The 72,089-nt window shown below is 32.8% G+C and overlaps 6 protein-coding genes across 13 annotated transcripts; 4 read left to right on the top strand and 2 right to left on the bottom strand.

Annotated features, from left to right (window-relative positions):
- The first annotated feature begins 18,175 nt into the window (after positions 1–18,175).
- Positions 18,176–19,611, top strand: LOC112791177 (protein BOLA2). The gene is made up of 3 exons (XM_025833901.3): positions 18,176–18,937; positions 19,168–19,190; positions 19,275–19,611. Exons 1-3 carry the CDS (start codon positions 18,875–18,877, stop codon positions 19,471–19,473), a joined length of 285 nt encoding a protein of 94 aa, XP_025689686.1. The 5' UTR covers positions 18,176–18,874; the 3' UTR covers positions 19,474–19,611.
- Positions 19,612–19,769: 158 nt separating this feature from the next.
- Positions 19,770–22,084, top strand: LOC112791175 (fibrillin protein 5 homolog). The gene is made up of 7 exons (XM_025833899.3): positions 19,770–20,375; positions 20,508–20,623; positions 20,713–20,835; positions 20,974–21,072; positions 21,179–21,223; positions 21,328–21,401; positions 21,519–22,084. The coding sequence occupies exons 1-7, from the start codon at positions 20,141–20,143 to the stop codon at positions 21,613–21,615; spliced, it is 789 nt and encodes a 262-aa protein (XP_025689684.1). The 5' UTR covers positions 19,770–20,140; the 3' UTR covers positions 21,616–22,084.
- A 933-nt stretch (positions 22,085–23,017) lies between these two features.
- LOC112791176 (uncharacterized) lies at positions 23,018–23,767 on the top strand. Its single transcript, XM_025833900.3, has one exon. The coding sequence runs from the start codon at positions 23,018–23,020 to the stop codon at positions 23,558–23,560; it is 543 nt and encodes a 180-aa protein (XP_025689685.1). The 3' UTR covers positions 23,561–23,767.
- Positions 23,768–27,241: 3,474 nt separating this feature from the next.
- Positions 27,242–44,937, top strand: LOC112791180 (uncharacterized). Its single transcript, XM_025833906.3, has 2 exons — positions 27,242–27,689; positions 44,360–44,937. Exons 1-2 carry the CDS (start codon positions 27,483–27,485, stop codon positions 44,657–44,659), a joined length of 507 nt encoding a protein of 168 aa, XP_025689691.1. The 5' UTR covers positions 27,242–27,482; the 3' UTR covers positions 44,660–44,937.
- Positions 33,908–43,025, bottom strand: LOC112791178 (uncharacterized). Of its 8 annotated transcripts, XM_072233403.1 has the most exons (9): positions 42,804–42,990; positions 42,589–42,714; positions 40,971–41,049; positions 39,903–40,005; positions 37,337–39,659; positions 36,983–37,109; positions 35,436–35,714; positions 34,846–34,953; positions 33,908–34,749 (listed from the first exon to the last, which is right to left on the bottom strand). In XM_072233403.1, exons 5-8 carry the CDS (start codon positions 37,573–37,575, stop codon positions 34,873–34,875), a joined length of 726 nt encoding a protein of 241 aa, XP_072089504.1. In that variant the 5' UTR covers positions 37,576–39,659; positions 39,903–40,005; positions 40,971–41,049; positions 42,589–42,714; positions 42,804–42,990; the 3' UTR covers positions 33,908–34,749; positions 34,846–34,872. The 8 variants fall into 8 exon arrangements, 6 of the variants coding, with proteins under 6 accessions (XP_072089504.1, XP_072089505.1, XP_025689688.1 ...); XR_003197165.3 differs by lacking the exon at positions 37,337–39,659 and having other exon boundaries at positions 42,804–43,008; XR_011880286.1 differs by lacking the exon at positions 37,337–39,659 and having other exon boundaries at positions 42,589–42,706; positions 42,804–42,978.
- Positions 44,938–45,225: 288 nt separating the features above from the next.
- On the bottom strand, positions 45,226–47,846 carry LOC112791181 (WAT1-related protein At5g64700). The gene is made up of 6 exons (XM_025833909.3): positions 47,511–47,846; positions 47,130–47,246; positions 46,266–46,503; positions 46,023–46,181; positions 45,800–45,951; positions 45,226–45,718 (listed from the first exon to the last, which is right to left on the bottom strand). The coding sequence occupies exons 1-6, from the start codon at positions 47,762–47,764 to the stop codon at positions 45,589–45,591; spliced, it is 1,050 nt and encodes a 349-aa protein (XP_025689694.1). The 5' UTR covers positions 47,765–47,846; the 3' UTR covers positions 45,226–45,588.
- Positions 47,847–72,089: the final 24,243 nt, after the last annotated feature.

Raw genomic sequence — 72,089 nt, forward strand, 5'->3', positions numbered from 1 at the left:
CTATAAAAATAATTTTAACATTAATTATTTAGTCAAAGTATACACACAAAATTCTTTTTAATAACAATGTTATCCTAAAGAACAGGCTTACATATGGCATGTTATCTCCATCCATGTTTGGATTGTAATTGTTGTAGTAAAGCCATGAACGGCCTGGAGAAAGCTATTCCCTAAAATACAATTCTTTCTGCAAATCCAAAAATTATGACAATTAGTTTAAGCATTGCTAGACTTGATTTAACTAAAGATAATATTTAGATTTCTAATAGGGAGAGAGATGTTGTCTATCACTATCACCAACTTAATCAGTTAGGGATAAATAAGAAGTAAGGCAAATATGGAAGATATATCAGGGAATTTGATAGTGGTGTTAATGCTTTGACTATTACAATATAAATGATGTCAATGCTTTTAATTTCTCTAGAAAGATATAACAGGATAGTTGGTATAATTGAGATTTGATAATATGGAAGCTTTTTGCTGTGCTTGCGAATCAAAATCATTCTTCCCTTATTGGTTCAAACATTCATTTAGAGTGCTTGCAAAGTTAGTCTAATTGGCTTTGCGCCTTTTTCCAAATTGGTTATTCAATTTGAAGAGTTTCGTGCTGAAAATATTCAGCACCAGAAATGTCACCTTCTAATCTAAGTAGCATATTTATCTTATAAAACTATTCTTAATTTTCTTGCTTACTGTTACAGCAGGTGGATAGAGGAAAACAAACTTGCCATAAAGTCGCCCTAAGTAAGTTGTAACTAATTTAAGGAAGGTTGATGGGAAATAGCAACTCTATACATATCACAATTCACAATTGTACTCTTATCTTACAAATAACACAGAGGACTAGATAAGAACAAATTATAACAGTTTGGTTTATTTTTATTCTTTTATTTAAAAAATTTAAGACAAAAAGATAATGATAAAAAATATAATTATAAAAATTAATGACAATAATAAAAAATAAAAAATAAATTGTGACATTTGTTAAAAAAAACATAAAACCTTAACTTCGGACGGAGACCGATAATCCACGCTTTTTTTCTTTGCACCTCAGTGTCTTTTTTTCATTATTGGTTCGTCACCTAAATACATTGCGGGGTTGGCGTCAAGGAAGTATTTCAAACTATCTAACGGTAGTGTAACAGCTGGAGCAGTATTCGAAAGTTTGACACCGTGACTTTCAATTTTTGATGAAGAACCAACCGTTTCCACAAACTTTGGCAGAACTATTATTATCCCATCCACAACAGCTTCGCATATCATCGTTGACAGTGCTTCGGCAACACCCTTTCCAAACTTCAAGATGACATAAAATAAGAAACACATTACTAAATAATAAGGTAACAACACAGCAAATCTAGACATCACAAAATATAACTACACACGTTTTTAAAAAAACTTGCTAAGAAAGCAAGGCATCTTCGGCTACAACAGCCAAGAAATATGTTACCTTCTCGTCCAAAGCTAAAAAGTGCATGTTCGATTCTTCCTTAGAAGTTACAGAGGCTGCCGGTGTTTGCTACTCAAACTAAATAATTTTAGTATTTGTTCTTGTATGGATACCTGAAGGGAGAGCTCAATCCCTGGGAGTCGACCCCGAGTTGTTATCTTCGGTGCCGACCTTTGAGCTTTGTGGAAGTATGAGCTTTACTCTGAGGAGATGTCCAATTACACAGAGCGTAAGCAAAGAACAAGGAGGGAGTGTACCTGCAAGGGCACTCCGAAACTTAAGTCAGTATTGAGAATTCAATGTCTATCTTTAAGATAAAATACCATACCTTTGTAGGTGAAGTAAAGTCGGTTATATTTCTACTGATCTTAGGAATTGAAGAGCAATGATTATGCTTTAACGTGAGATGACGTTACATTGGACGTTTACATAATCTGTTGAGTTGTAACGTAACTTGCTGATTAATGACGCAGATTGCTGATTAATACTGTAACACCGAACTATGTTGCATTCTTGCCAAGTTATGACTTATAATGACCGAGTTATGACTTTATTTTGTAATAGCCGGATCATAGCCCCTAAGCTTAGCCTAGGAGTGTGTTTAATGAAGCAGGTTGAGCTTTTAATGAGTTAGAAATCGACTATTGGTTGAGAAGTATAGTTCGGCGAGGTTTGGGTTGCCCTTGGAGCCCCCAGTTCAAGGTGCTTTATTAAACAGTTATTGAGACTTTAAACTATAATATGATTAGGAAAGAGAATCTAAGTGAATGCTTAATAATGACTTGCGTATTCCTAATGCACATCATTTTGTTTGGGGTAACTAAAGTGATTGTATAGTGGTATTGGGAAGCGGTTTTTTGCGTTTTCAATTAAGGCTTAGAGAACCAAAGGTTTGATATTTCGCACAGGGGTTTTGAATTTATCAGAATCATTCGAAGGGAAAATGAGCAAGAGAGGTACTGTCATGAAAATTCTATAGCTTTCTGCAATTTCTCTTTCTCTATCTTTCTGTGTGTTTTTCTTTTGATCTTTGCTAATGGGTTTTGAAAAGGAGAAAAAGGAGAAGAAGGGGAAGGTTGACTGGTCGTATGATTGGGTGAGTGAGGATGTGAAGAAACATGCATCTTTGTTTTTGGATGAAGGTGTTGTGAAGGAGATAGATAAGGGTAGGATCGTGAGGGTTGGTTCTGGAGTTCATTTGGAGTTGCTTCCGTGTGTTGAGGGTGATCATATTTTCCACAGGGATGATGGTTCTCCGTACTTTTATATGTATAATTATGTTTTGGAGGAACTGAGGGTGAAACTCCCGTTCAATGAGTTTCAGTGTCAGGTGTTGAAGCAGCTGAATTGTGCACCATCTCAATTGCATCCTAATGGTTAGGCCTTTCTTTGTGCTTTCGAGATTTTGATGGATTTTCTGGAGGAGCCATCTACACTGGAGTTGTTTTTCTCACTGTTTCAAGTGAAGGATGTTTGGAACGGTGTATGGGTGAACTTGAACTGTTCCCCAAGGTTTGCTGTGTTTAAGCTTTACAAATCCTCTTTTAAGAATTTTAAGGAAATGTATGTGAAAGTAAGGAGTGTTGAAGGATATTTTTCGTTTTATATGGACGACCACTTTGAGGAGAGGTTCCCGATTTGGTGGTGCTCGGAGCCACAGAGTATTCTGGGGCCAAAGGTTATTAATGCTAGAAATGAATGTATCATTGAATATTTAGTTGAAGCTATTGATCGGAAGGAGTTGATTTCGGTGTTTGACTTGCTCCAAAGGGAAGAGAATAGGGAAGCAATGATAGAGTATTTAGGTGAGCTGTGTGATCGTTGTAGATTGAGTGGAATGGGATAATTGTGCTAACTTTATTATTTTGTACTTTGCAGGTGGAAAATATCCTGGTGTATCTGCTACGAGTTTGAGGGCTCGAGTGAAGACTAAAGTCCTTGACAAAGAGGGATTTTCGTCCAAAGCGGAGAAGGTCGGCACTTGGAAAGTTGATCGACCAAAGCCGAGCAGAAAAAAGTTAATTCTAAAAAGGAAAAAGGCTGATGTGGTTGATTTGTCAGAGGATTCTGATGAAGAGTTAAAAATTCCAGTAGAGGAGTTACAGAGGTTTTATGAGAATCAGAAAAAATTGCATGACGTTGTTGAGAAGAATGAGGGTTCCTCTCTCTGGGGGAAGGATTATCCTTTCATGATTACTGTTGATGAGGTTTGTCTGACCCTCTTCGATGTCATCTTAGCTGAGGAGGTTGGGAATGTGGCAATTGACCAGTATATGCAGGTATCTTTATTTTTTGAGTAATGGTTTTAAATTTTGTTATTTTGTGGAATACTCATGTGATAATGTATAAGTTTCAGGTGGTGGGATTACGGCTGGCGAGTTTAGGGCATAGCCGAGAAAAAATACATCAGAAGTTTGTTGAGAAAAAGGAGGATCCGAGTTTGAGAGAGGAGTTAACTATAAAGAGTGTAAAAATTTCAGAGCTTGAGGTGAAGTTAGTTGAGGTTGAGAAGCATTTGAAAGAGGTGAAGGATAGTTATGCCAAGGATGTTGAAGATTTAAAAAAGAAAGAGTATGACTTATCTGTTCTGAGTACCCGTATGATTGAGGTTACCGCTCAATTGAAGGAGGTGGAGAAAAATAAGAAAGGAGAAATTCTTGATTCCTTCCTTGAAAGATTTGAGAGGGCTTCCCTTCAGGAGAGATTCTTAGCTCTCGAGGTGGATTTCTCACCGATGGATCCAGGTAAAATAGTGCAGGACGGCGTTATAGTCGAAGATGATGGTGCTGCTGAGCAAGGAGATGAAAATGTTCAATAGGATTTTTGGTTTGCTTCTGTTGTGCTTTTGAATAATTGATTTTGTTAATAAACTATTTTGCTCCTGTGTTGAGCTTTTGTGTTTGTAACTTTTTTATTTTGCTACTGTTTTTGGAATGACTTATAATGCTTCTAAATACAAACTGTGTTGTATGTTACGATTAGAACAGAATATTTATGATAAGCTAGTGTTATCTTGTTTATTACTGTGGCTTTGAGCCAAATTGGTTGTATGAATGGTGGAGTGCCATTATTTTGATTGAGATTGGTTAACTTTCAGGGAAAAGCCGAGTAGGCCGAGTAATAGGAATAGGGTTTATCTGATAAATAATATTTTGTGTAGTCAGATTCTGATTATTGATCGGATGTATTTCTGTTGAATTTTGAATGGTCGGTTTCTGAGTAATGATCGGCAATCTGTTTGACCGAATAATTCGGGCTAAGATTGGTTTATTTTGTTTGAATTCCGAATTGTTAGTTTCGAAATAAGATCGATTATTTGTTTGACTGATAGTTTCCGAATTGTCTGTTTCGGAGTAAGATCGGCAAGTTGTTTGATTGATAGTTTCCGACTGGTCGGATTTGGATTAAAATCGGCTATTTGATTGAATGATAGTTTCCAAGTGGTCGGATTTGGATTAAGATCGGCTATTTGATTGAATGATTGTTTCCGAGCGATCGGATTTGGATTAAGATCAGCTATTTTGTTTGACTGATTGTTTCCGAATGGTCGGATTCTGTGTATAAATCAGTGGTATAAACATTTGACAAAGAAATGAGAAGTAGTGAAATAAGAAATTCATTTGTAGAACCTTTGATTTCAAAGGTCCAGGTAGGCTAGCCTCGTTAAAACCTCTCCAAGCAAAATCCATTTTGGGAAAAATCTTGGTAGTAGGAAAAAGAGTACTCGCCTGTTCCTGATTTTTAACTGTGATATAACTTTAAAGATGATACATTCCAATTATTCGGCAGATCTTTACCGTCTAAGGTTTGTAATCTGTAAGCTCCATTGACGACGATTTCTATGATTTGGTAAGGGTCTTCCCAATTAGCAGCTAGTTTGCCGTAGGTTGAGGGTCTTCTTGCTTGTTCGGTTTTTCTGAGCACAAGGTCGTTTACTTGAAAAGACATTGGGTGAAGTATTTTGTTATATCTTCGAGCTATGAGTTGTTGTATAGCTAATTGTTTGATTGCTGTGGACGGTCTGACTTCTTCCAGGAGGTCAAGTTCGGATTGTCGAGCTGTTTCTTTTGTAGTATGATCGACCATTTCAGTGTGCAGTGAGGACTGGGAGATCTCCACAGGTATCATTGTGTCTGAACCGTAAACTAGCCGGAAGGGGTTTCTTTTGTGGTTGAGTGGATTGTGGTGTTGTATCCCCATACGATCTCTGGGATAAGCTCGGCCCAAAGGCCTTTTGCATCGTCCAGTTTCCTTCTTAGAGCATGTAGTGTTACTTTATTTGCAGCCTCTGCTAACCCGTTTGCCTGCGGGTGCTCTACTGATGAAAAATGGTGTTTGATTTTCAAGTCCTACAAAAGGGAGGTGAACTTATGGTCGGCAAACTGGCGACCATTATCTGTGATAATGTGCCGAGGTATATCGAATCGACAGATAATATATTTTCATACAAAAGAAAGCATTTGTTGTGATGCAATCTTGGCTAGAGGTTGTGCTTCTATCCATTTTAAAAAATAATCAATTCCTACAACTAAGAATTTTACCTACCTTGTTGCTATCGGGAAATGACTGAGGATATCTATACCTCATTGGTTGAAGGGCCAGCTTACCTCGGAACAGTGTAGGAGTTCGGTTGGGAGATATGTGATCGGACTGTGTTTCTGGCAGTTGTCACAACTTTTGAATTTTGTTTTACAATCTTGTTGTAGTGTCGGCCAATATAATCCAGCTCTAAGGATCTTTGAAGACAAGCTTCGGGCTCCGATGTGTGTACCACAGATACCCTCATGTGCCTCGGCAAGCACAAGGTCGGCCTCTGTTCTGCAAAGACACTTTAGTAAAGGACGAGAGAATCCTCGTTTATATAGGCAGTTGTTATAAATTGTAAAGAAGGACGCAGCTTGTCGACGAAAGTGTCGAATATTTTCGACATTGCCTGGCAAGATCCCTGTCCGAAGATAGTTTATGTATGGAGTTTTCCAATCTGCATCCTGTGTTACACTTAAAACATCTGATAATTCTATGCTAGGTTTAGTTAAGGTAGATCGATGAAGGGAGGAATTATTTATTTGTGTGCTGGCGAGCTTAGAAAGTATGTCAGCTCGGCTATTGCTCTCCCCAGGTATATGTTTAATCTGACATTTATGAAATTCTGAAAGTAAAGTTTGAATAATTGCTAGGTATTTGGATAGTAAAGGGTCCTTTACCTAGTACAGCTCGTTCACTTGCTAAACAATTAACAGGGAATCATAGTATACCTTAAGCTCGTCCATATTGAGATCGGAAGCTAGTCTGAGGCTGGCAATAAGTGCTTTATACTCACTCTGGTTGTTGCTTGCCTTGAAAGAAAAGTGAAGCAATTGTTCAATGACGTTACTTTTTCCATCATCGAGTATGATCCCGACGCTACATCCTTGTGGGTTAGAGAAGCCGTCTACATATAAAGACCAATCAAGTGGGCTTTCGGCAATGTCTAGTACTGTGAATTCGGCAATAAAGTCGGCCAAGAATTGGGATTTCATTGATGATCGCCCCTGATATCTAATGTCAAATTCAGAATGTTCGACCAACCATTTCACTAGTCAACCAGCCAGTTCCGGTTTCTGAAGGACTTGTCGCAGAGGATGATCTGTTCGAACATGGATGACATGACTCTGGAAGTATGGCCGAAGTCTTCTAGTCGAGAAGACTAGGGCTAGGGCGAGCTTCTCAATGCTTGGATATTGAAGTTTGGCATCTTGTAATGTTTTTCTGGTGAAATAAATCGGCAATTGCTGCTTCTGCCTTTCTGCAATAAGAGCGGAACTTATAGCCCAGTTAGTCACACATAAGTATAAGAATAGTGGTTCTCCTTGAAGAGGAGTTTGTAAAATTGGTGGTTTTAAAAGAGTGTTTTTTATGATTGTGAACGCTTGTTCTTTTTCTAAGGTTTGGAAAAAACATGAAGACTTAGAAGCTAGTCATGGCAGAAATCTAGAGAGTGCAGCAAGTTTCCCTGTCAACCGCTGGACTTCTTTGATAGTTTGTGGGATGGCCATATCCAAAACGGGGTGGCACTTTTCTGGATTCGCCTCAATACCTCGGCTAGTGAGCATGAAGCCGAGGAATTTGCCACTTTGTATGCCAAATGCGCATTTCTCCAGGTTTAGCCGCATGTTGTATTTATTAATTTGTCCGAAGATTTCTGCAAGGTCATCAAGGTGGCTGTTGCCAATTTTTGTTTTGGCGACCATGTCGTCAACGTAGACCTCGATGTTTCTGCCGATCTGTTTGGTGAATACTTTGTCCATTAGGCGTTGATAAGTTGCACCTGCATTCTTAAAACCAAATGGCATGACTTTATAACAATAATTTCCATATTCAGTAATAAAGGATGTCTTATTTTGATCGGATGGATGCATTTGGATCTGGTTATAGCTAGAATATGTGTTCATAAAGCTAAGTTTTTCATAACCAGAGGCATTATCAACTAAGCAATCAATAGATGGCAAAGGATATGAATCTTTGGGGCATGCTTTGTTGAGATCGGTGAAATCAACACACATGCGCCATTTACCGTTCTGTTTTTTCACCATGATGACATTTGCCAGCCATGTTGTGAATCTGATTTCCTGGATGAAGCCGGCGTTGATGAGCTTCTTGGTTTCTTCTAGGGAGGCTTGTTTACGATCATGGCCGAGGTTTCACTTCTTCTGTGCTATAGGTCGGACAAATGGATCTAGTGCCAGCTTGTGGGATATGATGGACGGATCAATGCCTGGCATGTCAGCTAGGGTCCAAGTGAATAGGTTGACATTTTGTTGTAAAAATGCTCGGAATGTGACTTTCTCTTCTGAGCTCAATATGGAACCAACATAGGTGAATTTGTCTGAGCTTTCTGTGAAATAGATTTTGTGCAAGTCTTCTGTTGGGGTTGGTCGTTCAAGGGTTCCTGCCCTGGGATCAAGGTCGGCCAGGTCTAGTAGGTCTTCTTGGTTGCCGATGTTGTACACATGTGCCTGCAAGTTTTGGTTAGGTCTTTTAAAATTGTTGTTGTAGCATTCTCTAGCCTCTCGGGCATCACTGTGAATGATTGCAATTGTGTTATCCTACAAAGGGAACTTAACACCTAGATGAATTGTAGAAACTATGGCGCCGAACCTATTTAAGAAAGGTCGGCCGAGTATCAAATTGTAAGGACTAAAATAGTCAACAACTAAGTATTGGATATCTGAAGTTTTGGATAAGGGAACCTCACTGAGTGTGGTTTGTAACCACACAGAGCCCATAACTGGGACTCTCTCACCTGAGAAACCAACCAGGTCTCCATTGGAAGGTTGGACGATGTTATTGCTCAATTTCATCTTCTAAAATATGGAGTAAAAGAGGACATCAACACTACTCCCAGGGTCCAGTAAAACCTTTTTTACTAGGAGATCTCCAAGCTGTAGGGAAATGACGACTGGGTTGTCCAGATTTGTTAAGTTGGTGTTATGGTCGGCAGTCTGGAATGTTATCTGAGGAAAGTGTGGAGGTGTCTGCTGTTGAGTTGGATCGGCTGCTATGGAAAGCATAGCTCGGTAAGATCGCTTTCTTGCCGAGCTTGTGGCTCCTCCACCTGCAAAACCTTCAGAAATACAATTAATAATACGTCTTGGTTCGTCGGGATGTTTGGTGTTTGGTCGATCTTTATCTCGGCCATGTTGTGTTGCCGAGCTTTGGTCGCCAGAGGAATGCGTTTGTCGTTGTATGTGGCCGCCAATATACTTGTCGAGGTGACCTTGCCGAGCTAACTGCTCCAGAAGGTCTTTGGCGATGACACACTCGTCAGTAGTGTGTCCGTGTTTTTGGTGGAAAAAGTAGTATTTTGATCTGTCTATGCCTTTTGATTCTGAGTAGCTACCGGCTTTTCTTGGCGGCTTGATCAACTTTGAATTTAAGATCTCCTTGATGATGTCGTCGCGTTTGGTGTTGAACTGAGTGTAAGAGTCATATCGCGGGGTTGGTTTGAAGTTTTTCTTGTTGTCTCGAGTTCTGTCGTCGTCTCTGTGTAGTGGTTTCTCTGTTTTCTGAGCTTGTTGGAGCTTTTCAATGTCAATTTGACCTTTTGCCTTCTCTCGGAACTCGGCCATAGCTTTGGGCTTGCCACAGCAATGGTCTCCTGGAATTTTTCTGGTCGAAGTCCACTTTTTATTGCATGCAGCTCCACCTTAGGGTGGTGGTCGGGTATACTCATGGCTATTTTTGTGAAGCACGTCATGTAGTCTCTGAGGCTTTCATGTTGGCCTTGTCTGATTGTGTTTAGGTAGTCGAAGTCATGTAGGTAGATGGCTGATCCAGTAAAGTGCTCCTCAAAGGGCTTTGATAGGTCTCGAAAACGAGAAATAGAATCTGCAGGCAAAGAATAAAATCAATCAAGTGTAGGATCGTCCAAGTAAGATGGAAAACAACGACATAATACTTTATCAGATGCACCGTTTACTATCATTATGGAGGTGAACTTTTTGATGTATTTATTCGGATCACCCAGCCCATCATATGGAGTCAGGGTGGTCGGCAAAGTGAATCTCCTAGGCAGCACGAAATTCATCACTTCAGCCGTGAACGGCCAAGGGGAGCTTTCTAGGTGGTCATCCTCATCTTTTGGCCGAGCTTCCTCATTATGCTCAGGTTGTTCTTCTTCGTGCCGAGCAGTTTCAGAGACATGCGTAGGCCATGACTGATGCTCGGCTTCTTCTGTCTGTTCTTGTCGATCGTTGTTGTTTTCCATTCGGATGTTATTCAAATCAGTAATTTGATTTGCCATTCTTTGGTTCTCTTCGGCCATGCGCTGGTTGGCTTGCCGTAACTCGGTCAGCATATGAAGGAGTTCAGATGGTGTGGATGGAAGCTGTTCAGCCATGGCTCCAAGCGAGATCGTCGAGGCCGATGATATATGGAAGGGATTATATTCTCGGCCCCATGGTGGGCGCCAATTATTCTTGTATGGATACCTGAAGGGAGAGCTCAGTCCCTGAAAGTTGACGCCGAGTTGTTATCTTCGGTGCCGACCTTTGAGCTTTGTGGAAGTCCGAGCTTTACTCCGAGGGGATGTTCAGTTGCGCAGAGTGTGAGCAAGGAACAAGGGGGAGTGTACCTGCAAGGGCACTCCAAAGCTTAAGTCAGTATTGAGAATTCAATGTCTATCTTTAAGATAAAATACCATACCTTTAAAGGTGAAGTAAGGTTGGTTATATTTCTGCTGATCTTAGGAATTGAAGAGCAATTATTATGCTTTGATGTGAGATGACGGTACATTGGATGTTTACATAATCTGTTGAGTTGTAACGTAACTTGCCGATTAATGACGCAGATTGCTTAATACTGTAACACCGAGCTATGCTGCGTTCTTTTTTAGTTATTTTTTATAAAAATGTCCTACAAAATAATAAAGTTAATCCAATTTACGATCTCATATTCTAATTAAAGATCTTATATTGAAATTCTAATTTATCCATTTGTTATTAGAGAGGCCTGCTTCCACGAATCTCCACCGATGCTACGAGGAATCACAAATCACCACTCAGGAATCACACAATTACGTAGACTTGGCGTAGGCCTTGTTGTCTGTGTAATCTCAATGGTAGTGGCTGCAATTGTCGAGGTAAAAAGAAGGGACATAAAGGGAGAAAAGACCCTTCTAACCCTATAAGTCTGTTCTGGCTTTCGTTCCAGTACGCTATATTTGGTGTTGCGGACATGTTCACACTTGTGGGGCTGTTGGAATTCTTCTACAGAGAAGCACCTTGGGGCTGAAGTTGTCAACATCGTTCACGTGGCTATCCATGTCTCTTAGATACTTTCTGAGCACGGTTTTCTACACATTAATGCTATCAGGAAGAGAATTAAAGACTATCGCGATGTGAGGAGGCATTGGGGATGCGAGACCTAGAGAAGAGGAAACGGCAGCGGTGATGGTCAAGTAGATTGGGGATTGAGAGATCTGAGTAATGGATGGAAAGGAAAGGAAAAGAGGAAAATGTGGAAGCAGAAATGAAGAAATGAAAGAGCGTAGTAAGGTTTCATAATTTCCCAAAGTAACTAATGCATTTTTTATTTATACATTTATTTTAAAATTAAATTAAGATAGCTCAATTATAATTTAAAATTAAATGCTAATAAATAAATATAATGATAATAGAATGAAAATAATAGAACATTTAAGACTTATAATTTTAAATAAATCAAATTATATAGTTAATATAAATTAAATTAAATTAAATTAAATAGTCTTGTCCTATTTATCAACTATACTACGAATTAATATATTAATATTAAATAATTAATATTATATTAAATTATTTGATATTTGGATATCTAAACAAATTAATTATTGGATATGATATTCTTTTGATTTTCTTTCTAATTTTATAATTTTAATATGGGTACATGATAGATTATTCAGAGAAAGATAATATTTTAATTTATTACTAATTATACTAAATATAAATTATAATATAATTGTACAAATAATTTACTCTTTATTTATAGGTGTGCGAATATGTAGACATGCAGATCAGATCTGCAAATACATATCCACAACTGATCGATTTAGATAATCAAACTTAGCAATTAATATTTTCTTAATTATAATTTATAATTAAATACTAATAAATAAATATAATGAATAAATACTAATGAATAAAGTATTTTTTTATTTAGAATTTACATCTAAATTATATATTTTATTTATTATTTTTAGAAAATTATGAAAAGAACTCAATTCAATTATAACATACTAATTCTGTCTGTTATTGTAAAATCTATAATCAAATCAACTTAAAAATATGTATAAATCCTTACAAAAAATTTGGCAACATTAACTTAAAATATTTATAAATAATTATAATAACAAAATAATAATAATAATAATAATAATAACAATAATAATAATAATAATAATAATAATAATAATAATAAAAAAGTGGACTATAGTTTACATATACATTCGAAATTTTAAAAAATTAATTTTATAAATATTATAAAAATTAATTTTACTTAATAATTTTTATATTAAAGATCTTTTTTAATAATTAAATATCTCTGATAGTCTTTTACAGTATTTTTTTAAATTAAATCTTATAAAATTTTTGAATCCAGTGATAGAAATGGACAAAAACTCTAACTCCAGTCATATAATAGACAAATAAAAATCTTAAATAGTTATACTTTGAACATATATTAATGTCATTAAAGTATAATGTAAAAGATGCTAACAAGTAAAAATTATAATTATGGAAACCAAAAACAAACCTATTATCTTTTTTTAAAAGAATATAATATTACAACTATTAATAAAATCTCATATTTTTAATTTTTATTTTTATATTTTATTTTTTTATATATTGTAATCTTTTTTGTAAAAAAATATATTTTTAAGTTTTTTTTATTTATTTCTTTCTTTTAAACCTATTTTTTCTCTATTTTTCTATCATATTCAAGAGACAAATATATTTTTAGAGTATTGATAAAATAGTCTCTTTAGATTGGTATCCATCCTAGACCAACAAAAAAGTTATCGCATCCTACAACTGTAACACCCTAATTACCCTAAACCTTACCTCTAGCTATAACGCAAAGGTTAATCAGAGGTTACGACAATCCTAAGCTTATACATAAAATGTATAGAAAGAATTAATATAATCTAGAAGCCCGATGAAGGATATAGCTCAAAACAGGATTTCAAAAGCACAAAACGTACTAACGAAGCTACTAGCTTAAGGCACAAGAAACAAATATAAGATAATAAAAGATAAGTATATAATATCATAAGAAACTAGCCACAGCTCGCAGAGTTTGAGCCGGCTAGCCATATACAGACCATACAAGAAACCAGACATTAAAAAAAAATAGCTTATACAAGTTTTGTGCTCTCGAATACAGGCCTCTAGGCCAAAACAAACAAAAGTGAAAGACATGTACAAAATAAACCAAAAAGACTCCAAAAGGGTATCCAGATCCTCCGCTTCTGTCACCAACCAAACAACTCACCGAGGTGGGTTGCGATCTGCATCTGAAAAACACAACAGAAATATGGTATGAGAACTGAAGGTTCTCAGTATGGTAACAGTGCCCAGTGATGTAGGATATAAGACCCCGAGACGCCAAAGGCAATCCTAGAACTTCATATCCATCACAGATTTATCTTAAAGCATACTAAAACAATAAAGCATAAGTTAAACCATAATACAATAAAAGGGTAATCTATCTTAGGGGATTTTTAATCTAACCAAACACCGCCGTCCCACAGCTTTCACGAACCTATCCTCTATGCGATCCCATCGCCACCGCCTTCCGAACCTCCTCAACCCCAGTAGAAATCACAATTAATTACAATACAAGTAAAACACAAGTAGAAGCATATAAGGCAAGTAACTCAAGTAAGCAAATTGGCATGTTATTCAATTAGGCATACAATTACAAGTCGGCAAAGCATACAAACAGATAGAAAATGCACATGACGAATGTCTGTCCTATTGGCTGTGAAATCACATGTCGGTTGTTGTGCCAAACCCGATAGAAAATCCGGTCGACAACTCCCGGATTAGTCTCTCTATTGCGCATAAGGAGGAATAGTTCCGAGGGATGAGTGCCCTACCACCTTCTCCTTTCAGAGGAAAACACTCCGAGGGAGCGTGCCCTACTACCTTCCTCTGGTTGTAGCATGATTCCGTGGGTTAGTGCCCTACTACCTTGTAATCAGAGAGAAATCGCACTTTCAGGAGGAATAATTTCGAGGGATAAGTGCCCTACCACTTTCTCCTTTTAGAGGGAAACATTCTGAGGGAGAGTGCCCTACCACCTTCCTCTGAAATGATAAGTATGAGTGAGAAGTCCAGCTTTAACTCTCACATCCGAACGTAGACGGGAGGCTACCACAGCCCCTACGACGAAAAACAAAACATATCATAATCACAGATTCAATCTCAGAGGCTAGTGCTCATAGCACCCTTCCACTCATACTCACTCCATCAACCATAATCATCCATTTCTAAGTTCTCATCACAACCATCATTAATTCATGACTTTCAATTCCAAACTCACTAGTTCGTTAACTTTTCAATTCACAAACTATTCTTCCCTCGCACTCCATCAAACCCATCCTTAGTACACCAGAAACCTAAGCCTCTGTTCTCTAACTTTTCGAAATAATACCAAATCAAATTCCTTAGGTCCTATCCCATGTTCAAATATCCAAAACTAGGCCCAAGAGTCTTAAAATGGTGTTATAGAAGCTCACAACCTTATTGGGAAGGTGGAATAATTGAAAACAAAGTTAAAATTTGAGAAACACGGCGTGTGTGTACGCATAGGGGTGTGCGCGTGCACGCTCTGGAGAGTTTTAAGACGTGTGCATACACATAGGGGTGTGCGTACGCACAGGTTCCAAAATTCACAATACCTGTTCACTCGCACAACCTGTGCCAGCGCCCCCAACAGACTAGCTTTCCTAACGTGTGCGTGCGCATAGGACTGTGCGTACGCACAGGTCGCAAATCCTTATTGGTATGTGCACGCACAAGCTGTGCTAGCGCCGCAAACAGAGAGCCTTCCCCTGCGTGTGCGTACGCACAGGTCTGTGCGTATGCACAGGTTACAATTTTCGCAGGGTTGTGCGTGCGCACATACCAGAAATCGTAAAATTTATGCAACTTGGCAGAATTTTAGATTTTTAACACCAACTTTGGATGATCATAACTTCCTCTACAAAATTCTAAATTTTACAAACTTTATATCGATTTGAAGAGTTTTCAACAAACTTTAATTCTAAACCAATTTCAACAAATTTTAAAAACCGAGGCAAAAGTTATAATCAGACAAAGTTTACCAAAAACCAACTTTTACCAAAACTCCCAAAATAATTTACCAACTTTTACAAACCACATCCACCCAAAATCATACCAAACTACCAATTGCAACACAATCTACTCTTTTTGGGTCGCCATCTATCATTTCCACCAATTTTTCCATCACACTTCATCATTCTCCATCTCAAGCATCAAACATATAACATCTCAAACAATTTCTCACCAATACATACACTAATCATCATTCTATCATCAATTTCAATTATCAATCTCTCATCATGTCCAACTACCAATATCAATGTAGCCATTTATCAACCATTCCAAATCATCAATTAACATCCCAACAACCTCAACATCACATATAACATATCATACCACCTTTCAATCCACACATTCATTCATCCTCATCATATCAATATTAGTCATCATCATTGAACTCAAAAATTCCTCAACCCATCATAAATCATCATACATCAACATTCAACACCCAACAATCATTAATTCATCATAAATAATCACATATCATCATTCAACAACTCAACAACCATTTAAATCCAAACATATCCTATGGTTCACTAGTCTAAGTGTCCATGAATATTATATACTACAAAGAGAAAACCGAAACCACACCTTGGCCGATTCTCAATATGAACCAAAACCTCAAAAGAGCATAAGTTGAGCTTCCAACCACAAGCAAGCCTCCAAAAGGACTCCAACAAGCTCCAAAAGCTCCCAAACTCACAACAAACAAGCTATATACACACAAACCATCACTAACCAATCTAGGACTCAATATAATCATAAAATCACAAGGATTTCAAGAGCTCTTACCTTTTCCAACAGTTTTGGAAGCCAAAACCACAAGCAATTAAGTGCTAGAGTGTACCTAAACACCTAAATCACAAGATTTCACTCAAAACCAAACCCTAAAACTCGAATTTCACAAGGGAACGAAAATTGGGCAGGTAAAATCAAGAGACTTACCACAAAACTTAGATAGAAATGATGGGCTTGGCAAGAGATTTGCGTAGCCGCTGACGGCACGCGAATCGGAGTACCGTAGCTTAAGATATGATGAAAAGAGTGAGGAGGTGAATAGTGTTTCTTCTCTCTTCTCCGCCCTCCTTCTTGCAGCTGGTGTGTGTGTGTTTATGGGTATGTTGGGTTGAATGGGTTCATTAATGAACCCTTATATATGTTGGGCTTGGGCCAAACTTGAGCCCGGTCCAACCCGCTAGCGTTTTTAGCTCGTTCGACCTAACTTTAGGCCAAACCTTTAACACTAATGTCCGGTTTTTTATTTCTAACATGTTTCTAGGGTTTCTGACCGTTTTCACTTTTTCTCGGCAGACTTAAACCGGTTCAACTGTCGGTTCACGGTTTTTTACGGTTTTTCGCAGAAAACACATTTTCTGACTCAGAAAGACATACTGAGTCCAAAAATCATTTTTAAATCTCCAAATTCTCATTCTAACTTTTCGGAACTTAATATGGGCATTTAAATTATTTTATTTCGTGAAAACTCCGGTTCTTACAACAACCACACCGATCCTTTTAGAGTGTGGATCTTATCCGATGTGGTGACAGTGTGGATCAGATAATATTCGCCATTGTTTTCGTCAGCGATTATGTTAGGTAGTGTTTAGAAGAGCGACAGAGACTGAGAGACTGAGATTGAGAGACTAAACTTGAGAGACAGAAACTAAGAGACCGAGACTGAAATAAGTTTTAGTATTGTATTTGGTGTAAAGTGGAAGACAGATACTAAAATAAGAATAAAGCTCTAATTTAATTTGTACACAGAATAAACTTGGAATTAATTAATTGAAATGACAATATTTTAGATGTAAAATGTTATTAAAGTTTCAGTATTCGTCCCACCGAATTTCAGTCCCCTGTCCCCACTTGTTGGAGGTACTTCTGAAATTTTGGGAACAGATACTAAAATTTTAGTACTAGTCTCTAAACCAACAAACATGATACTAAGTCTCAGTCACCCAGTCTCTGTCCCAGATACTGAAATTTTTGTTTTCTCTTTTTCTTACTTTGGCTATCTGGTATTGTATCTTTTATGTCATAAAAAAATTTTAATTTCCTTTCGGTACCATACTAAATTCACATTAATATATAAGTTCAAATTAAAGTTCAAAATCTGCCATCAGCATTATCACTTTAACTTAGCAAACTGTTAACGTAGTAAGTTCGAGTTGGCTTCGTTTTTCCTTGACTCAATTATAAATCTATTAACAAATCAAATTTATAATGTCACTATATTAATACAACAGCTTGTTTACCATTATTTTATTTTAATACTTGATTAAATTCACTTTAATTGCTAGTATTTTATTTTAAATTTGCTCCCGAATAAATTTTTATTTTTATCAGCTGTTGTTACAAAAATAATTCTAATGAATATACTCTAGTTAAGTGTGAATTAAGTTATTAAACATAATTTTTAGATTGAATTTTGAAAATAGAATAATATTTTAAATTTTATTTATGCATCAAAATCTTGTGATTAATGTAATTTATATAGTTATACTGATATTTTATTTTCTAATGTGTTAGATATGATATGATTTTATTTTTAATTCTTCATTATTGCATTAATCAATAATTTTTTTTAATCTTAAAAAACTTTATACTTACATTAAAATAAAAAATTTTACTTGTAGTCAAATATTGGTCATTTTTATAAAGAAAAGTGATATATATCTTGCATTTCATGTATAATTAAAATTGATGATATCATTAGAAAAAGAAAAGAAAAATTTGATAAAAAAAAACTAAGTGATTTCATTTTTAAAGATCAGCCATCATTTAAAGAAAAAGAAATAATTATGAATCCCAATTAATAATCTATGATTTAAGTAAAACAACACAAAATTAATATATACACTAGCAAAATCAGATCACTAATACATTAGATAAGAAAATGATTCTTACATTAAAGATTGAAGATTTTTATGTGAAGGTGTTTCCTGGAAGTTTCACAAGCGCACATAAACACACAACTTTTTTCCATGTCCAATGCCTCAATGGAAGTCCCAACAAAAAAAGGAAGAGACATTATATTGATTGAATCATATACATATACACAACTTCGTGAACCTAGGGAAAATGCAGAATTATTATTTGATAATGTGACCTAAACTACAAACTCACTAATTACTAATTTAACGACTTAATATTGTACCCTCACGTACTTCCTCAATCGCAGGGATCTGCATCAATGACCCAAAAAAAAAAAAAAGGAAAGAAAATACCGTGGGCTTACGTTTCTATAAGTCAGAAGCAGTGAAACCAGTGAAGTGCTTAACGACGATTTCTGGCTGATTGGCCCGCGTATCTGGGCGCTACTGGGGCTCCTCGTGTCTGAGGCTGAATAGTGTGTGGGTGGGTTGTGGCTTTGGGTTTCTCTCGTTTGTCATTCTGAAATTAGACCGGCCACCCTGAAGAACCGGTACTGGTTCAGCCGGTTCACCGATATGACATCTGCTTGTGAATAACGCAAAATGAAATTAAGAAAATGCGTAAATTTGCCGCATACTCCGTATATAAAAAACCCAAAACGGGGAAGAGAAAGTGATAAGCGTCTGAGATGGGTGTGACGAAGGAACAAGTTGAATCTTCTTTGAAATCCAAACTCAACCCTACTCACCTCGTATGTCACTACTTGTTTTCGTTCAATTTCTTCTCCCAAGGGTTTCTTTCTTGCATCATTCATTCCACGCTGCATATTTTCTAAGTAGAATTCTGGTTCTTTCATTTGCTTTTTTTCAACCACTAACAGCCACTCTTTGACTCTGTTTATCTATACTGGATATGTTTCCTGGGAAACTATTAATTTTGGTATTCTTTTATTTTCTTACACTTTTTGTATTTCTGTTTCAGGAAGTAGTTGATACATCTGGAGGGTAAAAAAACTTACTTTTCTTTGAATTTTTTGCTATTAAACCGTTTTGTTGATGAAAAGCTGATAAAATTCATGTCGGTATTAGATGCGGTGCAAGTTTCGTAGTTGAGATTGTATCAGAAGAATTCGAAGGCAAGAGGCTACTGGAGAGGCATCGAATGGTGAATGCTGCGTTGGAGGAGGAAATGAAAGAGATTCATGCTCTCTCTGTCAAGAAAGCTGTCACCCCAGAGCAGTGGAAACAGCTGCAGCAAGACTCCAACCAAGCAATTCCTGCTGCCTAGGATCATGTCTTTTCAGTTACAATAGGGTATAAATAAGAATCCATGGATGATTCTAGTTGTATTTATCTTCACTAAACCCAAGTTTACATTATTAGTATGTATGAACTTATAAATGATTCATGTTTTTAATTTCTTTTTTGACTTGAGGATGCTTGGTTTAGTTGATGAAAATTGTTAAAAGGTGGAAGCAATCTTAAAAGTATAGGAATACTGATGCAGTCTTCTTCTTTGAAGTTATTAACTTGAATAGTTAAATTTTACAATTTTACATTTTTAACTCGAAAGGTTTTCCTGGTTTTAGTTTTGTTATTTTTGCAACACTTGCACTTTGATTTTGAGAGAGAGAAATGTGTCGCAACATGCCGTCACTGTTAGGATAAGGAGTTTAATGAGTTCGGCAAGTGAGAGACCAAAGCATAAGGTATCTCGTGGACCACATTATGTGGCCATGATTCTGATTTCTGAACCACATGTCTCAAGAGCCCTATCCACAAACCGCAACCTTGCTCTAAATGCATGTTCACTGTTTCGATAGAGCAAAAATGATGGCACTAATAATAGGAGCCACAATCTTTATCAACAAAAACAAGATAGAGGCGCGTGCAGGGTCAGGCCATGATCTTATCCTGTGCTTCATTTTCTGTCACTTATAGTTAAATCTTCTTCAATGGCCGGTTGTCATGTGAGTCCTGTGATTTTTAGAACCTTGGATATAATGAAGCTTCAAAGATTGGCTCCGCCTGAGAATCTTTCAAGGATGAACACCTTGAGAATTGGTGACAGACCGCTCTGGTTTAGACCCTTCACCATAGTTAAAGTTGGGGAACAAAACTTTGGCTCAGGCTTGGTTAAGGATGACACACTTGCTGAGAAGAAAAGGGAGCTTTACCAGGCAGTGGAAGGTATCCCATTTCAACAATATTGAATCTACTTTTTCTTTTTCTTTTTCATTATAAGCTTTTAGCATTGTTTAACAATGCAGAAAGGGTATGTGATATGTTTGAAATCAATTGCAATAAAAAATATGTTTCAAGGAATCAACAGGGGGATTTTTGGACTCCCATCTGCCAGGAAATTTGAAATTGAGAGTTTGGTGCAGCAGCTAGAATCTCAGAATCCAACTCCAGAGCCAACTCTAGAACTAGACAAGGTAACTTCAACTCTGCCTATATTATCTGATATCTGATTGTAATTGCAATTTATGAGCTATCCCTATCAATAATTTCTATTACATGGAAGGTGGCTGGGTGCTGGAGGCTTGTTTATAGCACAATCACAATTCTGGGATCAAAGAGAACCAAGTTAGGCCTCAGAGACTTTATCTCATTGGATGAGTTTTTTCAAACCATTGACATAGCCAAGGTACAAACTACAAAATTTTGAGTAGAGAGATTGTATATAACTTTGACATTAGAAGATGCAAACTGTGTTTCCAGTATTTCATCTTTGTAACTTTTATCTACTGAGTTTGAGCATTGGTCATTTGATTCTAAAATGGAGAGCAAAGCAGTTAACGTGGTCGAGTTCAGTGCAAAGGGGTTGAGTTTGTTGTCAGGACAGCTTAGTATTGAGGCTTCTTTCAAGATTGCTTCAGCAACAGTTAAAGCTCCACCTTCTTGTTTGACCAATCTTAATTTATTTCTCTGTAATCTATAACTATTGCTGCTGAGTAACTACCTAATTGGATAATACTTGAAATTCACAGAGGGTTGACATTAACTTTGAAAGCTCCACCATTATTCCTGATCAGGTAATGCTATTAGATACTGCATTTTTTCTCTACCCTAATTAATCGGATTTTAATATTTGTCTGATTTTTCCAAGTTCAAATTATTTTCTTCCTTGCATTCACAGTTGATGCATGTATTCCGGAAAAACTATAATCTTCTGTTGGGCATCTTCAATCCAGAGGGATGGTTGGAAATCACGTATCCTAAGATCATATCATGGACAAACTAAAGGGCTGTGAAACTTGCTGTTTTTCTGTCTTTTATTCTATCATTGATGAAAATTCTTGTTGTTTCTTATTTCAATCTTTCTCATAGATATGTTGATGACACCATGAGGATTGGAAGGGACAACAAAGGTAATATCTTTGTGCTGGAAAAAATTGAAGATAGAAGTCGTAATCCTCAAGGTTAAGTAGTATTTTATTTAGGATAAATGTTGGGGTGACATAATTTTTAAAAACTCATACTTTGACTCATCACTACATCATCATAAGATAGAGTGTGGATCTTGCTTTGATGGTGGGTTCACAGTTCACTCTTCATCCATCCTTTAGTGAAGGAATAAGGAGTTAAAGATGAGTTTAAAAAGGTTATGTCGTCTTAACATAACTCGATAGGTTTGAGTTAGACATGTATATTTTTATTAATCCATTTTTAAGTATTTTGTCCCCTTTTTTTTCTTGATAGAAACTAGGGCTGAAAATTTGTGTTATGTTGATTATAATTACTGTTGCATTGTGAGTATTAGTACTCACTAATGGCCATTTTACAGTTACCTTGTATCAATCAAGTCCCTTTATAGTTATACTTTCTTTTTCCAACTGTAAAGGGCTAACCTGATTTACAAATATCCGATGGTATACTTTGGAATATTCAATTTATTTGAAGAGTTTAATTTTGATGCACATTCGTACAATTACATCCGTTCTTTTGGATGATCATCCACGAGTTCAATGTGAAAGACAGTTATTTTTACTGATATGATATTATGTAATTGAATGTATATATAAAATTATTTTACATTTATAATACATCAAAATTAAAGTTTTATTTAAATAGTGTTATTAGCCAGAGTGCAATACAATATCCATGAAGAAGTTGGTTTATGAAAAAGAAATACGCTACTTCCTTACTAATGTGGCATTTAAGAAGCAAAAATATACATCGTATTTTATATTTAATTTTTCAATAATTAATTAAATATACTTGTTAAAAATACTAAAAAAGAATTCATTTTTCTTATGTTTTTAATACAAATTTAGTATATGAAATATAAAAAACTTAATTTTTGAACGGAAAAGTTTGGACAGTGGACCATTTGGATAGTATGAATGAATGGCAAGTGGTAAATGGCAGAGAGATTTCAATTTTCAAGTTCCAACCTCAATATTTGTGTCCTGCCCATTATTATATATTTAACCGTTGCATATACATCCAACTTGGAGATTCCACATTCGAGTTCTCTCCATTTACTCCCTACATTTTGTTTTTACTCTCTCCAATAAGTGCAAATAAGTTTGAGTTGATAAAAGTAAGAATTTTGCTTAGCTTATTTCCTAAGTAGATAGGTTAAGTATATTATAAAAATAAATATTTTATAAAAATTACCACAAAAATTAATTCTTTTACATTTTTAATACATTAAATATATCAAAAATATTTAAAAAATATTATTATACTTTTAAAATATGCCCTTGGCAGAACTTAGTTAAATCCAAATAATAACAACAGTAACTTGTTTGTTGTCCCAATAAAGGAGAGGGAGCAAAGGGCAACGTTCATTTTTGTTATCTGTGTTGAAGTGAGCAGCATCAATGGCAGAGTACGAAGGTGAAGGTGTACCGAAGGAAACAGCACTGCAAGCATTGAACACCATAATCCAGCTCCACTTCGAGAAGACGCTGGAGAAGAAGCGCGCCATTGACCTCCAAAAGAAAGAGCTCCAGAAGCTCTTCCAGCTGCTCTTCATCTTCCTCTCACTCGTCTTCTTGGCACTCTCTCAGTCACCGCAGCGCCTCCAATGCCGCCACTGCTGGATCCCCATCACTCTCCTCTCCATTGCACACCTCATGTTCTACGTCTCCGTGGCACAGACCCTCAGGTGCATCAATGGATTCAAGTACCAGAGGAGGTGCCACAAGCTCACACTTGGCTTGGCCACCGAGAAGCTCAGGGACATGAAGCTCAGACTTGCCAACACTGACTTTGTTGCTGAGGATGACTTTGAAATTCACTACCAGGAACCACCTGACTCCTACTTTGGCAAGTTCAAGAGGAATTGGGCTCTTCATTTTGCCTTCTTGATCTTCATCTATGGCTTCATGGTCTCTGCCTCTGTCGTTCTTCTCTGCTTCTAGTTCACATTTAATCTCAGTCAAATTTTCTTCTTTATGTATCTCTTATCTTTTCTTAATAAATTTGAGTCTTTTTATTACTTACCAAACAGGGGCCTAAATACATAAAGGTATGTAAATGTACACAAAAAGCAACTTTTTTATTTGAATCAAGTTACAGCTGGATGTATGAATTCATTTGGAAATTGGAACACACATCATCAATCATCAGTTTTTGGTGTTGTTTTGACTCATCACTAAACATTGTAAGTACTAATAATGATGGTCAGTGAACTTTGTCATGCACATTTGAATGGAGTAGTACCAGTAACATGTATGACTGAAACGTTAGGTGAATATTGCTAATAATATATTTGTTGCGTGATTATGTGATAAAAGGGAAATTGATTGAACAGTGTATCTTGCCATATTTGGTTGTGTAATGTGTACTATCTTAGACCATAAATGCAGTAGATGGTTCAAGCCTAATCCAATTATTGATCAACATCTAACACATGTCAATGGTGGATGGGAATACACACCCAAGCAAAAACGATTTATTTATTTCTTCCCTGAATTCAAATTCTGACATTCATTCCCTGCTAGTAGTCTAGTATTGAACAATCATTTCGGTCTAGTTAACAAAATAAACACTACATCAAAATTTAAAGAATAAAAACACAAGATTCGATTCAAATTTTATATTTGTCACTTGAAAGAAAGTTTCACCTAGCTATCAGGCCAAAACATGATGGATTATGGAATGTGGATATGATGATATCCGCCACATGCGCCCACCATACTCACAATTCACTAAAGGGGTTGCTATGTTACCACTTATTTAATAGTTTTATAAGAAGGATTAAGAAGCATGCATGCTTATTATATGACAAGGAATGATGGGCAGCACGTTCTGACTTGTAAGTTGTAACAATAAGCACACCACAACTACCATTTTATTCAGTAGTTTTCTCACATTTCTTTTTCTCTGCCTCTATATATTTTTGGGGCAAAGAAAAACCACCATCATCTCAGCACTCCAATCATAGTGCAATCCATGTCTTGGACCGGAGTTGAACTACAATTAACTGTTTTAAATTTATATATTTTTTGTTTGGATTTTGGTTTTTGGACTGTGACACAGATTAACAACCAAGTTTATATCACTTATCTCAATTTGAGATGTAAATATGACTCCTCTTTTACGTAAGTTGACTTAGCAACTTTGTAAGATGCAAGATGCTTAATGCAAAAATAATTAACTTTTATTGACAATGAAAAAGTATACAACTATTATCAATAATTTTCAAAGACCTTGCCAAGAAATAAAATCTAACAATAATTTGAAACAAAAATTGAATATTACAATGCTAGAAAAATGGAAAACAAATAATGTAGTGAAATTGGAAAAGACAATAAGAACGTAAAACAAGGAATAAAGAAAACAAGAGAGAAGAAATGAACAGAAAAACAACTTGTACTCTATCTCTTTTACCTTATCAGTGTGACTTAAAAAATTCTTCGGAATTTTAGTGTATTAGTAGTGAGTTTTAGAATGGAAGTCATCCCAATTGATCTTCATAATCTCTATTTATAAATGAGTTTCTTTACTCATATTAGTATTGTTTGGAGATCATATAGTTTACCCACATCTTGAGAAGCAGTTATTTCCTTGGATACTTAACTCTTCAACCCATATTCCGAGAAGCAGCTATTTTCTTAGATGCCGATTTCTTCAACCCACATCTTGATAGTTTTTAATTCCCCACTTATTTGATACAGTTTTGCTAGGTAGATAATGATTTTTGTAAACAATATAAATAATGAGCTCTAGAATTGACTTAGGGCTTGTTTGGGTATAATAATATAAAAGTACTTTTTTGTTTATTTATTACATGAAAAACATCTTTTTTTTAAGAAAAAAAGATCTTTTAAAAAAAGATGTAAATTACAGCTTCTCAAAAAAGATCTTTTTTTTATTTTACTAGTGCTTTTACTTTTACTACTAGAAGTTTGCCAAATACGTTAAAAAATAAAAAAAGATCTTTTTTCATTAAAAAAAGATCTTTTTTAACAAAATAATGGCGCCCAAACATGCACTTAATAAAGTAAAAAAAATACTTCACCCCAAATTATCTCCTAAACCTTAATATTAGAATAACCATCCGCACACCTAGTGAACCATTGTTAACTGTGCATGAGTAAATCGAATTAAAAGAAATAAACATCTATTTAAAAATAATTAACATTGCTTTGAGTTCAAGTTTAGGAACTAAACACGTTTTAGTTATGACTATTATCCCTTTTTTAGGTTCAATCTCCTTGTTTTTAGATTATAATCTTTGTGAAATTTGGCTAAGTTTTCTTTCTTCGTATTCCTCTCTCAAAAATATCAGTTTTACGGTTTTCGACTTTTCTCTTTTTTTACTTACATTCATTTACCCGAGTTTAGACATGCTCTTTGCCTCTATAAGGAGATGCTTCCTTCAACTTATATGAGGGAATCATGAGACTTTACTTCATTTTCCGGCTCCTCTTGAGAGATCTTCTTCGACCTCTTAGTTTTTATTCTAAGACTTCACTTTTTATCTTTACTTTTCAGTGTATTTTAGCAGTATTAATCTTGTACTCCTATTTTGACTTTAGGCGAAAATATTTTGTCAAACAACATCAATACTATATACAGTCATTATGTATTTGTATATAAAATATATATATTGTTTTAACTTACTTTCATTATGTATCTTATATTTTACAGATAATTGATTTTATAACTAATTTTAATATACAATTGGCATAGTTACATATAGTTTAAACCTATATGGATGCCTTTTAACGTGAAGTGATTGCGTTGGTTCCTTAATTAACTCAACGATGAAAGGTTGAAGTTGCTGTAGAAGGTTAATAAAGCCACAAGTGTATAGTGTACGACAATTTCGTGTGCTGTGCCTTGACGCATCGATCGTATTTCGGTTTCTTTTCATTGCAACAGAACAACAACAGTATTCTCATATGTGGCCAAGGTTGCCATTAAATTGTCAACAACGTTCCCATGGGCCGGGCCCCCATACTGTGTGTTCAATCATTTTCGTCCCTTACCACGTTATATTTATTTATTTATTTATTGCTTCAAATGAAGGCGGTTGAAGATGCTGTGACCCAAATAATTACAGTAACATGAGCACGATTAGTATAAAGTATAAACAAATAGTGCATACAGATAGATGAAGGATTATAGTTTAGTGGGTTTAATGTTTGATGGATGTTAGTTGATGCAACTGTATCATAATGTACATGACACCAACTAGCAACCACCATGTTATATTTTTGTAATGAAAATACCTAATATCTACTCCTCCAAGGGTCCACTACTATTGAGAATATTCATGGGTGTTAACGTAGTAAAATTAATTATTTTAAATTCAATACTTAAAAGTTATTTAAATACGTAAATTTAATTGAATAATGTTATAAAATTCGTGATAAATTAATGTTTGATATATACTGTGAGAAAAAAATCTCTTAAGCTTAACTAGTAATAGTGTAATAAATAAAAAATATGTTAGGTATAAATTAAAATTAATTACTAAAATTAGTTATTAGTATAAAATATATGTTAAAATATAAATATATATTAAAAATAAATTATATATAATGATGGGAGAGTTTATTATACAAATAACATTTATAGGTATATATAGTTAAGGAAAGGGGGAGTTTGATTTGACTGGGTCAAATTAAAGGGGGGTTATACATGCATGCCCTACAAAAAAAATAAGCAGTCGAAGAGAGAGCAGAGAGGATGAAATGCCTACACTTTCCCTAATTTTTTAGCACCATTGTTGTTCCATCACATTCATTGGTACCTCTCTAAATTAATTGGTTGCCTCTACTCTTACGTTGTTCTTGTGTGACGACACAAAAACATAAATAAAAAGGAGATAGAATGGGAGGTTGTGCCACTAAGCCCAAAGTATCAAAGGAAGATGCAGAGGCAAAGGCAAAGAAAGCACCTGAGCCTGAACCTGAACCTGAACCTGAATCTCAACCAGAGGCCATGGAGAAGAAGATTGTGATGGTAGTTGATGATGACGATGATGATCATGATGACCAATCCAACAAGCGACGTTCTCTCAGCTTGTTGTTCAAGCAGGTACCTAACCATTTTTTATCCATCTTCTCATTCTTATATCTGTAGTACCACTACTTTATTTATTCTATCAGATCCATTCAGTTTTTGTTACAATTAATTACTGGATTTGATTAATCCTTCTTATTCTTAATTGGCATTCTCCAGAGATTCTAGCATCTTTAGATTCTCTCTACTTTATCGTACACTGATTTTCTGTCAGCTTTGCCCAACCAAACCCTTCATCTGTTTTAGTCGTATATCGTATCCCATTATCATGCTTCGTTATACAACACATACATGTGTTCCAAAATTGGAAATTTTTGTCCAAATTCATATGCTATGGAAAATGTTGACCCTTAGCTAGTTTATTACATACAAACAATCAATCATTATTGTTTTCTATTTTCCACGTAGCATTTTTGAAAATCAACTATATTGAATATACATAAAAAAATTAACTATTTAATTAATTATTAATATAAAATATATATTAAAATATAAATATAAAAAACTGAAGTAATATCTAACTTTTAGTCTGTATGTAATATTTTTGAAAATTATATGTAATACAATAAAAAATTAATTTGACGGTAATATTACTCTACAGAACTTTGCATTTTACTATACAAATCTGACTCCAAATAATATTAGGGAGTCGTTCAGCTAAATACGTCTAAAATATTTTTTTAAAATATTTTTTAATAATTAAAATTTAATATATATAATTAATTAAATCGTGTTATTTTTGTCAAATTTAGGTCAGATAAATTAATTTAATTGAAAAATAGTAAATTAAAATTTGAATTTGTCTAAATTAATATTATTTTTTATAAAAAAATAACTACAATATTCTTATTATAGAAAATAATTAAAATACTCCTATTATATATATATATATATATATATATATATATATATTGAAAATTCTAAATCATAATCCTATGATAACAAATAAGTAAAGAACTAGAATTTAGGATTCTCAAAATTAATATATATAATAAAAATATTTTAGTCATTTTTATAATAAAAATATTATAATTATTTTTTATAAAAAATAATATTAATTTAGATCAATTCAAAATTTAATTTATTATTTTTTCAGTTAAATTAATTTATCTGATATAATTTTAATAAAAATAATACAATTTAATCAATTAAATATATTAAATTTTAATTATTAAAAAATATCTTTTAAAAAAATATTTTAAACATTTTTATCTAACTATTTTCATAATATTATTGGCTACTGTCGGCATCCAAAGTTTAGCTCAGATATTAAAAACGGAATTTTTGTCTGTGTGGACCTTTTTTTATTTTTTTCTTTTAGATGCCACCGAGGCATAATGTGCTACATATGTTTAATAGTTTTGGCCTTTGGGAAGCTTGTCTTTGTCTATCGCATTCGTTGCATTTGACACTAAAGACGTGACAAACAAATTAGGATACGGTTGAAGAGGGAAATTTAGGAAAGAGTGAAAGAATTAAAAAATGTCCAAAAAAAATTATTATGCGTAATACACATTTTTTATAATTAAATAAAAATCTTCACTCTTTATTTAATTCTATCCTTCAAAAAAATTCCCAACAAATTAAACGTGCCACCCTTTGATTTTGAAGGCTTTGGACCTATTGATTTCAATTCCTTTACAGCTATATATCATGGATCATAATTCTCTTGCTTTCATTATAATAATTATTAATTAGTATGTACGTTGGATTAGTAACATCCACAATTATGGCAAACAACATGTCAGGACATTGCTTTCATGCTTTCTAGTACACATTATGGTGGTCTTATAGCTCTTGTGACTAGAAGTACTAATACTAAGGTTTTACTGTTTGAATAATTTTCCATATTTAGATTAAAAACGAATAAAAATTACCAGAGGAAATGGAGGTAGACAGTGAAAGCGATGGAATTTTAATTAGAATAAAAAATAATGCAAATATTTATTTAGTGTGTTCCATCTTCCATGCATAAAGCATGACTATCGACTAGTAATTTCATAAGCCATAATTAATGAACCATATCACTTTTTCTCCTTGAGCGAGTACAAATAAACTCCAATAAACATGTCACTATATTATTATTATTATTATTATTATTATTATTATTATTATTATTATTATTATTATCCAAATCAATTTTTAAGAATTTTAAGAACATATATTTTAATTTAAAAAAAATTTAATACACATTAATTTTTAATAATTTTTTTTATTAGACATAATAATTCCTCGTATGATTTTTTCATTTGAGACCATCGAAAAATAATGGGATGGCACGTTTAGTATCCAACGTGTCTAGTAACATATACAGGTATTCTCATAGACAAATTGATCCCTATCTGTTTTGGAATGTGAAGTAAAAAGGGCAACCCGGTGCACAAACGTCCCGCGTTTAACGCAGGGTCCGGGAATGTGAAGTAAAGTGAGAGAATAAAGTTACATTTCTTCAATCCTCATAGAACTACATTCTCTCCTTGGAGTCCTTCTTTTCCACTCTCCTTCACTGCTACCGCAACCACCTTCTCTACATCTTTTCGCAGGACCCATCCATTGCTTTCTCCTTTCTCTTCGACCCACAGAACTATGCATGGTGCCCTCCTTTACCCGTGTCCTGCAATCCTCAGGTCATCGCCGCAGTCCCTCTCAGCCACCACTACCTCTACGTTCTCCACAGATCCCTTTTCAACACATGCTCTTTTCCTATCGATCGCCCATTTTCTTGTGGTTTAAAATCCTCAAGAACAGCAGCAACACTGCCACATTCTAGAAGCTGCTTCTAGTTCCCACTTCTTTGAACTGATGACGCCATTTTTTTTAGAATCTTGTTCAAAATTTTATGGAACCTTTGAGAAGAATAGCGGTCGTGGCCGTGCTTCCCTATCTCATCTTCCAATGCTTTGATCTTACACTCATTCTCTCTCTTTTCTTCCTCGCTTCGGAGCCTGAGTTCATGGAGATCATTGGCCAACCTCTAATCCTCAGCCTCGAGGTCTTGGATTGTGTTGGCTTGGCGGAGAGTATCAGCGTCCCTAAAAACGATGTCGTTCTCGATGAGCGGGATATTGGAATTGAACTTGGATGTTTCGATTCCTGCAGATGAAGAACGAGGGTTTCATGAAGAGCTTTGAGGAGGAATAACGAGACTTCCATTAGGAAAACTCTTAATACAATGCCGATTTTTAAAATAAGGTTAGGAATTGTTTTGTCTTTCTCGTGCACGTGGACACTACTGCCACATGTGTGAGTTTACCACTACAAGAAAAACACTGAGTATCGTTGGATTTACAAAAAAAATTTGCTCGTGATATGTTTACCGTTAGAATTACCGTCAGAATAAATCCGATGGTATAAACCTCGCCAGTAATTATTTACCAGCGAATTTTTTCGTCCGCCGCTAATTACCATCAGAATATTTTCGCTAATAATTTTTACCGTCAAATTTTATCCCCGAAAAATCTAACAGTAGTATATTATTAATTAATAATTAAATTAATAACTACCGACGGGTTTAACCGACAGTAAACTTAAAACTTTTATTTTTTAAAAAATTGTTTAAAAGTTAATATATAATTTTAAATATTTAAATTTAATAATTTCTAAACTAATAAATAAAAAAATACAACACTAATTAATTCAGAAAATAATTAACTCAAATAATAATAATATTAGAAAATTGACAATAATAAACAATAAGTCAATAAAATGTTTAATGGCCTAAATAATGAATAAGACAATTAACAATCAATTAATTAACTCAGAAAATAATTATAAACAGAAAAAAAGCGTAATTCGTGCAGATTAAACAGCTGACATTGAAACTTTAGGGTATTAAGATCAAACATTGACGCTAACTTGGCAACCTAAACTCTAGCAATACTTATGTGAAAAAGAGATTGGAGAAGATAAGTTTTCAAACCATCAAATTACAAGCTAATCAACCTTAGAACACAACACAATAAATTTATCCTACCATAACAAATTTAGAAATGATATCAGAATCTCAAAATGAAAAATAAAGGAGGTTTGGATATCTTCTAAGACGATGACAAAGCCAGAAGTTACATTTCAAGCTTTCTTACTAACAATAACAAAACAACATAATCAAATTCAAGCTGCAAAAAATATGCATATAAACCATTTCTACTATACTTGAATAAGTTATCAAACAACTAAATGACTCTATTATACTTTATTTCCAGATTTATTTATGTCAACAGTAAAACTGTTGTAGATTTAACAACTAAGATTCTTTCAATACCTTACACCAATTTAAAGAGTAGGTGCTTCAATGCTGGATGGCACATTCTCGGATATTAGTGCAATGGAAGGAGTATATATGCATGCTTTTTTGAGAATTTCAGCAACAATCTAATGTTTGCACTTGCTCAAAGGCCTAGAAGGATCCAATTAAATCTGAAAGAACAACAGCAAAAAATATCGCTTACTAAGTTTTCTTGAGAAATCTACAGGATATATTAACATCTAACCATCTTAAAAAATCTATAAGGTATATAAACTATGTCTAAAATTAAAATACTAAAATGTCAAGTTACAAAGACAATACTAATAATTAAGTTTAATATTTTAAGAAATAAACAAAGACTCCATATTAGATGGGTAAGTTTAAAATTGTTACTAATTCGATCACCAATGTTACACTAATTGTGTTCATCGTGTGTCATAAATTTCGAAGTTTATTTGATGTAACAGTTGTACACTTTGTGGTGGAATAGCCTATCCACCACTACCACCACTGACTTCTGCATCTTATTGGAAACCACTATTTTTATGACTTGCTTTATCGTTCTAACCCAACCTACACAATCTCTAAGCTAGATTTTGATGTACAGCAACTACAATACAATAAAAAATAAAAAATATAAATAATGAATGTCAAAATTATATTTCAGGAACAATAACCAAGTATAGAAATTTTGGTGAATCAGGACATATTTTTATTACAATCACCACCCCCAATTTCCAAAGCATATTAGTTTTATTTATACCTAAAGTTCAAACATTCAATACATCAGCAACATTTTTAATGCAAAATTCAAGTAATAAACTCTCAATAATACAGAAACAATCACTTTCATTCTTCATGATATCAGAACAATAAACAGAAATCATAATAATAAACACAAAATTATCGAAACAAAATTCAAAATCAAAATTATAAACAAAATTTGAAACACAGAATAATCAAAATAGAATTAAAAAATTTATAAATCAAAACAGAATTAAAAAAAAGTCATAAATCTAAACTAATACATGAACTAAATCTTAAAAAAATAATAGGAAGAAGGAAGAGAACAACATATCTAGTGGGAGGAAGGAGATAATTCTGACAAAGTGGTGGCATCAAACAGCGAAGTGGTGGCAGCAGTGACTAACCGGCAAGGTTGCATTATTAGGATTTTTTTAAATAAATTAAAAAATAATAAGAAGAAGGAGGAGGAAAACATACTTGGAGGGAGGAAGGAGGCAGCTTCGGCGACATAAGGAACAGCGATGACACCGATGCAGCAGTGGCGGCAGCAACAATGGTGGGAGTGACGAAAACGGCGACGATAGAGCGACCAACATGTCGCAAAGAGTCCACGCAGTCTTTGAACATTGTTGGTGGTGGCCGATCACTACAAGAAAAGTCGTTAAAATCGACGGCCAAATCGACGGCTTAGCCGTCGATAATATTGAAATTCGACGGCAAAATAAACGGGGCAGTTGGTCGCTATAACGCTTGTCGATTTTTTAAAATGCTAATAAAATCGACGGCTTTCATGGCCGTCGATAATAATTTAATAAAATCGACGTTTTTTCCGTCTGTAATATGGGTGTGAGAATTTTACACTCTTAATAAAATCGACAACATTGCCGTCGATATTATTATTTAAAATCGACGTCTTCTTTGTCGATAATTGATTCAATAAAATCGACAGCTTTTTTGTCGATATTTAACTCAATAAAATCAACAACACTGCTGTCTATAATATGTTTAATAAAATCGACGTTAATGCCGTCGATATTTGCATGAATAAAATCGACAATTTTGCCATCGATTTAATTGTTTATTTTGTCTATATTAACTTTTAAAAGCGACAACTTTGCCGTCGATTTTAATAGTTATATGTTTTTTTTTTTCTATTTGAAATAGTAAACCGTTAAACAAATAAACTTTTAAATATAAAAATAAAATTTAAACAGAATATTAAATAACAAGACAAATAAACTTTTAAATATAAAAATAAAATTTATACTAAATATTAGATAATGAGTTTACAAACTTATCAAAATAATAAATAACCCTCTAACATAAAGACTCAAGACAAGATAAATAACTAAACTTAGATTTATATTCGTTTAAATTGCAATCTACTAATAATACAAAATATTCAAAGTAAAGTAATTAAATAACCTACTCATACTCGTCTAAATAATCATCTGAGTCATCAAAATCGTCAGAATCATCCTCCCTTTGAGAACTCTGTGGTTGTCCTGGTCGCTGCAGAATAGGTGGGAGTTTTCTACCTGGGGCTGGGGTTGGGACTGGGACTGGGGCTGGGGCTGGGGCTGTGCTTTTCTGAGAGCTTGGGAAAGTAAAAGGAGGAGGTGGAGGAACACGTGATCCAGAACTACTAGGACCCATGGCTCTCACATACTCAGTCAAACTGCTCAACTGATGACTAAATTGATCCATCTGTGAGTTACTGGTGTTGAGATCCTCACGCAAAGATTCAACAGTCTGTTGCCACTCTCTTTTCTCCCTTTGGTAGCGGTCTTCAAGCTCTCTATATTTAGCGGCATGTTGTTCAACTTCCCTATTGAGTATTATGATTCGTTCTCTAAGATCCAAAACATCAGCGCTGGTGGTCGTGGTTGGCCCATCAACTCGAGGCCGCACCATGGAAGAGTCCCTTACCTCACCCATACCATATACCCTACCTCTTCGTTTTCCACCCACTGTCTCAATCCATATGCTTTCCTCAGAGACAGGCGGTGGATCAGTTACACCAGCCTCTATAGCAGCCTGCCGCTCTTGCTCAGCCTGAAACATACGCTCTTGAAATATATCCTACAATGAGGAGAAATGATTGATAAACTGCTATAAGTATTAATAAGGCATAACAATTAGATAACAAAATAGTTACAATTAATAAAGGCAAGTTACCTTTGTCTTTCGAGAGTGTTCATCAACCTATTGAGTCCTATCCTCTTTGCGAGTATGAGTGTGCTCAAAAAACTCATCCATACGTGATGGTCTTCCAAGCGAATGATTCTACATAATGAGAGAAATAATATGACACACTGTCACTGATTGAGGAAAAAATTGCATATAGTACTGTTGCATAATGAGGAAAAAATAGTTAAAAAGCAGAATAAAAGCAAAAGCATAATAGAACAAGCTCATTTTATTTAAAACCTCAATGGGAGACGTGACAATAAGAAGCTAGACATGGTTTAATGGACTTCAAGATCACAATCAGTGGTCAAAACTCACATTTAGTTGCAACTTAATAATCCATCAAGCTCATTTTGTTTCAATAAATCATAACACAAGCAGAAATAACAGCATGCAGTGTATGGACAAGGGATTATAATTGATGAACCATGACCTTCAAAACTTAGATATTCCAATAAGAAAATTAACACTGCTGTGAGTTTTTTCTTACTTGTTTGGCCTTAAGAAATTTTCAGAACAGCAAATATCAAAGTAAAGATTATCTTTAAGTAAAAAAGAGGGTTCTATAAGCAACTTACCAAGCGTAATCTCGCTTCTGGAAAGGTGGTGCCTCCTGCAGTATGAAGGGAAGTACCTCGAGTTGATTTTCTGGCAGCTGTATTTCTTGTCTGTAATTGTCTATAGGCATCAGTGTTCCAACGTCTCATCAATTCACCAAGAACTTCTGGTGGGATCCAATATGGACGGGCACCTTTTTTGCGAATGGCATGGAGCATACCTCGCAAGCGCTTGGCAGCCCTAAACCTCCAAGCTTGATAGATATCATCCTCCTCCGTATCAATAATGTCAAAGCATTTCTATTTAAAAAAAAAAAGACTTTATATCACATACCATAACATTCCTGCTCTCTCAAGTAAGTCCCTAACATACTTAGATTGAGTGATGTGAATATCATGATCAGATAAGATATTAAATTCTAAGCCTAAGAAAAAATTAACACTGCCTAGATCTTTTAATGCAAAAAAAGACTTTATATCAGCAATGAGAGTGCAGATTGTAGAATCATTATCACATGTAATGAGAATATCATCGACATATGCTAAGATATAGATTGTAGAGTATGAATCAAACCTTATGAATAGTATAATCAGGTTTAACATTGTTTAGCATTTCAAAAGGTGACTTCATGTTCAATGTAGGAGTTGGTAATCTATTAATTAAAAATGTGGCAGTGAGGAAGGTATCTTCCTAAAATTGTTTAGGTAAATCAGCAGTAGCAAGTAAAGCAAGGCCAGTTTTAGCAAGTAAAGATTTCTTTAAATGTGGTAGTAAGGAAGGTATCTTCCCAAAATTCTTTAGCATTATCTATTTGTATACGCTTGAGTTTACAACCAGTTTCAGTTTCCATGAGATTCTTATATTGCATTAAGATTTGTAAGAACTGAGATTTAGAGTAAAGTAAATATAGACAAGTATACCTTGTGTCAGCATCAACTATACTAAGATAATATTTAAATCCTCTAGAGGGTCCCAAAATGTCAAGAAAGACTAGCTCAAGGGGTGCAGAATATGTAGTAGTAGAAAATTAAAACTACCCTAATACTAGAAGAAGCGTTTGTGCAACATGTCCCAGAATCAGAGCAGCTAAAAAGACTAGCTCTTTTTATTCTTTTTTCACATCATAACTACCCTGAATGCCCTTTTGGATTATTGGGTAGACACATAGACATATATGACATAAATTTAATATTCATTAGATAGAACTTATCAAAACTATTTTCATTATTCACCATCTCTTTATGGAATATTCATTTATCATGTGTGTAATTCCAATTCTTATATATAAATTAAAGTCTAAAGTGGACAACCTACTTTCTCTCACCAAAGTCATATGTGTATACCATGTTGCTAGCTTTATATCTTTCTCATTATTATTCTTTTAATATTTTTTATGTAATCATTCTATCGAATGAAGAGAAATCAAAAGCTGATGATCCAAATGAAAGCAAAGCAATAATGTAAAATCAAAATCCATATATAAAAAAGCAAAATACATTGATGAGTGTAAGTGATGCATGTCAGTAGCATAAATTATTCATAAGGAGCATAAGGAGATAAAATTTACCCTCCACTCAGTCCACCATATTTTTCGAGTATCATCATCTGCCTCATCAAAACTCAGCCAAGGCTTGTTGTAGTTTTCCCTAAAAACCTGAGAAATACGCTTCAATCCAGGCTTAGGTGGGTGCCAACTACATCAAAAACCAAATGACACCATTTAAATATATGGATCTTGGACACAGGAAGCAAATAGTTAAGCTAGCTTTGATAACAACTAAAGGAACTAAGAAGATAGGCATATCGAATCAAAGCAAATAGTTAAGCAAATATTTTCATTAACAAATATCCAACTAAACAAGTAAAAGCACACCATTTAAAGTGCATGCTTAGTTCATAAAATTTAAAGCAAATAACAAACCATTTGGCACCATCATATCTGAGCTTCGGAGCACTTGTGCTGGAGTGACCACTGGCAGTGGATGTTCCTTGACCCTGAGCATCTTGGGTACTATTAGATGTGGTTTGTCTTTCCCCACAAGATCCTACTCGACTGGGAGCTACAATAGCTGGATCACTCTGCACACCATGTGAGGCAGTGTTGGAAGGTTCATTGGCTTGTTGAGTGCATGATCTTGGCACACCCGGAGTAGGCATCATGTATATCTGAGGCTCCTAACGGGAGGGGGTAGTAGTAGCAACAGGTGGCGGTCTCCCATTGGTCGGAGCAGTTGTGTCGGATGATGACCCAACAAGAGAGTATGGATCCGCATGCAAGTCAAGGGGCTGACCAGTAGAAAGCCTAGGCCTCCCCTTTCGACCTCGGCCACGGCCACGGCCACGACCACGGCCACGACTGCGATCTCCGTCTCTACCACGACCACGGCCTAGGCTTTGCCCAATGACCTTCGCGTACCTGCACCAAATTCAAATCTGGTCGCTTACAAAGCACAGCCATGTCTAACCTTGCCTTTTCATTGTCTTTTGTTCTTTCAGTATCCATAACGGTATTCATTATGTTATCAAAAACATTCTTCTCAATATGCATTAGATCCAAACAATGACGAACCAAATGATCTTTCCAATATGGGAGATCCCAAAATATACTCCTTTTGGTCCAATTGTGTTCCACCCCATATCCGCTCAATCTCACTTGTCCTCCTGTGTCAACTATTTTAGGATAGTGTCTAACTCTTTCCCAGACCTGTTCGCCACTAAGCCTAATAGGAGGTTCTTCATCCTCCTCAACATTCTTCTTAAAACCAACTTTATTACGCCTATAAGGATGACCTTCAGGTAAATATCTCCTGTGACAGTCAAACCACGAATTCTTTCCGCCATAATCTAACCAAAAGGCCTTGGTATCCTCCATGCATACTGGACACGCTAATCTTCCCCCCGTACTCCAACCAGACAACATTCCATATGCAGGAAAATCGTTAATTGTCCACATTAATGCAGCCTTTAACTGAAAATTCCTCTTGCTATGAATGTCGTATGTTAGGACGCCTTCATCCCATAACTCTTTAAGTTCATCTATCAATGGTTGAAGATAAACATCAATTTTTGCTTTGGGATTTTCTTTTCCGGGTATGATGCACGTTAGGAACAAAAAAGGGTCTTTCATACACATATGAGGTGGAAGGTTATAAGGGGTAACTATAACAGGCCAACAAGAGTACGGTGTGCTAAAATGAACATTAGGAGAAAACCCATCAGAACAAAGTCCAAGTCTAACATTACGCGGTTCGCTTGCAAAATGAGGATGCTTGGTATCAAAATGTTTCCATGCTTCACCATGGGAAGGATGTGTCATCACATCGTCATTTCTGCGGTTTTGGTGATGCCACAACATATGAGGGGCAGTACTCATTGATGCATACAACCTTTGTAGCCTTGGAATCAATGGCAAATAATGCATTCTTTTATATGGCACCTCTTTATTTTTTCCCTTCCTAGGCTTAAATCTCTGCTCCCCACAAAATTTACATTGTCTAAGATCTTTGTCCTCTTTGTAATATATCATACAACCATTGACACAACAATCTATCTTAACCTCCTTAAACCCAAGTTGGGAAACAATTTTCTTAGCTTCATAGTAATTAGCAGGAATTTCATTTGGAGTTGTTTGCATTTCTCTAAACAAAGTTGCCCACTGGTCAAAAGATCCCTGGGATTGGTTTCCCTCTGATTTTATACTCAGCATCCTACTGGCAAGTGACAATCGTGAATGGATACAATTTTCCCACAACGGTTTACTAACTGAATCTAAGAGGTCATAAAATCTCTTAGCATCTCGATTTGGTTCCTCCACTGTTGGTTGCATGTACATGTGAAACTCAGGTTGCAAAGCATCAACAACCATCTCATGATAACGATCAAAATTTTCTTCCCATGTAACACCACCTAATTCAGAGCTACTTTCAATATCTTCTTCTATCCTAATCTGATTCTCTGTGGGTATCTCTTCTCCATGCTCTGTCCAAACCCAATAATTAGGTTTAAACCCATGAGTATATAGATCAATCTTAATGTCGATCAACTGTTTAAACGTCCCACATTGACATCTGGCACATGGACACCTAACTAAACCTCCTCTGAGAAATTCATCAGTTCTAGTACACGCATCCACAAATTCATTTACCCCTTTAATAAAACTGGGTTTAAGACCCCGCCTCTGATCATACGTTCTATCATACATCCAACTTCGGTTCTGGTTTTCCATTATTAATGAATTTAATTTCCTACATATCAAAGGGTTAATATTCACTTTTTAATTTTTTTTTCAACGAGAAACCACAACAAATAAAAGTCTTATCATGAATATAATTTATACTTCCACCATGAATGGTTTACACAAACAAGCATATATAAATAAGTATAGATAAGCATGCATAATAATTTAACAAAGATAATAAAGATGAAGATAAATTAAACTCAATAGTTTAACAGAGATAATAAATAAATAAAAAAGTAGAAGGTTAAACCTTGAATAGCTTTTCTGGAAGTCTTAAGCTCTACCAATACTTATGATAGTGTAAATGGAATCTGTTGCTCAATCTCTTCTTCAACTCCTTTCTGTTATGAATTCTGTCAGTTTTGTAGAAGATGATTATCAAAATTAAATATCAATTACATATACAATTAAATATCAATATAAGATGATTATCAAAATTAAACTCTAATAATGATAATCATATGTATTTAGGAGACCTTCATTGAGTCAGGACTCAATCCAAATATATAATTGAAAAAAAATAGAAAATAAAAAAAGAAAGAGGAAGATTAAGGCAAGTGAAGAAGGAGAAAGCAACGTAGATTCCGTGATTCCAGACTTGCATTCCAATCATGTAATATTTATCAGATACACAAACCGTTGAAATAAAGTAATATTTAACACACAGTACTATTAAATATGAAAGTGAAATTAAGCTTTCAAAAAAGAGCATATTATTAAGATGATGAGATGAGATGAGATGAGTTTCATCACATCAAATAATTATTAAATATGTATAATTATTATTATTAATTTCTCCTCTGCATGTGTCATTTAATAAGAAAGATAGATGCAGATAGATGGTTAAATATGAATTATTAACTTTTTAAATACGAAAATATATAAATATAAATAAAGAAAAGCGTTTGCATTAAATGTATTATTATTGACTAGTTTGATAAATGTTAAACTTAGGACATAACGTATTATTATTTAATCGGTGAAATAAAAAGAAGGATATTTTAGCTTTGTTAGTTTATTATTATGAATATTATCTTAATGATAAACAGAGAAACATTTTTTTTCCCTTAAGAACTAGTGATTTGGCCACGTCTTATCTAATTTTTCAATAATGCTCTTACTTTTCCTCCTTTGATAAATATACATATATATAACTTGTTAATATTTTTAATATTTGTTTGTAAATGAGAGAGAATATAAGACCCATAGTTTCAAGACTCATTACTGGTTATCAACTCATACTCCATAACCTGATTAATCATTAAGTAACTGAGAGAATAACTAATCAACAAAAACAAAATTAGAAAGTTTTACAGACCTGTAAGTGTTAGCATCAAGAGATTCAAATGTTTGCAACGCCCTCGTGTTCAACACGGCCGCAATAGAAAATGATAGGCCTATGACCAAGAACAGGACATTCATATGTATGAGCAAAGGAAGAATTTATTTCCTATAAGTGTTGACAATGAATGCCATTTAATTTATTGCAGGCCAGAGCATCTTCAAAATAGGCCAGAATAAATACAAAATAATATGAAGATTGGAGAGTCAACCTATAGGTTATGGAAATTCCTAAGTTCCATTTCTAATAAATAAAAGGTCCAATAAGATGTCAATTTCAATACAAAGTAAGATACAAAAGAGAACTAATATGATATATCCTGTGTTTTAAATTTTCTTCCTAGAAGCTGTACTGCATCATCCAAACTAAACAGCCAACACAATGTTATAAGTTGTTGGGCCAATATACTACCTGTATAAGTTTCTTTTGTTTATTATATGTTTTTGTATTAAAAATTAAAAAATAAACTTGAACATTATAATAAAAAAATAATTTGATTAGTTTGGTATCTGTCATCATCAAATGAAATCCAAAGTTTTAACATGCAATCAACAAAGTGACACATTGACACATACTATTACCATGTAGTTTTAAGGCTTTTAAAAGTTTGTGCTCATTATTACTACTTCATCTTCAAAAGTCAATATCTGCTAACAGACCCAAATTCATTAACCCTGTATGTAAGTTAGAAAATTCAAATACATGATCTCATTATTATGCGTCCTTAATAGTAAGATCATATATCAACAGCACAACATGAACATGATCAAAGAAGAGTACCTTTGAACACTCAAACCAAACAATTCCATGTCTAAGAAATGGAGCTCTACCTATCCTACCAGAGTGAATTTATGAAATTTGGCTACTCAAAGATTAACCTAAAAAGCTTTAAAATGTGATTGCAGTTAGGTGTTTACAAATCATAAAAACAGAATTTGATATAGGAGATATAAAATGATTAAATATATAATATTTAATCCTTAAAACAGTAAGTAAATTCCAAATGAGAATATATTCTTCCCGACTTTCTCCTTTATCTGTGTTTCTTAGCCTCTATATCCCTGTAGCAAATACAGAATCTAAACACACGTTGTTGTTGTTGTAAGTTTTTCAAACACATCACATCAAAAGCAACACAAAATCTACCTACATACACAGATAGATACAGAGAGAGAATCAAAGAATATTTGCTAACCAAATTGAAAACTTAAACTTAATCAAGAGAGAGCTATTAGCCTACTAATATTTAGTATTTACTAGTGGATCTAACTACTGTGCATGCTAGTTTTTGGGTCAAAATCTTAAATTCCTAGCACATTTTTAGCAAAATATCAACAACTGAGATAACTGCAACAATTATTGGGTGTTCAGTTCAGCATTACAAATTCCCTCCCTCCATATGTTTTGTTAATCAACAAACAAACTAAATTAAAAATCTAAATTTAAAACCTAATTACTAAATCATCCATTAAAAACCAATCAACAAACTAATTATCTAAAATATGAAACCTCAAATCAACAAATTAATTAGCTAAGTAGGGGAGCAGGGGAGTAGGGAAGAATCCAAACACAAGCAGGGGAGCAGGTAACTCACCCTCACTAGGCCATTGGATAAGCACGAGCTAGCAGCGACAGCAAGTAGAACCAGCGACAATGGCGAAGGGAACTTTGGAACCAGCGACGATAAGGGTTTTCAAATTACGTGCTCCTGTCTGTCATCCTTGACAATATTCAATTCTTATCAAATGCATGTTCAATCGAATAACTTATGAATAAACCCTAAACAAAGAAGAAAGAATGGAAACTAACCCTCGCTGAAAACCCTTGGTTTGAGTAAGGCGTCGGAGTAGGGTTTATGGTTGAGAGAGTGTGTGTGTTGAGGAGCGCCGGCGAAGCAACCGTGACGGAGCGGCGACGGCAGTGGAGAATGACGTGGGTTGGTGCTGAAATGGGGATTTTGGGGTAAAAGGAAATTGTGTTTCTGTATTCTCTGGACGCGGGAAGGGTTTTGGGTAAGTGTTTTTTAATGATAAAAATCGACGGCAAATTTGTCGATTTTAAATTAAAAACAATCGACACTCTATGCGTCTATTTTATATATTAAATCTATACCGTTTACTTGGTTTTAGAAAACAATCTAGACCGTTAAAATTTATCGACGGCAACTGTTGTCGATATTTTAATTAATAAAATCGACGCGGCTTTCGTCGATTTTAAAATAAAATTATTTTCATCCTCAAGTTCGTCGATAATGTGACGACAATATTATGTATCATAACATTATCGACGACATGGCCGTCGATTTTAATATTTTATTTTTAATTATTTTTTTCTAGCAATATCGACAGCAAGCCGTCGATAAATATCAACGGCAGAAATAGCCGTCGATTTTTAGCGTCGAAAAAAACGTTTTTTCTAGTAGTGGATGTTGGTTGAGGGGTTGCCGGAGATGGTTTGTAGGAGAGAGAGAGAGAGAGAGAGAGAGATAGTAGTTAGAAAATGAGGGGGAAAGGGTTCGCAGTTTGAATTTAGGGCAAGACAGTAAGTAAATCCGATGATAATGCTTTGCGAAGACCACAACGCAGTGTTATACTAATTCGAATTACCGATCCACCGGTATATCTTACAGTAATGATCGCGCCATTTTTTCTTTTTTTTCCAATTATTACCGGCGAATTTAGCGTCAGAAAATTAAATCCGACAGTAATTTTTTTATCCGACAAATTTATTGTCAAATCTACTAGCAAATCCGCTGCTAATGTCCGACACTAAATCTGATAGTAAATCTGACGGTATTTAATATTTTTCTTGTAGTATGCGGGCTAACTCAGTATTTTCCGTTAGTTAGTCACGCCAAAAAATGAATGGGGTTCTGTTATATCTGATAGAAAAAAAACGTTGAAGATTGATTTGTGTATTAATTTTTTGAAACTAAAATATCTGTTTTTTAAAATCTTTGGGACTGATTTGAATAATTGCTCTTATTATTATTGTTTTTTGGTTGACAAATGTCACTGAATTAAGAGTGTAGGTACAAATGAGTGAGTGTGAGAGTGGGAGAGATGTTTTTAATTGAAGCCCTTTCCCAGCAACTTTCTGTAAATGGGCTGGGCTAGTGATTCTCTTTTACGGCCCATCTTTATTAAGAAACAGAAAACGTAGTTACGCAATACAGGAAGGGGAAAAAACACAAAAATCAAGAAAACAATGGAGAATTCTTGTAACATGATGAATTACTGATTGATGTCCATCCACTATTTAAGAGTTGAACGCCTTGAAAAAATACCAAAGTTTTATTTCATTTGTATGGATGTGTTTTATTTATGCAACCTTGAATTATTGTTTCTTGGTGGGTGCCGTGTTAGAATGAAGATGCAAAGGTTTCCACAGAAAATGAGAAACATGCAGTGGAGGAGACAGCGAAAGAAGAAACCAAAGAAGCAGCGAAAATCAATGAAGAGGAGACGGCAAAAGAAGATGCGATACCTTTAAAGAAAACAGAAGAAAGTAATGAAAGCAGTGAAGGAGTGAAAGTAGGAGAAGAACAATTTGAAGAAGAAGTTGGTGTTGCTGTGGCTGAAGAGAAGGTAATTGAGATTGATGCAACCGTAACAGATTATCATCATCATCACGCAACAGATGTTGCTACCACTCACATTCATTAGAACAGCAAGTCATCATGTATGTTTCAATTATTATTAATTTTTTTTTCTAATTAAATGTGTTGTGTACTCTACGTTGTTGATTTATATTTGTGGGCTGACCGTGTCAAATCAAACTAAAATCACAATGTAAATTGTAACCGGGAAGTCCATCGTTCATGTCAATGCAAAACTATTTGCAAATTTAAATACTAATATGCAAACAGTGTAAGCAAATTGATTTTTACATTAAAGACTGGTGCAAATTAAATACAGGTTAAGGTTATTCTTCTTTTTATAAATACTTTATACAAACATGTAATGATAGATGAGATTCCTTATTGTACCATGTGTCAGCTGAATACCCTATCGTTTTTTATGATTTGAATTATTTGCCACATGTAATTGTATTTATTAATAATATTTAAATGTATCTGTTACTGTTTTAGTCATTTAGTGTATTATAACAAGGTATTAATAATTGTAACTAACATGTTTGTTCAAATGTAGTTGAGTTAGCAAGATTTAACGCCTAATTTTTAACTATTTGATTCAAAAGTCTCAAATAAACAACGCTTTTCCACTCATACTTTTTAGACAAATTAAACACTAATGTATTAATCATTATAGAATTTCTCTAGTTAAAAATATATATATATATATAAGGCTGAAGCTGAAGCAAATAAGCAGCATTTGCATCTATGGTTCAGCATGATCGATGATGTATAATATACTAATAGCTAGTTGTGACTATGCCAGAAATTTTGGCACTTTTTTTTTTTTTTTTAAGTTCAAGCTACATTTTGCCTTCCTGAAATACTATACAATCGATCCCTGTATGTTGACAAATAGTCTAGTGATATATATAATTAAATAAAATAAAAACCTAGTATATAGTATATATATTTATGATGCATGATCTCAATTAAGAAATGGGCCGGAGTAGCTGTAGCTTATTGCGGCGGCAATGGGGGATGATGCTCCGATCCAACCTCCAAGTCTGTGACTTTGGGCATTTCCTCTCTTGTCTTACCCCACAGAACGCTATATAGTCCTATAACCAATAGTAACCCACCTAAAATGCTGCTCAATCAAACATCAAAAAGTTATATATATGAAATGAAAAGATGCTTTATTTTAGATAAATGTATATTAATTAATCACCTTCCCAAAGTTACGATCTGGTGCAGCAGAATTGCGGAGGAGACGACGGTGATTATGAAAGCGAGTGGCGTTGACATGGCCAGAAACACTGGCCCTTTCTTCTCTATCACCCATGTTTGTATGTAATACGTCACACCCGTCACCATTATTCCCTGTACATGCATGCATGAATATTCATATATAATAAATACGTATACAATACGGCACTGCGATGAGTACTTACACAGTATAGTACGGCAACGAGCGAGACATTCCAACTCAGCTTCCATTGCTCAATGCTTCTCTCTACGCCATATGCAATGCAGAAAGACTGAATTGAGCTACACAAACACTGAAGAGTCGTAAGACGCAGCTTCGAAGGGTATCCTTTCACCACAAAACCCTGTATGTATTTTAAAAATAGTATTAATTAATTCTATGTATATAGAAATAAGCACATAAGGAAGAGTAGGTATTAATTAGTTACCTGTAGCACAAGCCAAATCCCAAAAAGGAAGTTAGAGAGGAGCATGAGGAAGCAACCCTTTACCCAAGAAGAAGAAGGAGGAGGAGGAGAAGAAGAAGATGGTTGTATTTGATGGTGCCCTAAAAGCTGAAAATGAGGACCTTTGTAGAAAGCAAGTGTTGCAGCTCCACACAAGCATGCCACCACACCTACCATTTTAGCCACACCCGCTGCTGTCTTTACTTTCAGAATTTCAATCCTGAAATCCATCCATCATCAGAACCAACACAGCCCTAAAAGATAACTCTACATTTACTTCCATTTTTGTCTTCAATTCAAATCTTTATTATTAAATTTCAATGATAAACAATGATTTTAACTGTGGTTTAACAAAGCCTAATTAAGCTCAGACTCTTAGTCCCTTTAATTCCATTTTTCTCTTGTATTCAAATCTTAATTAGCTAGCTTTATTGAGAAACGAAGAAGCACAACGCATTTCTTCCAAAAGCGAAAAGAGAGATATACTCAATCAATAAACATGGGCGGCTTTAAGAAAATATAATTTTAGACCTAACCTTAAAATCAAATGCAAAATCGAACTCTGATTTCTCTTCTTTTAGTGCCACCTTATTAGCTTTTATGAAAATTTTTTATTTTTAGCTATTAAGTACTCGTTAAAATTTAAAAATATAGAATAAAATATATAGTTAGATTCCTAATTAAAAAAAATAAAAATTAAATTAATAATTAATTAATAACAAAAAAAAAATTTCTAATAATTTTTTAATATTATTTTATATAATTATTGGAAGTGTCATGTAAATATGTAACTCTCAATAAACAAAATCCAAGTTAAGCTGAAAAATAGAAAATGAAAATGCAAACCTGAGTAAAAGTGCCAAGAAGAAGGTAATGGCTGGAAGGCAGTTAGTGGTAGCAGAAGCCAAAGTGGGTGAAGTGTATATAAGCGCAATACCATATACGTCCAAGCTCCCCGTGATCCTGATCCATTATTCTTAACTATTTATTTAAGTGCTTTCATTTTGATGCATGAATATAACAATATCAACAATACTAGAAAAACATTAAAATTTATTTTTTATAATTATTTTTAGACATCAATTTAGTTTCTTTAGATTAATAATTTAACAATATCCTTTATTTCACATTTTTAAGATTGATAACTAATTAATGATAGAAAATAATAAATTCGATGGCGTTCTAGTATTCCTCTAATAATATATATAGTATATAGCGTATACCCACCCGAAGAGAGAAAGGAAGAAGATCTTGCAGATGGTGAGAAATGAGAGAGGTGGTGCAGTTTTGCGTTCGAAGAAGAAAGCAAAAGGAGCGAGGAAAACAGTGGCAAGGGCCTGCCTATAAAAGACGAAGATGAAGGTGTTGATGCCATGGTCGAATGCTGCCTTGGAGAGAAGGAACATCACTGCGTATATGGCTTGTATCAGGATCACTGCCATGTACGCCTTCTTATTATTATTGCTTTCTTTCATCATCATTATTATGAGTTTCTTTACACTTAAGTTTGACGCAATTTAATGAGTTTGATGAGGCTTTTATATATGGACATACACCACATATGGTTATGGATCATATTATATAACTATGATTTGCTGCTTTACCTGTTTGGGGACCACCCCTACTTTTGTTTACGTGTTTCCTGTTACACTGTCTTAGCTTTACATTAACACAACAAATTAAACATGGCCATATATCTTTTTAGAATAAAAATTTAAAACATTTTTATACCTACATAAATATTATGTGGGTAAAAATAATTATATTTTATATTTTTTAGAGAATTATTAAAATCAATTTAAAGCAATTAGTATCGTTTATATTTATATAACATATCTGTATATTAATTATAGGATTCTATACCTTTATTACTTTGATTTATTTAGCACCTATAAATACTCATTGTATATTGTACTTTTGATTAGGAGTGGCAACACTACCCGAACCGGTGAGTACCCACCCCGCTCCTACCCGTTTGGGACGGGTAATTACTCGCCCCCGCACTGGGGCGGATTTTAACGAGGCGGGGTCGGGTTTAAGTTAAACCCGCCCCGATATATATAATATGTATATAAATATATATATTTTTAATAGATAATATATGTAATATATATAAAATAATTAGTAAAATGATTAATAATATTATATCATATTTAAATTTTTATTTTAATTTATGTTATGAATGTAAATAATGGTTATATAATTTTTAAAATTTTATTTTATTTATTAGATTTAATATTTATAGGGGTGGGTACCCGCAGGGGCGGGTTAGGGTTTAATATTTTACTACCTGTGGGTAGAGGCAGGGCGGGTTCGATGTGGATTTTTGTTTGGCGGGACGGAGTCGGATAGAGCAAAAACCCGCCCTTACTCGCCCCGTTGCCACCCCTACTTTTGATCAAACTGAATAATACACAAAACACTTTCTTTAGTTTGGTATCTTGTTTCTAACATGGTATCAAAGCTTATGTTCTTTTTTTTCAATCAAAATTAGTTCATAGTCCTTTATTTTTTCCTCTTCCGGCAGTGTTCTTTGATCTCTCTTTTGCTCCTTTTTCAGACGCTTTGGTTCGTCACTGCCTTTACCACCGCCTTCGTCTCATCGTTGCGAGTTCAACGAGTCTAGCCTCGTCGTCGAAACCAAGGTCGGAAGGTTGTTTGAACTCGAGAATCTTCATGTTCCTCCTGTACCAAATCTCTGTGCTGCTTCTTCTCCATTTACCCTTCACTTATGGCATCAACGTCTTGCCCACACCTCAATAAAAAAAACTTGCGTCCTCTTGTATCTCAGGGTATTTTAGGTCAGGTTCCAAATGAATCTTTTGATTGCATTTCTTGCCAAGCTGCGAAACAACCTGCTTTATCTTTTCACAATAATTCATCTCTTGCTTACTCTCCTTTTGATCTCATTCACTCTGATGTTTGGGGTCCCGCTCCCACTGCTTCTATGGGCGAAGCTCGATACTTTGTCGTTTTCATTGACGATTATTCCCATTTTACTTGGGTTTATTTGATGACTAATCGCCATGAGTTACCTCAGATCTATATCAACTTTGCTACTATGATTAAAACTCAGTTTTCCAAAGTCATTAAGGTTTTTCAACGTGATAATGCTATAGAATACCGTGATTCTAAATTCTTAACCTTTCTTGCAGAACAGGGTACTTTGTCTGAGTTTTCTTGTCCTGGTACGTCTCAACAAAATAGTAGAGCTGAACGCAAACACCGTCACATTCTTGACTCCGTCCGTGCAATGCTTCTTTCTTCTTCGTGTCCTGAGCGTACTTGGGGTGAAGCTGTTTTTACTGCTGTTCATGTTATCAAAAGACTCCCTTCTTCTGTTCTTGGTAATGTTACTCCCTTTGAGCGTCTTTATCATACATCCCCACATTATAGTTCTCTTCGAGTTTTCGAATGTGTATGTTTTGTTCTTCTTCAGTCTCATTAACATAGTAAACTTGAACCACGGGCTTGTATGTGTTGTTTCCTTGGTTATGGCACTGAACACAAGGGTTATCGTTGTTGGGATCCTCTCTCTAAACGTATTCGTATATCTCGTCATGTTGTCTTCTAGGAGCATCACATGTTTTCTCGGTTCTCATCCTTTGAGTCCATTCCTACTACTCAATTACCTTTGTTTACTAAATCCAATGTTGATCTTTTTCCTAATGATGATTCTACAGATTCTATCTCGAGTGACCCTCCACAGCCTCCTGTTCTTCCGCCTTCTCCATCTCCCGGTGATTCCAGACCAGACGATGATCCTGCTCCTACCATCATGCCTCCTCCTCCCGCTCGTTCTTCTAGGGTAAGGAATCCACCTCCTCATCTTCTTGATTATCATTGATTTTCTACTATCCTTCATCAACATGAACCTAAGTCATTCAGATAAGCCTCCACAAATCCAAATTGGCAACAAACAATGCAGGAAGAAATACAAGCACTTGAAAAAGCACACACTTGAAATTTGGTTGATCCTCCTTCTGATCAGGAAGTTGTGGGCGTAGATGGGTATAGAAGATCAAGACTCGCTCTGATGGCTCTGTTGACCGTTATAAGGCCCACTTGGTTGCTTAAGGTTGTACTTAAGAGTATAGCATTGATTATAAAGAGACTTTTGCTCCTGTCACTCGTCTTACGTCTGTTAGAGCTCTTCTTGCCATTGCCGCGGTTAAAAAATGGTTTCTCAATCAGATGGATATGAAGAATGCATTTCTTAATGGGGATTTGAAAAAGAAAGTCTATATGAAACCACCTTCGGAATATCCTTGTCCTTCTAGTAAGGTTTGTCTCCTTCGCAAGGCACTTTATGGACTTAAACAAGCTCCACGTGAATGGTTTGACAAGTTCAGCACTACCATATGTAGTCTTGGTTTTACTTCTAGCCCTCATGAGAATGCCCTCTTCATTCGTAAAAACAAACGTGGAGTTGTTCTTATACTTTTGTATGTTGATGACATGATCATTATTGGAGATGATGTTGATAGTATCTCTAATCTCAAGGCCTCACTTCACCGTACCTTTGAGATGAAAGATCTTGGTTCTCTAAGCTATTTTTTTGGTCTCAAGGACATCTCCACCGATGATGACATCTATCTCTCTCAGGCTAAGTATGCTTCAGATCTTCTTGCTCGCGCTGGGATTACAGATAGTCAGATTGAGTCTACTCCTCTTGAGCCTAATGTTCGATTTACTCCAATGGATGGCACTGTTTTGGATAATCCGACTCTCTATCGACAGTTAGTTGGAGGTCTCGTCTACTTGACTGTCACCCAACCAGACATCGCCTATCCAATTCATATACTTAGCCAGTTCTTGTCAGCTCCTCGTACTACTCACTATGCGGCAGTTTTTCGCATTCTTCACTACATCAAAGGCACTCTATTTCATGGGCTTTATTTTTTGCCCATTCCTCTTTGTCCCTTCAGGCTTACTCCGATGCTGATTGGGCTGATGATCCCACTGATCGTCGTTCTACTACTGGTTACTGTTTGTTTCTTGGCGACGCTCTCATTTCTTGGCGTGCTAAGAAGCAAACGTTCACTGCTCGCTCAAGCACAGAAGCTGAATATCGTGCCCTCGCTGATACCACTGCTAAGGTTATCTCGGTTTGTTGGCTCCTCGAAGATCTGGGTGCTCCTCAGTCGTCTCCTATTGATGTTTTTTGTGATAACCGCAGTGCTATCCAGATTGCACATAATGATGTGTTTCATGAACGCACCAAACACATTGAAATTGATTGTCACTTTGTTCGGCAACGTATTCTTATTGATGCTGTTCGTCTCATTGCTATTGGAACACTGGATCAGACTGCTGATTTCTTCACGAAAGTTCATCACCCAACTCGTTTCCGGACTTTGTTATCCAAACTCAAGCAGGTATCCTTAGCTCCCACTTGAGTTTGAGGGGAGATGTTAGAGAATCATTAGAATCAATTTAGATCAATTAGTATCGTTTATATTTATATAGCATATCTATTTATTAATTGTAGGATTCTATGTCTTTATTACTTTAATTTATTTAGCACCTATAAATATTCCTTATATATTGTACTTTTGATCAGACTGAATAATACACAAAATACTTTCTTTAATTTGATATCTTATTTCTAACAATATTTTTTATATGAATAGTTATTTAAAAAATAATATAATTTGATAAGTATATAAAATAGTTTACATTATCAATATATAAAATGAATGCTGAAGAGCAAAAATATTCATTTACCTCATATCATATGCATGCAAGAAATTCTATTTTTTATTATATTATATATATTATTATATTTACAGTTGGTTTCATAGACTCTGTATGTATGTTACATAAGTATATTAAAAATCTAAAATTTATGTTTTTTTAGTACGTTTAACAGATCTTTAAGATACTTATCAACAACAAGATCTATTATTTTAATCCATTTCATACGCAACTTCGTATACTTTTGTTGACTTGATGGCCAGGAGTTGTCTTTAATTTGCAATTAAAATAGATATTAATGTCACTTTATTTGTTTTTTATTCACATGCCTTTTCTAAAAGAATTAACTTTAAATGTTTTTTTAAAAGAATATTTATTTCTTCTTTTTAATCTTTTAGTGTATCACTACAAATTTTAAGAAATTGTTATTTTTCAATAATATAAAATCAACTTTTTTTAGGTGTATTAATTGATTGAAAAATTGTTTTATTTAAACTTATACCAAATGCAAAATAAGTATTTTAACTTAATTAGTATTTTTAAAATTGGTATATATATATATATATATATATATATATATATATATATATATATATTTTGTTATTTACATGGGATCGGAACTAAAATTTTAGGACATTAATTTGAATGCTAATAAGTGGTACACCTTGTTCCAGCTTTTCTAAGACTTATAATTGTTTAGTTTGTTGGAGCAACAATACAATTGTGTCACAGTCACTATTTATATGAAGTTGTGTTCGTATCAAGATGATAATTAAAAATTATTAAAAGATAATTTAATTAAATATGTTAAATTATTTTATATTTTTATTTATTATCTTTATGTAAAAATAATTTCATATGAATTGCCTTTCTCGTACAGTAAAAAAGAAATTAAAGAATTTTTTTGTATTTTTCTTTAAAAAAAAGAAAAAAATTGATTGAAATGTGAAATTGCATGTTTAATTCGAGGGTTCATAATATGAGCCTTTTGGGAGTAAAATGACGAATCCTAACCGACAGCATTGTATGTCTCGCATGAATCAAACAACTACAGAAAATGTTTTTTCATCAAAATAAATTATTTAATGTTGGATCAAATAAAATCATGACCCAAAAGGTAGTTGGATCTAATAGAAGCTATCTAGATCAAGGAAATCATTCTAAGAGCTATAGGGATTGACTTATCCAATTTACTCAAAGCGTGAATATTACATATTAGTAACTACTTTTAGGCAGGATAATTTATAAAATATTGAAAAAAAATCATCTACTATTACAAATTAAAAAATTTAAAAGTCTTTTATAAATCTTTCATCAAATTTAGATATTTTTCAATCTTAACTTTCATAAATATGTATAAAACTCTTAATTAATGACATAAATATCTGAATTTTTTACAAATACTTCTACTAGCATTTTAGAGTTGACATGAAGCGCTTGCATACCTTATCACCACCTCCGATTTCTGATTTTCAAGGCCAAGATCACTTTTCAGTCTGTTTCAAATACACATCAAACACTTGGTAAATAAAAATAAAAAATGCTATTTGTACACTAAAATTATTAGCCACTAAAATCAATTACTAATGAATTTATATATATATATATATTAATTTATTTTTAATATATATTTATATTCTAATATATATTTTATATTAATTTTAGTGATTGATTTTAGTATATACGTAACATAACTCAATAAAAATAGCAGTGACGGTCGGTCGTGTGTTTTCAATTCTTCATTCTCTTCCGAAGAAAAAGAGAATAAAAAAGGTCGTGGCTTCTTTGTTACTTCTTTCAATGAGCAACGAGTTTTAAATTGTGATGCTCTCTAGTCTCTAGTCTTTCTCACATGATTTTGAAGCTTTATTATTTATTTGGACGTAGAATATGATATTATTAAAGGCAAAGAGATGGCGATACGTCATATACGGCTAGTTACTTTCCATGCAGATATGAATCCAAACTGAGTGATTTATTTATGCAATGAGGAAATTATTAATTCAAAGAATGGAGGGAAAAAAAAGGAACTAAATAAAGCAGAAAATCACACATTTAAATTGGACCACTATTTCTTCAATTCGTGGAATTAAAGGAAGGAGCGAGAGGATAGCTTTACCCCCTTGAATCATACCAACCAAGGAACTACTGAACTACGTACATAATATTATATTCTGAGTGAAAAACATAGTCAAGTTATATACTGTAAGGATAAAATGATAAATGCTGTGTATTTAAGTTTAATTTATTTTAATATATATTTTATAAAGTAATTATTTTGCTTGTTTTTTATTTGACTTTGACACATGTGTCAATTAAATTTTGTATGAATGATCTTAATTTGGACGTACAATCTTTTTAAAAAAGTAAATTCGATTCTATAGTACCGACATTAACTTAATTCGCAAATAATGAAGAAATAACTAATAAATTTTATATGGGGGATGCTTCCATAAAGACGCAGAAAACGTCTTTTTTTAAAGATATTTTTTAATAATTAAAATTTAACACATATAATAATTTAAATTATGTTATTTTTATCAAAATTAGGTCAGAAAAATTAATTTGATAAATGAATAGTGAATCAAATTTTGAATATGTCTAAATTAATATTATTTTTTATAAAAAATTACTACAATACCCCTATTATATAAAATGATTAAAATACTCTTATTATATATATTAATTTTGAAAATCCTAAATTCTAGCCCTTTTTCTCTATTGTTATAAGGTTAGAATTTAAAGTTTTTAAAATTAATATATATATATATATATATATATATATATATATATATATATATATATATATATATATATATAACAGAGATATTTTAGTTGTGTTTTATAATAGGGATATTATAGTAATTTTTTATAAAAAATATTAATTTACACCAATTCAAAATTTAATTTATTAATTTTTGTGCTAAACTGATTTGTCCACTCTAATTTTAATAAAAATAATATAATTTAATTGATTATATGTGTTAAATTTTAATTTTTAAAAAACATCTTTAGAAAAAGACGTTTTTAACATCTTTATTTAAGTGGCTCCCATTTTATATTTAACGTGAATTAAAAGATTAAATTGGATTAAACAAACTTGAGCATGAACTTAAAAAAAAAAGAATGAAAACATGCTAGAATATTGGAAGAAAATCATTTAGATAAAGATCTAAAATACATTTTTTTTAAAGATAGTTTTTAGTAATTAAAATTTAATACATATAATTGAATAAATTATATTATTTTTATTAAAATTAGATCATACAAATTGATTTTACCAAAAAATCAGTGAACTAAATTTAAAAAAAATATTATAATATTCTTATTATAAAAATGGACTAAAATACTTATTATTATTATTATTATTATTATTATTATAGTATTTTAGTAATTTTTTATAATTGAAATATTGTAATTATTTTTTATAATAAAAAATATTAATTTAGACCGGTTTAAGATTTAGTTCATCAATTTTTCAGTTAAATCGGTTTGTCCGATTTAATTATGACAGAAATAATATGATTTAATCGATTACATATGTTAAATTTTAATTGTTAAAAAATATCTTTAAAAAAAATGTTTTAAGTATCTTTATTTAAATGATTTTCATATTAAAAATATAGAATAATAAAAAAATCAACTAAAAACAAGAAATGACTAAACTAAAAATGAAACGATAAAAAAATTAGAAAAATTAACTCTTAATACTCAGCATGCTCTTGCACTTTATAATCTTTCCTAACATTAGTGTGACTCACAATTTTTGTAAAACTTTAGTGAAACTTGTGGTGTTGAATTAAAACTCTCTCTTAATTCTAGGTTTCTCTTATAAAAAAGTTTAGACGTGACCACTTTTATTAAAATTTGGTTAATACTTAATTAAAAAAATAAACAATTTCATACTATATTTTATATTATTAAAAATATCAATAATAATTAATTAATAATTACAAATTATAAAATTTATTACCCTTATCACTCTTCTTCTCTTATTTATAGAAAAAAAATTTGTTATATGCTGAACTTTTCTTAATAGTTATTAATCTTATATTCACGTTTTTGCTTTACTTGCTTTCCAAAATTAACTACCTATATTTTTATCATACTTTGAGAGTCAAGTTACAGTCTCTACGTTTACGGTAGTACTTATCCATTATGATCAAAATTACTCCCACATGTTAATTGCATCCTATTTTTTGCCAATTTGACTATTCTACTTCTTTTTTTTTTTTACTTATTTAATACTTAATTTCTAAGTATCTTTGTTGACTTGCCTGATGTATTATTTTATTGTCGAATTATCGAAACTATTCTTATCAAAAATATTATTCATATATTAAAATTAATTATTAAAATCAGTTATTAATATATTTATATATAAATATATATAGTTTAATTTATTTTTAATATATATTTATATTTTAATATATATTTTATATTAATAGTTACTTTTAATAATTAATTTTAGTATATATACACATAGCATAAATTGATATATAGCCAAATTTCAACCTGGATTAACAATAACTAATTTTTTTTGTATAAATTAAATTTAATATGGTTGGTATATTTGGGGGACAAAGGTGGCGAGCGTATGTATTTGGTGATAGAATACTACGAATTAATGGCATAAACTTTCATATATATATATATATATATATATATATATAATTTGCAACAAAAATATTATTTATACATTAAAATTAAAATCAATTATTAAAATTAATCATTATATATTTATGCATAAATATATGTATTATTTAATTTATTTTTAATATATATTTTATATTAATAATTAATTTTAGTCACTAATTTAATAATATACATTAAATTTGCACATATCTTCAACCCTATTATGTCTTCTCAAATTTGAATTTGTGTCCTCTATTAATATCCACCAAATGATTAAGTACTTACAGAAGTACATATTTCTTCTGTCAACAAATATATATAACAAGAATTACATCTTTCAATTCATCATGTCAATCCATTAGGAAGAAGATATACATAACCTTTTTTTTTTCCTTTTTGAGATTTTAGGGGTTTTTGTTAATTACAAGGAGTCAAGAGTATTTGTATAATCTATAATGTATATAACGGGGATATAAGAATGTTCGATTTAGTAGGATATCAGATATTCATTATTCTTAGTATCTGGATGGTTATTTTGGATAGTATGAGTGTATTGTGTTTAAAAAATTAGTAATATTTTATTCTGGATGTTCATTTTTTAACTAATATTGAGTCAAATAAATAGTCCATTATACACATTGTATAAATACTCTATTGGCTTCTTAATGGAATTCTATTATTAATTAGCTAGTTCGATGTTGTAAAATCGATCATTTTTAAATAATTGAACAATAAAAGAAAACTTAGGATTCCAGTGTCTCTTAGCTTTAATCGTGTCACAGACATCTAGCCTGCCTTTATTAGCAAATAATAATTAATACACATGATTTTCATTTCAGAAAACCTTTTTGGAGGTTGCTTGGATGTGATGAAGAACAAACTAATGAAGAGACGTGTTGGCTAATAATTAATTGTCAAGCTTATAAAGAATAAAAATGACAGATATAATATATTAGCATTGAGCACATGACTAGTGATGGTTACGAACTAGCTTGGAAATTAAAAGAAACTCTTTAATATCATTATCAAAATACATTGTCCACATACACGTACGAGCCATATATATGACACTTTAGTCTTTAATTTTTTCTTTTATATGCAAGTGGCCTCTCTCTATTATATATTCTTCACAAAAATCTATTGTCCTATCATACAATGTTAAACCTCACAATATATGCATGGATGAAAAAGAAAGAAGAAATAAAAAAAAAAAAGAAAGAAAGCACACATGCAGGAACAGAGAATGAAACTTCAATAATTAAGTCTAAATCGGTTAACATCAAATGGAAAGTTTCCAAGCACAGGGACCCAGTTTGTTTAAAGGAATAATCAGATTAGTTAATTAAGTATTTTTGGGTATGCTCTATATAGCTAGAAATTTAATTTATTTATTTTAAAAGCAAATTAAAGTTCCTCCACTCATTTTACAAAGAATAGCTCCAGCTAGTGACATAAAGTGATATACTAAAACACTCTTTTTTTTTTTCCTTTATTTTTCTTCTTCTAGTCTTGTATCTTAAACTAAAATCCTTATACATTTTTATTAAGGTCTGAATCGCTTCTTCGTAATTCTGATTAGTAGACAAAGTACGTGACCCAATAGCTGTTAATAAAGTAAAAAAGAAAATTAATTTCCTTATATATGGTGTATGATGGATTAGGATTATATTATTCAAATAAACTTCAATAATCCAGATCTTGCGTGCTGTTGGTGTGTTACACTGCATTAATCAAAGTGTTACTTAATTTTAGTGTTTGTGTTCTACCTCTAAATAGCTCGCATCCATATATAGAAAAGAATCCTTTATAATTCAAAGCAACTAATAATTAACAAAGTCATATCTTTAGGCTTTAATTTGAGTGAGACTATACATAATTCTTTGGTCCGCAGTAAGTATGTTATATTACTTCTTACTTGTCTGGGCCATTATATACTACTTTAATTCTATATAGATAAATAGCCTATATATGTTATTAAAATAGGTTTTGCAGACTATATTAATATAGTAATCCGAGCGCGTTCCCACCTTAAGATATAGAAATTATTAATTAAGCTAATGACCTGACATGTCATTAAAAATAAAGTTCCTTAATTATTGTTTGCTTTGACAGTGATAGCATGATAGAATGCTAAACATAAAATGGTGAATTTTGGATGTGGCTTATGAATCTGTGACAAAACTTTTAAGTTTAATTTAGTTAAAAATTAATGTTATAATTTTTTATTATTAAATATTGTCAAAATTCCATAGCCATATCAATCCTGTATGTCATAATGATAATCACAATAAAAATCGACCAAATACATAAAAATGGTTTAAATTTTCATCGAGCTATGCAAAATTACAGGAAATTATTGCATGTGTTTAATTATTTTCACAAATAAAGAGCTTCGATGTTGATGGGTTGGGTTTTCAACCGAACCACATGCATGACCATGACCATAACTATGCATGCATACATATGTGGTTGGTGGGGAACACTGACTTCAATTCGCTGTTGTTGACTGGGCATATATATATATATATATATATATATATATATATATATATATATATATATATATATCGGTAGTGTTTGGGAATAATATATTTTATGATTTGTAATTATTAATTAATTATTATTAATATTTTTAATAATATAAAATTATATTTAATAATATAAAATTATATATTTTTTCTGATTAAATGTAATTTTAATAAAAATACTAATTTTTGAGACTTTCTATATATATATATATATATATATATATATATATATATAAAAGAATGGTTGGGCTATTATAGGTTGATTTGTTTCTTGTAAAGGTTGAGGTTCTAGATTTTGTACGGGTACTGTAGGTTGGGGATTGCCATTCATTCTTTGAACGTTATATATATGTATTCTTGATTCTATCTCTAAAAGTTGTCTCATACTTTCTACATATAAGTAATGCATCCTTCTAATATAATGAATGTGTTTATTCTTAATAGTTTGTCTGGCGGTTTTTACTGATTTTTTGGTTTTAATTTGTTGTAGAAGTTTTTTTGTTCTGATTATTTTCTTGTCCATCTTTTTTATTTCTACTTTTAATTCCGAAGATTCAGTTATTAGTTCTCTTATTTTTCTATCTATTGCCATTACTCTTGTTTTCATATTTCTTCTAACTAATTTTAAAGATCTAAGCCTTTTATAAAACTCTTTCATGGTATAAGAATAATAACTGATAAAATAAATAAAAGAAAGATAGTAAGCTTACAAAGATGAACTTGTACTTTTATTGCTTGCAGAGTTGATACACTTCTTGAAGATGATTACAAATACTTGGAGAATTTATGAAGTAAGAAGATATAAGAGTAGAGAGATTTCTTGAGTTTTCAAGTTTTTGATGATCTTGAATGAGTGAGGCCTTTGGTATTTATAGACCCCAAATGATGACTATTTGGGTACTATTTGCCGACAGTACTGTTTGCTTTTACTGTTTGCCGACATTTACTGTTTGCTTTTACTGTTTGCCGACATTCACTGTTTGCTTTTACTTTTTACTTTTATTTTTTTACTTTTTACTTTTTACTCTCTCTTTTTTTTATATGATTGGGCTTTTACATTGATTGCATATACAGTACTTGTTACATCTCAAATGGGTCTTGAGAGTCTTGATAGTAATGAGCTGGACTGGACTGGACCTCTTCGTCTTCTCCAAGAGGTACGGTCTGTATTGCTTGTAGAGAGCTTTGGATATCTTCCTCTGAGGTTGCTGCAGCTAGGGCTGCCATAATTTGTCTCTTTTGTGCTAAGAATTGGGTCTCTTTTTTATAAGCTATTTGTTCATTGGTGGTGCTTGAGGCTGTTATTGCTGGACGCTTTTGTGATGTTGTTAACCATTGATCAATAGCTGCTCTTCTTAGTAAATTTATATCATATTGTTCCACCATTTAATTTTTATTACTCTTACTAGATATTGTATGCTTGGAGATTCTTCATATGCTGCTGAATCATATTCCCATGTCATAATCCAGCTTATTCCCATGGCTGCTATGAATGAAATGAACTTATATTCTTGAAGGAATGATGACTTGCTTTTAAAGTATTCATACGCCATACTGGCTTCTTTTGGGAAGAAAGCTTCCATTGGTCCAAAGTTCTGGAACCATGCTTGAAACCATTTGAAAAATTGTAATGATATCCCCTTTCTGAATCAAATGAACCAAGAATGGGAATTTGGTGATAGAAATAAAACATGATTCCAAGCTTCTTGGTAATCATAGTAGGTATAGTTCTGAGGTTCAAATTTTAATAAGAAGCTTTTAGATTGATATGGGGGTATTTTCCAATCTTGCAAGGATAATATTTTTATAATTTTTATTTTTGAATAAATAGGCTGCTTGGTGTTGGAATCTCTGTAATGTGTTAACTCAATGGATCCGGTGTCTACTAATATGAATTCATAAAATTTTTGGATTTTTCGTGGGTTAATAAGAATATAATGGAAAGTATTTGGAAAAATGGTCTTGTATAGGGTTTTTCTGTCTTTTTTGAACCACTCTTTTTCAATGGTTAATATCTTTATAGGATTGGGTTTTTCATAGTAAGGAAATTGTTCTTTCAAGGGTTGAGTATTATAGAGGTCAGATGGTTGTAGTAATGTGAATTTATTATTAGTAGTAATTAAAGGGCTCTTAGAAGGTGATGACGATGATGGTGCAGCTTTTACAACCTGTGACATTGTCATAGGTCTTAATGATAATTGTTTTGCTGGTACAACAGTAATAGGTAATTTTGTTTCTTTTATTTGGTCAAAAGGTTGACCATAATCTTCACTGGAGGCTGTTTTTTGTTCCATTTTTTCCCTGCAAAAATTCTCTAGTAAGAAAGTCAGGGAGTGAATTTAGTTCTCCCTTTATATGTTCAATAGTAAAATCGAAACATGATAAAATAGCTTGCCATCTTGCAAATATTTGTTTTGAAACCAAATTTTTGACATCATTTTCTAAAACATTTGGAGCTGCTTTACAATAGTTCTTATTAAGAAGGTTTTATTAAATAAATCTTCTTGAAATTTTGAAACACATAATATTATGGCAAGTATTTTTTTTTTGACTGTGGGGTAGTTCTTTTGAGCTTGATTCCAAATTCCTGAATGATATTTTACTATTTGTTCTTTTGAGTTATTAGGAGGTATTTGTTTAAGAATTCCTCCATATCCTAATTCTGATGTATCTGTTTCTACAATTAATTTAGCCGATGGGTCTAGTATACTTATGCAAGGTATTTCTTTTACTGCATTTTTTATTTTTATTATTATGGAAGTCATTTCTTTTGTCCATGGAGGTGGATTTTTTCTTAGTCTCTTATAAAGAGGTTCGCATGTAACTCTTATTCCAGGTAAGAATTCTGCTACATAATTTAAACATCCCAAAAATCTTTGTAGTTATTTTTTGTCAGTTATTTCATTTGGAAATTTATCTGCAAATTCAATGGCTCTTTTAATAGGTACTATAGTTCCTTGATAAATTTCATATCCTAAGAACCTTACTTTAGTTGTAAAAATTTTCATTTTCTTTTCTGATAAAACTAATCCTTGTTCTTTTATAATATCCATGAATTTTTCTAGATGATATATATGCTGCTTTATTCCTTTTGAGTACACTAATACGTCATCGAGATATACTATAATAAATTCTATATGCGGGTAAAATATATTATTCATTATTTCTTGGAATTCGCTTGGGGCATTTTTTAATCCTTGAGTCATTACATTCCATTCGTAATGTCCAAAGGGTACTATAAAAGCTGTCTTATATCTATCTTCCTCTTTTACTGCAATTTGATAATAACCAGATTTTAAATCAAATTTTGAAAAGATATTTGCTTTATTTAATCTTTTAATTAAATCACTTTTATTTGGTAAAGGATACCTAATCCATTTTAATACCTTGTTTAGAGGTTTATAATTGATAACTAATCTTGGAGCACCTCTTTCTATTTCAGATGCTTTCATCACATAGAAGCCTGTACAGCTCCAGGGTGATTTTGAAGGCCTTATTAGTCCCTTATCTAGATATTCTTGTATTTCTTTTTTACAATATTCTGGATACTCTTTGTTCATATGTATTGGTTTTGCCTTGGTTGGTATATCTTTTTCATTAAACCCATCTTCATATGGTAAAGATATTTCATGTAATTTTCTATGTTGAAAAGCTGTGGGATTTAAACTACATAATTCTTTTTTAATTTTTTCTTCAATTACTTTTATTTTATCTTGTATTTCTGGAGTTTGTAATTGTTCTTCTATTCTTTTATGTGTAACTTCTTGGTTTAAGAAGTTAATTTGTCTTGTCTTCCTTTCTATAATATTAACTTGACGCGGTAAGTGTTGTAAAATTTTCTCTAGACTCAAACAATTAATTTGTCTTACTTCTGTTTCCATTACACTAACATGTGTAGATAGGTGTTGCAACATATTGAGTTCATGCTGTTTTGGTCTTGTGAGAAATTCAAAATGGACAGGATGATTGGGGATTCTTGTACAAGTTATTCCGTCAATATCGACACTAAAGGGATATAATAATAAAGTAAAAGGATTTCCTAATATAACTTGATGAGATATATTTCTTGCTAAAAAGAATGTAGTGGCAAAGCATACCCTATTTTTACAAATTTTTGCTTTAGATAACTTATAGTCTATAGTCATTTTGTCATTTTCTGCCATTAAGACTCTTTCTGTAGTTTTCTCATAATATTTTGTGGGTATCAATCCTTCTTGTATACAATTAACATCAGCTCCTGAATCTACCATAGCTATTAAATCAAATTTTTCTTCTCCTACTATTAAAGTTATCGTAGTGAACCATTTTTGACTTACTAATAATGTTAAAATATTTATATAATTTTCTTTACCTAGGTTAATATAATTCTCAGGAATTGTTATATTACTAGTCCCATCATTATTTTGCAAAGATTGTTCTTGGATTTTTATTATGTTTTCTCCTTCTATTTTTAGTAATATGTAGTCCATATTAATGTTTTGTTGTTTTAATTCTGAAACTTCTCTTTTTAGCCTTTTTATCTCTTCTTTGAGAGAATTAAGGGAAACTTCTTCTTGTGAATTTTTAAAACGATTATAAATTTCTTTTATTTCTATTGGTCTTATTTCTTGCTTACTTTCTTCTTCTTTTTTAACTAATTCAGCTAATTGTCTTATAAACTCATCCCTTAATGGTGTATCTTCTAACTTGTCAATTATTTTAACTAGTGTAAAAGTTTGTTCTTTAGTTAAAACATTTACAGTTTTTTTACAGTTTCTACAGTTACATAATCCTATTCATAAACAATTATTATTATCCTGTTCCTCCTTTCCACTATTTTCTCCTGAGCTTTCTTCAGTTTCAGAAGAACCCCCATAACTTGATTCTTCTTCTGACTCTGAATTGATTAGTATAGTTGTTAAAGCATGCTTAATTTCTTTATTTTCTATTTTATTTATTTTTTGTTCTGTCGTACACTTATTAGCAAAATGTCCTTGTTTTTTACATTTTCAACATGTTACTTGTTTTTTCTTATTAGAAAATTTAGGTTTTCCTTCAGGGTTTTATGTAATTTTTTATGATATTTCTGTTCATAATAAAGGGGTTTGTCTATATTATATTTAGGTTTTTTATAAAAAAAATTTCTTTTAACTTTATGCTGTCCACTAGGTGCTTTTTCAGGAGTTATTCCATATTGGTAGCAAAAAGTGCTTAGCTCTCTTTTTTCCGTGATACTTTCTTGTTTTATTTTCTGTTGTATCTTGGTATCTGTGCATACTTCTATACCTGTTTGTACTATTATATTATGCAATTGTCCAAAGGTTAATGAATTATAGGGAATCTGGGTCCCAAACTGTGTTTGTAGTTTTTGTAATACTTTTTCAGAGAATAATTTTGGTAAGGCTGCTACGAATCTTTCTTTCCAGAAAGGCGCATGTGCATCATCTCTTATCATAACTTTTGACATAAAAACATCTTTATACCATCTATAATCAGACATAGTTGGACATCTTAAATTCATTAATTGAGTATGTATCCTATCTTTAAAAATACTGGGATCTCCTACAAAATTTTTAATAATGGTATATATTAACGTGGATGTAGCGTCTGGTGACTGATCTTCTTGTTTAATACTATTAATAATTAATTCTTTTTCTTGGAGGCTGAGAAAATTATCCCACCAACCTTTTAATTGTCCTATAAATCCTTGGGTTATCATAATTGCTGCTTCTTTATCAGAGGCTTTTCTCATCTTATAGGCAGTTGCAGCCATAGTCATATTACACATTTGATCTAAAATGGCTTGTTCACTTAATCCATCTATATTCCATTCTACTAAGTCTGATCCTGAAAAACTATTTTGTACTAATTGTGTTCTTTCTTCTAGGCCTACATCTACTGGTGATGGTCTAGGATAATAATTTCTGGTTTTAGGATAATCTCTTTTATAGGATATTTTATTTAGTTCTAATTCTTCTTCCTTTTGCAATGTATTAATTGTTAATTTTCCTAGACTAATACTTCTAAGTTTTTCTTTTAGTTCTTCAACTTCTATTTCTACTTTAGATTTTAAGCTAATATTATCTAAACTTTGTAATTTATATATAGGTTTTTCTATGGGTTTTTCTACCTTAATAACTTTTTCCATATTTTCCATTCTTCTTAACTGATTTTTCATTATATCTAACATGGTATTAGTAAAGTTTAATTGCTGATGTAATTTCTTAATATCTCTTTTTTCTATATTTCCATCTGCATTGCTATCTTTATAGGGTATTGCTTCAACTTCTAAGTCTTTTTCAATTGGTATTTTAATAGTTTCTTTAGGGGATATTCAGATTCTATTACTGATCCTGAGCTTGTTTTCCAAACAACGGTTGGCTTTGTTAAAGGACATAATTTCTTATCGGGTTTGGAGTAATAATTAACGTACCAGTCAAAGAAGTATAAGTTAATTCTATTTTCTTTCATAAAATCATAGAATAGTTCTCTTAGTCTAATAATTTCATTTTTTGAATGGTTGGTAAAATACCAATCTCTTAGTGATTTATTATAATCAGCATTAAAATCTTGTCTTATCCACTCTTTATCAATCTCAAATGGTTCTTCCTTTATAATTACTGATAAAACTTGTGATTCCCTTGGATCAAATTCTGAAGGTGATTTATATACAGCAGTGGCTATATGTGGCCTTCTGTTATCAATTCCTACAATATCATCAATATTTCCTATTGATGAGTTATCTATAGAATTTCTATGACTAATAGTTTCAACATTATCAGGAATTCTTAATGATTGGGATCTATTCATCCTAATTCTAATATCAGGTCCTTCTCTTATTATTTTCCTTATTCTAGTATTTTGTATTTGTGGTTCTTCAATACCATCAGGTATTATCCATTCTTCAGGCATACGACTTTTTAATTCTTCATGTCTTAATCTTCTAGGTGTTTGTATATTAGATCTTTTTAGATTTGCATGCATAATTATTGTTTCGTCTTTTGAGGATTGTCTTAATGCTCTAAAGTCATAATCAACTTTAGTAATTTTATAATATATCCTATAGATTATTTCGAATGGATCATATTTCTCATTTATAATGGTCTCATCAGATGTTACTTGCAATTTTAAGGCTTGCCAGGTGTATTCATTTTTTAGATTCATAGCATAATTTGGGTAACAATTAAAAAAAACTGGTCCATCATGACAGTTACTTTCTAATATTCCTATTAATGAATCACTAAAATTTTTTAATCTGGTATCTCTTAAGGTTAATAATATAGGCAGATTAATTCCGATTCTAAAATTAGGCTTTATGGCTACTTGTATTAATCCTATATGGATGAAGTTATATCCTTTACTGCTATGTTCTTTCAATTTATCTTCTTCTAAGATGGTGATAATTTTATTACTACTCGTTCCTGGTTTACAATATTCTAACATGTGGATTTCATAATTTCTTCCTTCCCAAAAGTTTCTCTTTTTATATATTTTATCTTTTTCTACTATAGGTATATTCCAATTATGAAAATTTTCTTTTAATTTGGCTATTTCTAATTCATTTTTAGTTCCAGAGGTGGAGGCTTCATCATTATCTGTTTTTATTACTAAGGAATTATTTTTTCCTAGATTTAAACGACTCATCGTTCTCAATAAACTAGCCATTTTATGGTTAGAACTTTGTGAGCTACGGGACCACCCTCGTTAACCAACGGATTCACTGCCTTTCTAAGACTTACAACCGAGATTACGATCTGGGCTGACCAACGTATTAACAGTTCTCTTGAATTAAATATTCATGCATCTTATTGAAGTGATTCATGTAAGCGTGCAAGATGGCAAGATGCTCAACCCAAAAATAAAAGATAAGAGTCATACAACGCTGACATATGAATCACAAGCTGAATAATTAAGCCTTTGGTGGATCCAAGGATACATCATTTTTCTTCTTTTTTTTCCTTTTTGGCCAGCTTTTCTCTCTCTCTCTCTCTGTTTTTGATATGCTTTAGGCTAGCAATACGTTATTAAGCCTCATCCACGCCGATTTACGCAGCAAACACTTGAAATATATCTCACCAAAACTAATTAAGTTGGATTAGTTTATTAATTACATCACTGACTTGTTTAAATAAAGTGTGGAAGAGTTCGAATCATGTTTTGTCCGTGCAGTAATTCATTGATTAGTAATAAATCTTTAAATAAACAACAATGCTAAGGAACTGAGAGGGTACCAGTAAAAAACTAGCCAAATATCTTTGGATGAATAAAAAACCTCTATGTGGATAGTACTTGTGCTAGACATTAGGATGTTTTTTTACTAAGTATCAGAATGTTTCTTTTTCATACTAAATGGATGTTCTTTTATATATTTTTTGAATTTTTTTGTATTGCAAATGTGAATGTTTCGATTTCTTTAAGAATTTCATAAATTTTTTTAATTTTTATAGATATCTAATTATTTTTGTCAAAATATAACTGAATATTTCTTTTGTTAAGCATCAGGATGTTTTTTTTCATATTAAATGAATGTTTTTTTCTATATTTTTATAATTGTTCATGATCTCAAATCTTCATTCACTTAAAACTATGGTAGATTATTTCGGCTGCTTGAAACCTTCACTCGTCATGGAGGAGTCAACGCCTTTGTTATAAAGTCTTTCATATTTCAACCTATCTACAATAGTGTATTTTCTAGCTAGTTTCAAACAAACAATTCCTGTAAATATGTGAAGAGAACAAGGTTGAATAAATACAAGATAACCTTCATTGTTGCAAATGAACATAGGTATATGATACGATCAAGTACGGTGGAGGAGTGACGACGGCGACACAGCTTGAGTTATTGGGTGAAGACGGTGAAGGAGGTAGGCGGCTATGCTTTTTGGGGGAGAGAAAAGGAGGACGGTGCTAGTTGGAGAGGGAAGGAGGATAGTGAGACTGAAGGCTCACTGTGTCTGTTCTGTAATTTTCTCCTGAAATATCGGTAGCGTATCTCTCATTCAAGTTTGAATGTGGTTAACAATAATTTAAAAAATATTTTAAATTATAAATTAATAAAATTAATTATAATTAATTAAATTATTTCATTTTTAACTGATTAAGAGTTGATTTTATATATTTTTTTAAATAAAACTTTAATTTATAACAAATTAATTCTTGACCTGTCAAACTAAGAGATACAGTAAAAAAAATTCTCAACAGAAGTGAATTTGAATTTTTTTTTTCTTGTCTTTGTTTGGATAGAATTTTTTGATGTTGAGAATTATTATGTATTAATGGGCTGATTGTTGTCCAATTTTACCTAAATTTTAGGTAAAAATAAGAAATCAACGAGACCACTTATCCTTACTATGATATTAGGCTACAAACCTACATCCATTGGGATCCTATCCGCATCCATCACAATTATGCATGGTTTGTATTTCCCACCAAATCATATATTTTCTCAATTTTATACGTGCTGTGTACTCGAGTTATTTGGAAAAAATGCACGTTTAATTTTTTTTTTAAATCTACTGATTAGAAGGCAATTCTACACTAAAATTAGTTATCAGAGTAAAATATATATAAAATACACAAAAAATTAAATTATATATATATAAATACATAATGACTAATTGTAGTGATTAATTTTAATGTGTAAATAATATTTTTGTATTTTTTATTACACAAAACATAATTATTCATAAATACATCAGGATAATTATTGTAATTTTTATAAATATCAATGTTCTGAAAATCGGACCGGATCTATCGATTTAACCGAGTTAACCAAAAATCAATTACCTAGTCGATTCGGTCAACCTATAAAACTGTCTTATAAAAATCAGTAAAAAAAATCGATCGAACTGGTCGTTAACCGGCGAACCAGACAAACTGGCCGGGTTTCAGCAGGTACTCGTTCTCCGCCCCAGCTAACGAAACGGCGTCGTTTGGCTTAAAAGAAAGAAGAAAAAAAGGCTGAAGAAGGCATTGCAGCCACTTTACCCAAACCCCTAATCTCTTCGAAGAACACTCCCACTCTCAACCCTAAAATCTTCGTGGCTCGAGCTTTGCCTACGAAGGACAACTGCCGTCAATCGAAAAGACGCTGGAGCCAAGCGCCACTCCCGTCAATCGAAACAGACGCTGTCAATTGCCTTACCGTCGCGGGGGGTCGTCTGGTCACCGTCGCGGGTCGTCGCATCACCGTCGCGGGTCGTCTGGCTCTGACCTTCTGTTCTCTACTTCTCTTGCGGTTAGTTATGGGCTTCTGGCTCTTCTTCTGTTCTTTGACTTCTTTCTGTTTTTATTTTTTGTTCTATTTTTTTAATTTTTTTATTTTGTTTATTATATGATTAATCAAATGTTGAATAAATCTGATGTATGTTGAATTTTAGAAATCTGCTCTACTCTGTTCTTCAATTTTTTTATCTTTTCAATTCTACTCTGTTCAATTTTTTATTTTTTCAATTCTGCTCTGTTGAATGCCATATGAATGGTATGAATATGAATTGATATATTGGTCTGGATTTTGGAAACCCTATCAGAGCTGCAGCCACCTTCAAAAACTTGACTTGTTATATTGGTTCTGATTTATGAGCTTTGTTTTGTTATACTGATTCTGATTTTTGAGTTGTTGGTTCCTGATTTTTTTTAATTTTTCTAATTCTGAGTTGTTGATGGTACTTTGCTAGGAATGAATGTGTCAATATGCAATTAAGATATTTGTACTCTTCAACTAGATTTATCTCTAATTTGATATTGGAAGAAGAGTTTTCAATGGATGATCTTGTTATGAATGAATGATCTTATTTTCAATTGAAGATAAGTGTGTGTTTAATTGTTCAAGCACATCGTTGGTCCAAATCCTATAGCAGAACTTTGCTATGAACAAATTATCTTATTTTCAATGGATGCTGATTGCTTGTGTGATTTGTTTGTTACAGAAAATATAAAAGGATCTTTTGCAATTTGATGTCCACTCAAAATTTACTTTTCAGTTTTTATTTTTTATTTTGAATGCTATATAGAATATTTTGGTTTCTGGATTCTGTGATTCTAGATTTTTGAATGTTATATTCAATTTTGTAATATGGATTATCTTTATGATGGGAACAATGGAATACTTAATGATGATTATGATTACTAATGAGTAGTGTCTTTATTTAGTTAAAAATTTGTTTAATTTTTTAATGCTATATTCAATTTTTTATTATATATTAAATTTTTTTTATTTTACTGTATATTTAATTAAACCAGTTTAATTACGATTCGATTCCAATTAAACCATTAAATCATTGAACCAGTCACTTGACCGGCTGAATGACCGGTCTGGCTCTCGCAACTTGATAAATATTATATATTTGTATCCATATGTATTTCGTACTGGTATCGACACATAATAAATAAATGAAACTAGAGATGGCAATTCAAACCATTATATTCCACCCCGACCCGAATGGGGAGGATTTTTTCAACGATTGATCAAGTATAAGATAGATTTGGGTCGACCTATTTGTTTTCTGTTTGGGTATGGCCGGTAAAGGTGAAAATAGATTAAACTAGGTCAGACTTTATTCTTAATTAGTCTGAGTCTTGTCTGCAGCATGCTATAGACTTTTTTTAAAGTACTAAGTATGGTCTGTTATTCAGCCTGGCCTGACTTAAAGCCTGTTAAAAGGCCTGATAATTTTTTTTTACAAAAATAAAAATATTATTTAAAAAAACTATTTTTTAATAAACATACTTATATGTAATATATCATATTTAATATTTATAAGAATTTTTAAACTTTAAAGTATTTAAAATATATAAAACCATTTATAATTAAATATAATAAATTTAAAATATTTGATAATTTTATTAATAATAAAAAAATATTTATATATATAATTATGTATTAACAGGCCCTATTAGGCCAATAAGATAATTAATGAGTTTGGGCCTAGCCTATTAACCTGATAAGAGTTTTATAAGAGTCTAAACCTATGCCTATTTTATAACAGACCAGATCAGATCAGGCCAAACAAAGACCAAGCTGCAGGCCCCTGACCTGATATTTTTCCACCCCTAGGTATGGAAAATAGCTCGTTCCGTCACGTTAATATATATATATATATATATATATATATATATATATATATATATATATATATTGTGTGTGTTTATATGATGATGATGATGATGAGTTTATAATTAAGATGATAACTAAATATTATTTAAATTAATATCACATTATTTGTGTAATGTATTTTGTTTAGTGTGCAGAATTTAAATGAATTGAAATTAGACCAAGAAACAATGACTCAAGCCATATATAATCTGGCACACACACATATTCAATCATGGCCCAATATTCACTTGCTTTCACTTCAAATGTTTCTCATCAGGAACAAAAACAAGTCTCTAGCCAAATAAAAAAAAAAGATAGTAATTGGTTCATATCCAAACAAAAGTCCATCGATGATCCATAATCAAAACTCACTCTTCTGAACTTAAATTTTATTTTATTTGAATTCACTCTTCACTTCACCCATTGAACCAAAACTTTATCTTCTCTCTCTTATCTTTCTTTCACATCACATCACTCTGAAACAAAAAAAGAAAGAATGAAAAAACTCTAAAGCTAGGGCAAAGCGAAGTTCAAAAAGTAAATTTTCGATTTCAAAAAAGAAGAAGAGGTAAAAGGGGCCATAGCAAAAAAGAAAAGATCTCATCAGAAAAGAAATCCCAAAAAAGGTAATTTTTTCATATGTGTTTCATCAATGAACAATGAAGAAATCAACTCTATACAAACACCAAATTAAAAAATGAAGAAAGAGAAGTCAATATACAAACACCAAATTGAAAAATGAAGAAAGAGAAGTCAATGGTGCTCTGCTACTTATCAACGATCAAAAATCATACTTGGAGCCAAAGTAAAGATGCACGGCTCAGATTCAAGAAGATAGATGAAAAATATTGAAAGAGAAAGGTATGGTTGCAT

This window comes from Arachis hypogaea, chromosome 3 (assembly GCF_003086295.3).
Source record: "Arachis hypogaea cultivar Tifrunner chromosome 3, arahy.Tifrunner.gnm2.J5K5, whole genome shotgun sequence".
NCBI lineage: Eukaryota > Viridiplantae > Streptophyta > Magnoliopsida > Fabales > Fabaceae > Arachis > Arachis hypogaea.

Excerpts from the sequence above, each read along its gene's own strand:
- LOC112791181 (XM_025833909.3), bottom strand. The coding sequence starts at position 47,764 with ATGATGATGAAAGAAAGCAATAATAATAAGAAGGCGTACATGGCAGTG. Across the intron at positions 46,504-47,129 it reads TTCTTGGCACTTTTACTCAG|GATTGAAATTCTGAAAGTAA; the intron begins GTTTGCATTTTC and ends GATGGATTTCAG. Across the intron at positions 45,719-45,799 it reads CAGATCGTAACTTTGGGAAG|CATTTTAGGTGGGTTACTAT; the intron begins GTGATTAATTAA and ends TTGATTGAGCAG.
- LOC112791176 (XM_025833900.3), top strand. The coding sequence starts at position 23,018 with ATGGCAGAGTACGAAGGTGAAGGTGTACCGAAGGAAACAGCACTGCAA.
- LOC112791178 (XM_025833903.3), bottom strand. The coding sequence starts at position 39,640 with ATGGAAAACCAGAACCGAAGTTGGATGTATGATAGAACGTATGATCAG.
- LOC112791175 (XM_025833899.3), top strand. The coding sequence starts at position 20,141 with ATGGCCGGTTGTCATGTGAGTCCTGTGATTTTTAGAACCTTGGATATA. Across the intron at positions 20,624-20,712 it reads CAACTCTAGAACTAGACAAG|GTGGCTGGGTGCTGGAGGCT; the intron begins GTAACTTCAACT and ends ATTACATGGAAG. Across the intron at positions 20,836-20,973 it reads AAACCATTGACATAGCCAAG|AGCAAAGCAGTTAACGTGGT; the intron begins GTACAAACTACA and ends TCTAAAATGGAG.
- LOC112791177 (XM_025833901.3), top strand. The coding sequence starts at position 18,875 with ATGGGTGTGACGAAGGAACAAGTTGAATCTTCTTTGAAATCCAAACTC. Across the intron at positions 18,938-19,167 it reads AACTCAACCCTACTCACCTC|GAAGTAGTTGATACATCTGG; the intron begins GTATGTCACTAC and ends TTTCTGTTTCAG. Across the intron at positions 19,191-19,274 it reads GTAGTTGATACATCTGGAGG|ATGCGGTGCAAGTTTCGTAG; the intron begins GTAAAAAAACTT and ends TGTCGGTATTAG.
- LOC112791180 (XM_025833906.3), top strand. The coding sequence starts at position 27,483 with ATGGGAGGTTGTGCCACTAAGCCCAAAGTATCAAAGGAAGATGCAGAG. Across the intron at positions 27,690-44,359 it reads TCAGCTTGTTGTTCAAGCAG|AATGAAGATGCAAAGGTTTC; the intron begins GTACCTAACCAT and ends GTGCCGTGTTAG.